Raw genomic sequence first — 72,089 nt, 5'->3', positions numbered from 1 at the left:
CGCTTTCCCTTAGAAAATGGAACCCCTTCCTTAGGAAGGAAAAACATGCTAAAACCCCCTCCTTGAAAAATTCCTATGTACACTACTGAGTCTCTGAAAATTCTATTGTATATGATATTTACTCAGTTTGTGTCACATGGTACATTTTATAACATTAAATCTTTATATGATTATGTGATTTGCACATAATTCGGATATATAGTTTCCACCATAGGTGGAGATAAACTTGAAAGTCTGGGGATCACAATGACAATTGCTAGGGGGAAGAGGGCATGATGATTATGATGTCAATTCACATATATAAGCATATACATTAGATCAGTAGGTGGCACTTTTGACGCTGGGGGGGGGGTGGCCGGATGCTCCCCGTTTCTCCGCTCGTGGTTTCCCCTCAGAGACTTATGAATCGTAAGTTGTAATCGTGGTCCACAGTCGGTATTCAATGCCAAAGTTTCTCGATTTAATGATAATACCTCTACAATATGTTTTCTTGGTCCACATAATAGCATAATATAATAACTTCACTGTAGTTTTATCATGAATGTAAGTACCAAATTCATCCTTAGTTTCTCTCATATCACTGTAGTTTCATTACTCATCAAGCCAGTATACTCATACTACACTGTATGAAATTACTGTAGATCAGTGGTTCCCAAAGTGTGGGTCACAACCCTCTTAGGTGGTTGAGTTTAACAACGAGTGAGGGGTCGCGAGAGATGTTTTGAAATGAAAATCTCCAAACAAAAATATTATTTTTCACAATGTAAGTAAAAAAAAAATATGTCTTATTTAATATATTAATTTTATTTATTAGTTAAAAAATTTATTAGTTAATTATTGAAATATACATTATTTAGTTACCTCAACTCAAACTAAATAAATGAATGCCTCAACACAGCTGAACAGCTATTTACCATTAGAATTAAATTTTAAAGTTTTCAGGTTTTTGAAACGTAGTTTGTCGATGTAGTTTTTGTCTTTCAATGTTTTGTTCGCAAGGGTGGCGAACATTTTCAAGACTTCCAGACCAGACCAGACTCGAAATTTTCCGATGGTGACTGGCCCTTAAAGTGGGCCATTAGCCAACAAAAAGACTGGGGCCCCTTGGGGACCCCCGGTGAAGAGAAGGACAAGTGAGTAATGTATGTGTAGCTGTGTAAGTGCATGTATGAGGAGGGAAAATTTGGGAATAAATCCTCTTTTTTAAAAAAAAATTAATGGTCACTTAAATGGTCTGTCGGTTATTAATTTAAAAATTTAATGTCGGTGAAATGCCGCCACTGCCTTACGTTTTTAGTATTATTATTATTAGCTTCGCTTGTGAAGAAGCCCGGTCGGACAACGCTTTGATGTTGGCCTGCGCGTCTGGGATTGGCTTAGACGCCTCCTTGATTCCGTATTGGCTGGAATCTGTAAATAAAACATAGTATGCATAAAAATATTAGTGGCAAGGAGTGGGAAAAAAAGAGATAGTGTTAATACGATTATGTTTTCAAAGTCAAGAAAAGATAGTATTTTCGATGACAAGAGAGTTTAAAGCACGATTTTTTTTTTTTTCACAAGATTTTTTCTAAGTTTTTTTGAAGATTTTTTTTTTTTTTGACAGAAAAAAGGAGTGGAAAGGAAAGAGAAAAAAGAATAGTATACTTCCGATTATATGGTGAAAAAGATTTTTTCGATTTTTTGACGAGGCTTAGGTTTCCGAGATGAATTTTCAAGACTTACGTAAAAAGGCTACTACTTATGCCTTCTCCCTGCTTCAGTTGCACTGCTTCATAGGGATTGATCCATTGAGCCAGGTTTTTCCCATTGGCCGAAGTTGTTCCTAAGGGCTCTGGATAATACTTAGGTTTCAGTCTCATCATTTTTAAGATGGGAACCAAGCACTGTTGATTTTCATCCCTCCCTTCTTTTCTGTTGAAGCAGTTCTTGTGCTTCTGAATCTCTATGGAAACCAAGCAGATCCACACTGCTTGGTTTTCCCATCTTAGAAATGATGAGATTGAAACCCAAGTATTTATTATTCAGAGCCCTTAGGAACAACTTCAGCCAATGGGGAAAATCTGGCTCAAGAAACCAATCCGGACAAAGCAGTGCAACTCAACCAGAGAGAAGGCATAAGTAGTAGCCTTTTTACGTAATTCTTGACAATGTTTGCCACCTGTGCAAACGAAACGTCGAAAGATGAAAACTGTACATCACGTCGGCCACAAAACCCAAAAACTTTAAAATTGAATTCTAATTTACATGATGGCCACGAAAGTCTTGTTTGTTTCAACTATTTACCATTTTACATAAATCATATAATGTTATTTTATCAAATTCTACATATAAAAGTCCATAGATTGAGTCAATATTTTTATCGGGGGGGGGGGGAGGGAGAGAGATTCAGAAGGAATCAACCAATTTTAAAATATTTTTAAAAATTAAAAACACAGAATGATAAGTAATATGTGAATGAATAAGGAAAATGTCTACATTTTTTTTTTACGAACAATTAATAATGCTAGTGCGTTGTTTATGAAGCTCTTTTGATGAAGATGTAAAATCATTGAAAATATTGGGAGATCTTAAAATATCGGAAAGAGGGGGGGGGGCGGGGATTAAAATTATTAAGAGGAGTATGCTGGGTGCTTGCTATAATAGAAAATACTCCTGTAGTTGAAAAATAATTTTAATAATAAAGCAAGGGTGTGTGTGGCCTGCCACAACCATGAAAATGTTATGAATATTCAATAATATAAATCAGCTAAAGTTCTCTGTACAAAAAGAACCTTGAAATATTCTTCCACTGGGCCCTGCCCAGGGCCATAACTAGGATTTTTGCTGCCGGCAAACATTATTTTGCCGCCTCTACAACTTTAAAATTTGATAATTTTACTGTGGTTTTGTTTCCACCTAAAATTGCTGCCCCTAAATTTTGCTGCCAGGGGCAGTTGCCCCCTCCTGCCATCCTCTAGTTCCGGCCTTGGCCCAGCATTTGGTAATGGTAACCCTGAGATAGGTTACCCCTCTGCACCATTACACCACGCAAGATAGGCATTCAGTACTAAGTTGCGGCTCTGTTAATGACACACTCCACACGATTCAAAGCTTCCTTAAACAAATTCCCCAAACTTATTTACTCTCTATGGAGAATATATAATGAGAGAATTAGAAGCAGGTGTTAAAATTAGAGGAAGAGTGATCAACAACCTTAGATATGCTGATGACACAACTCTGATGGATGAATCTCAAGAGGACCTGAAGAACATTATATCAAGAGTAAAAACAAAAAGTGAGAAGCTTGGACTTTACCTAAATATGAAAAAAACAAAAATCATGACTACAGCAGATATTCAGTTTTCAACTAGATGGTGAAAGTTTTGAGATTATGGACAGATTTGATTTCCTAGGATCAAGAATTGTAAAAGAGAGAACTTGCACAGAAGAAATAAAAAGACGAGTAGTTCTGGGTAAAACAGCCATTAGAAAGCTTAATATAATAATGAAAGACAAAGATGTCTGAATGAAAACAAAAATTAGAATTATAAATGTGTTGGTTTTTCCTGTCTTTATGTATGAATGTGAGAGCTGGACACTACGGAAAGCAGATAAGAAAATAATTGATTCCTTCGAACTTTGGTGCTAGAGGAGAATGCTGAGGATTCCATGGACAGCTAAAAGGACTAACAAATTGGTTATCAAAGAAGTCAAGGTTGACTATTTGCTAGATGCAACAGTCATTAAACAGAAACTTTCTTACTTTGGTCATATAATGCATACAGAAGGCTCACTAGAAAAAATGGTAATGCTTGGAAGCCCCAAAGCAGAATGTTCTGCGACGTACGTCGCAGAACAATTAGCACTACTGCAGAACAATTTGGAAGAATTTTACGAAAAAGTGCAAAAAAACATTATACAAATATGCCACAACAGGCAAAATGGCCAACGAGGTGGCTGATAAAAAGATGCCCATAAAAATATGGATGTCATATATTTAAAAAAAAAAAACAGCAACCCAATTAAAAATGCAATTAACATGTATGGGGATTTTTACCGCAGAACATTTCCAGTCAGCTGAGGGCTCGTCACAGAACAGTGCTAAACATTCTGCTTTGGGGGGAAGAATGGAGGAAAAGGCAGACCAAGCACCAGATGGATGGAATATGTGTTGCAAAGCACTGAAATGAAGCTAGCACAACTGAGACATGCTGTGAATGACAGACCAGCTTGGAGAGCCATGATCTATGGAGTCAACAGGAGTCGATCGACTCAATGGTTCCTAACAACACATATCTATAACTCTTTTGGAATAATGTTTCGTTTGTTTTTGGCACTTGATATAAATTATTTAATCTAGACGAACCTCTGCTTTGTTTTCTAACCATTTATTGTTTAAAAATGAATATTTTATTAGCCTATAAATGTAGTTTTACCTTATAGTTAGAGCTTATGACATTCTATGTTTTGTGATGTTTATTGTAGTGTTTGTTATTTGGGATCTTATTTTATTATATATATTATCTAGCTTTTGTATATTTGTTTGATATGCACCTCCCCAAGCAGTTATTCCATATGTTACTATTGATTATATCCAAGCATAAAATAAATCTTTTATAAAAAATTGCTGCATGCATTCTTAATTTTTTATTATTTTTTCACACTGTTCCATTTTAAATCAACTTGTATTATTATTCCTAGGTATTCGTGAACGCTTTCAATTTCTTGACAGTTACATTGTAAAATATGGTGACGTGAACAATGATCATGAATTTTTATACTTAAATTTGTCAACCTGTTTATATTTCTTGTTTTAAGCAGATGTATTTAGTTTTTGTATGTTTAGTTTTAATTTATTTTTCTTAAGCCAGGTACTGATTTTGACTAGGTCTTCTTCAACATACAGTATAGTTATGTCTGCGAATGAGACTAATTTACAATTTATATGAAGTTTGAATATATCATTTATATGTAAATGAGGTACAATATTGGTCCAAAAACAGATCCCTGGGGGACACCTTTTTTTACTTTTAAGAATGTACTTATTCTTCACCTATTACAACTGCTTGTTTCCTATTAAAGTAATATGTTTCAAACTAGCTCAATATGTTTCCACGTATACCAGCTGATGACAATTTTCCTGTGAGTATCCCTAAATCTACCTAGTCAAAAGTTCTTTTTAAATCCAGAAAAATCGTTGTAGAATATTTATTACAGTTGAACCCAGTATTTTAAGTAATTGTTTAGCTCTAAGATGGCCATTTCTGTATTTTTACTTTTCTGAAACCCATATTGGCTAGGAGCTAAATAATGCTGATAATTAAGATAACCCACGAGCTGTTTTTATACACTTTTCTATTACTTTTGAAAAAATGGGAAGAATTGATATGGGTCTATAGTTTAGTAAGTTATCTGTCTCTCCTGATTTATAAATGGGATGTACTATAGCATACTTTAAATCACTGTAAATGAGTCCTTCAGTTATAGATGAGTTAATTAGGTATTTTATTACATCCACGTGATAATGGGCAATTATTTTCATCATCTTAGGGGTTATTAGGTCATGTCCACTTGCTTTATTCATCTTAATTCTGATATAATCTCATCAATTTCATAATCGTTAATTTCAAAGAAATACATAGAGTTGTTAGAATTAGTTATTGTTTGCTCGTTTTCACAATCACAGACTGTGCTTAATTCTATTTCTTCCAAGTTTCTTGTAATAAAGTCTTTGTTAAATTTCTTTGCTAAGTCTTTATGGTTATCAGAGATTGGAAGTATATTTAGCTTTGAAACTTAGAATTGAATTTTTATTCAGTATATTCTGATTAATACATTTCCATTGCACTTTTTGTTATTGCATTTCCTAAAAGTATCTCTAATATACTCCTGTTTTATTTTTCTAATATACTTTTTCTGTTCTTTATTGTATTCCTTGTACTCTTGCTCATATGAAATAATATTTGGGTACTTTTTTGCACATTTTTTCCTTATGATTTATTCTATTTATTATTTCTTTTGTGATCCAGTTTTTTTACTTTTTTTTTGGGTTTCATCTTAACTTGTTTTGTTCATAGATTAGTGTTTGATTATATGATATTCACGAATCGTTTGTATTTATTTCATACACATCTTTTTTCTAGAACCTAACAAAATTTATATTTTCAATGAATTTATTATAATTTATTATTCTTAAATGTTTGTTTTTATCATTTTCTTTTATATAAAGTTTATATATCCTAATACTGAATAGTGATCTGTTATCAGAGTTTTATATACTGTGAATTTTCCTACTGTATTTATTTTTGATCTATAGAATACGTGGTCTAATCATATTTTAGTTTCATTTGTTTCTCTTGTTATATTTTTGTGAAGGGGGACCAGTCCACATTTATTGTCATTACATTAAGATATTGAGAAGTTTTGTTATCACCATGTAAATTTATATTAATATCACCAACTATTAATGTGTGTGTGTGTTGTATTTTGCTTCAATTTCTATACATTTTGTTCTAATTCATCATTAAATTGTGAGATGGAATAAGAGTGTGAACAGTATAAGAGTAATATATGAATGCCATAATCAGGGAGGTATATACATAATTCTGCAGCAGTTGAAAAAAAATTTTTTGTACTGATTTGATATTTTTATTTATATACATTATTGCTCCTCCAGCTCTATTGTATGTTCTACTGTTTATATAGGAATGGTAATCTATTATTCCCTCGAGATTGTCCATTATAGTAATTAAATAATTCTTCACTTTCAATCCATATTTCACTTAAGCATACAATATTTATTGATTCACATTTAAAGTTCTAAGAAATACCACTAAACTGTCAAAATTTGCTCTTATACTTTGGATATTCAATGTAAGAGAAGTCAATTTTGTATTTGGTTCACAGGGACAGTTCATAAAATTTTTTACTTCACTAAAATGTCTTCCAGAGGTTGTTGTCCTGCATCGCAAGAAACTTCTCTGCATTCATTTGCACTGAAGCTTGCATCTAACTTTTATAAGTGGTCTTGATTGGTTATCCGGATTACTCTTGAAGTTTCATCCTTCCAGAGAAATATTTTGCCTTCCTTTGCCCACGCGAACTTGAAATCCAGTTTATTTTTCGTTCATCTTGCCAGGTGAAATCATTTCTTGTTTTCAATGGTTAGAGATGTTCATTGACATATATTCGGACATCTTGAAAGTTTGGGTTTATTTTATCTGCTGTAATGGTATTCTGACACTTAGCCTTTTGTATCCAGATTTGTTTTGATATTTCTCTATTGAATCTTACTATGATTGTTTTGGGTATATCGTCATTTCTTGTTGGAACTCTGTGAGCACCGCCAAAGCAGAATATGCAAAAATCTGTGACATACGTCACAGAACAATTAGCACTACTGCAGAACAATCTGGAAGAATTTTAAGAAAAAAGTGCAAAAAACACTATTATGGGGATTTTTACTGTAGAACATTTCTAGTCAGCTGAGGGCTCATTCCAGAACAATGCAAAACAGTCTGCTTTGGGGATGAACACTTTCAGTTTTAGTTTTTTCAGGTATTTCTAGTTGGTTTACTGCTTGAATAAATTCATGTATGTTCTCATTTGGACTATCTGATATTCCATTTATCTCGATGTTATTTCGTCTCTCTCATTTTGGTTTCTAATTCATTCATGTAATACTTCAAATTCCCTATTTCTTCTTTCATGTTTTTATTTTCCATCTTGAGTTCTGGATTTTCTTTGCTTATTTGTCGAACCATTTCTTTCAAGTTTTCTGCCTGCTTTGAAAAATCTTTCATACACTTTGAGTTGTATTCTATTGACTTTATAACCTCCTTTAATTCATTTTCCATTGCTTTTTGTCTATGAATAATTTTTTCTGTGACATGTTGGATAGTTTCCTTTACTTCCTGTTTAAAATTACATATAGTTTTTTCTATCCTGCAAAAATTGTCTTGCTGTTTATCATTCACCTCTGTGGCTCCTTCATCTTGTTTATTTTCACAGTTTTTACATGCATATTTGCTTTTCTTATCTTTCGCCATCCTCCTAAACACCAATTCGTTGTATCCAGAACAAACAGGAGTGTACACACAATACACAAGAAAATTCTGTCACATCTATTCCTTTGTCATTACATTTTCTGCAGTATGATTCATTCATCTCTGATTTTTTTCCCAATCAAAAAATCGTGTATTCAGTTCTTAGTTTGAAATTTTTTTCGTAGATGGTGACTCTGATTCTCCTATTTCTTTGTTGTCTAGTTATGTAGTTATACTTTATTAGTTTATTTTTATTACTTTTCAATTGTCATATTATTATATTATATGAACATAATTACTGTCCTCACAATCCTGCAGCTTCCAGCGCTGTTATTTTCGATAATCTGCTGATGAAACACTTAATTTATAAGTTTATTTTCAGAGCTCGGATACTGTCTGTTTGTAAACATTGATGGCATGTTGCCATTCATACTATGTTGAAAAGTTAAAATTGAACAAAAATATTAATTTTGAAAAGTGAATTTTTTAACAAAAATAAAAGTGTTCCCTTTTGAAAATAACCTCCTCATTTATGAATATAATATTAAACTATTTTTTTTTACTAAAACCAAGTTGAATGTTTTAAACTTGTTGAACGAATCAATGTATTGATCGATTCATGAAAGAGAATACAAATATTTTCAGCTGCTTCAATCTTTTTATATTATACAATCATATTTAATAGCTTTTTATACATTCTTATTTTGTGTCAGTTTTATGCAAATACAACACCACAACGGACAAAATGCCGAATGAGGTGGCTGAGAAAAAGATGTCCATAACAAATATGGATGTCATATATTTCTAAAATACTGTGACCCCCAATTAAAAATGCTGTTACGAAAACTAGAAACAATATATATATACGTGATAAAATAATATACAATGCCCATAAAGAATACTTATGGTTGTCTTATTCTAAGTATGGATAACTTCTTGATTTACCCCAACATGTTTATCATATTTCTTTTTAAATGTTTAAATTGTGATAGAGTTTACTACCCCTAGGATGTAAGCTATTCCATTTATCAACAACCCTATTAGAGAAAAATTCCCTGTGACACCATAACTTAGAATTATCCCTTACTAATCGATACTGCTATCCCCTTGTAAAAGCAGTCGATTGATGATGTATTAATAATTCATGGTCCATCCTATACATCCCATTGAGAATTTTGAACAACTTCAATCATATCTCCCCAACACCTGTATTCATCTCATGTAAACATATTAAAAAATGAAGTCTCTCTTCATAAAATGAGCCCTGTGTTTCAATAAGGACACCCATAGCTCTTCTCTGTACCCCTTCAACCAAGTTTATGTCTCTCTGTAGGTATGGTCTCCAAAATCTTACAGCATACTCAAGTCCAGATGAATGAAGTGGAATAAAAGTGGAATAATGACTTAAGGAACTTTATATGAAGGTGAAGAGACCTTTTGAAAATGGAACCAAGCATTCTATTTGCTTTTTTGACCACCGTCAAATTTGGTCTTTTGAACAATGTTCAAAAGACCTGAGCTGATTGTCAATGCAAATTCCCAAATCAATGACTCTAGTTGCATCTGGGATAGTGACACCATTCAACTTGTAAGAGAAATGTAGATTTTTCTAACCAAAATGAGCAACCATGCACTTGCCAATGCTAAACGTCATGCTCCATTTATTTGCCCATGCTCCAATCCTGTTTAAGTTGGGCTGGAGCAACTCCCTATTGCTTTGATTTCTGTTAACTAATCACAATATTATGCAGGCACAATCACATCACACACATAAACACAAAAGTTCACGCTAAATAATTTTCCTCAGAAAGCACAGCATAAGCTGGACTTTATCACTTGATGATCTATTTACACTTCTATTTACTATATATATTCTACATACATATATGCTTTCTTTTCTTTAACTATTAACTATTCAAATCCTTTTATGTACTATTCTTAATTACTTTCTCTGCTGCCTCTCTTGGACTGACCTACCGCTTTGCTATCTCTATTCTCTCTGAGTCTCCCCTCTTGGTCGGGGTTGGCAAAAACCCGGGTTTTTTCTGAAAAAACCCACTGAGCTTTTTCAGGTTTTTTCAGGGTTTTTGAGGTTTTTGATATTGGAGCATAAGGAAAGAAAGTTATATATGCTGTAAATAAATATAATATACTGGGTAATTTATGACAATTATTATGTATATAAGTATATTAATAATAATTAGCACAGAAAATTAAATCAATATTGATAAAAATTTTAGCTGGTTTCATGTGTCCTTAAAGCATAACGAGAGTTCAAACACCTCTAGTGGAGAAACACTGTTCCTAAATAAGAAGGAGTATAGTTTATTAGAACTGTGATTAAAAAAACAAAAACCCTAACAAATTATTTGTAAGCAACTAAATTCTGAAACTGATCAATCTGACTGGACTGGATAATATTTCCTCCTGGACACAGCATTTCACCATTTCTTTCTGCTGCTTAGCTAGACAAGTTGTGTGTATAAACTGTCCAAGTTCTAAAATTTTACTTTGAGAGAAGTGTAAGTTTCAGTGGCAAAATTTAGTTAGCGATGCCAAGGATTGAAGGTTCTGGAAGAAAACAGTTCATTGAATGGACTATGGTGAATAAAACTGATAACAAATGGCAAGTGACTTATGTAAGTTTTGCAGTACCATAGTTAGTGCAAAAGTGGAAAGAATCTGTGCTCATGTGAATAAATGCAAGAAATCAGAAGCTCATTCCTTGTTTTCATGTTCATCAAACACTGATGATGATGAACCTTCATGCATTGAAGAGGCATCTACTTCATTGAAAAGAAAGCAACCTCTTGAAGATGATGTTTCTACACACGGAAGTTCAAATATTGTGGATGCTGGAACATCAAAAACCAAAGGCCAATAGGACTATTTATTTTTAAAACAAGTGGCTGCCAGAGGTTAGTTCTTGACCGAAAAGTATCCGAATTTTTTATGCTAATAATATACCTTTTAACATAGCCGATAGTGATGCATTTAGAGAAATGGTTAATGCTTAGCATCTGGGTTATATCCCTCCTAATAGGAAAAAATTAGCTGGATCATTATTAGATGATGCAGATAAAACTGTTGATATGCTAATGGCAGAGAAATTGAAAAATTTAACTATCACTCTGATGTTGGATGGTTGGCCAAATGCAAATGCTGACTTCATCATCACAGTGAGTATCCACACTGGCAAGGGCACCCACTTAATAGATATTGTAGAATGTGGCTCACACAAGAAAACAGCAGAATTCTGTGTGGAAATAGCTGAAAGGGCTATGGATACTATCAAGCAAGAGTATAATAAAAGGGTTTTTGCTGATTTTTGGAATAACGAGAACAAAATGAAAAAATTCTGTGACATAATTGTCCAAAACCATCCACATATCTTTGCTTTTTGCTGTTCAGCTCATTTTATGAATCTTCATTCATCCATAATTACCAAAAATACATAGAAATATCCATTGAATATAAGGAAATTGAAAAAAGTATTGTGATTTTTTTAGATAACAAAGGATTAGTGTCAACTTGCAAGTTATCGAGTATTGTAAAGCCCTAGAGATAATTTACAAAGAGATAGCTGTACTCTTGGAAAGAAAGTAAAAATATGGCTAAGTGTATTGGAAAGTAAAGAATTATCTTCGTATAAGGAGTGTGTTGCACATCGCTTTGAAAAAGCACCAACTCCATTTTCTTTCCTTGAATATTTATACGACTGATATGCTTAATATGACTGATCCTGCTTTGAGAGGAAAAAGATTAACTAAGGAATTAGTTAAGAAGGCTGACCTTGGCTGAGATCTTTGGCAGGTCCCTGAGCCAGACTTTTCACGTTCTCCTTCTATGGTGAATTTATAGTATGAAAAACAGAAAAATGGTAATTGTCACGGGGGCCCCAGGGCTGGAACCCTGTCAGCCCTATCCTTGTGGGGGCATGCCTCACTCGCTCACTGTCACAACTAACTGCTCAGTGCAGTGCACAGCAGTTTATCATTTTGTAAGTGGATCAGTTTATCGTCTGTTACATGCATATGTGTCTGTGTGGGTTAATTTGCCAAACATTGTGCTGTTTAAAAGTTGAAATTTATGCAAGTATGACAACAACAAAAAAAGTTGCAAACAATGATAATTACGTTTGTAAAATTATAACGTAGTTTGACATTAACAGACTTTTCTTAGCCCTTCCCTATTATCTGATATTTTTGCTCCTCTGACGTTCCGCCAGCCCATTTATGTTGGATAAGCGAGACCCTACTGTACTGTTGTATATCATATCCCGCCAAGCCGCAGATGTTTGGCAAGATTTGATCTCGCTTGGCAAGAAACACTTCCACTGACAGTCACCGTAGAATGAACATGCAATAACAACCCTCCTGAAATTGTTTATAGTAATAGTACTAATTTTAATACCTGTTCAGCTCCACTTTTCTTGTCTATGTATCTTGCTAGGAAGTAAATGAAAAAAAATCTTCTGTAGAAATGTAATGGAGTATAATAATAAAAATTCTATCAGTTTATTTTTTTGCATATAAAAAAAACTCAGACACACACATACAGTCGAACCTTGTTGTAATGCCACCATCTGTCACAAAGAATTTTGGGCATTTTATGTTGATCGATGATAATAGTGGAATAAAAAAAGATAAATCCTCGACTCCTTTTGAAAAAAAAAAATGTTGTGGAAACCTTTTCTCAGAAAATGTCACATAGACTGTATGTAATCTAAATAGTTGGCGCTAAAAGAGTTTTTTCACATTAAAAATCCCTATATGGAAGATTTGTTTACTGAAAATTTGTGGTGCTATGCAGGTTGACACTACAATGTGGAGGGGGCGTTCATGGTCCCCACATTCTGGAGCAAGGCCCCCAGGCTGGGATCTTCTGCGGGATCCCCTATCAGACTTTTCAGGGGCCCTTCTATAGTTAATTTATAGCCTGAAAAAGCAAAAAATGATGAGAATTGTCTCGGGCCCCAGGGTTACAGTCCTGTCAGCCCAGCCCTTGTGGGGGCCATGGGGGCATTATAACAGGGTTCGACTGCTTTTTACAAAGAAATTTTGATTTGCATTTCAAAAGCTTTCCTTGGATCATTAGACCCATTAGCACAGGGGTTCTCAACTAGGGTCCATAGCCCCCTCTGGCTTCCTTGGAAAAATAAGGGGGCAGTGAGTTTGGATAAGACAACTCATTACTTTGTATTATTAGGTGCTGGATAATATTCTGTAAGGGGGAGGTACAATCTGAGGAATACAAAAGATTAAGAACCCCTGCAATAAGGAATATACAAATAGATGAACATAAAGAGAGGCAATGTAGTGAGTTGGACTAAGGGTTCATTGAGTGAAATGAAGAAGGGAAGGCAGGGGAAACTCATTCAAGAAAGAATTATAATTACATATATGGATTATACTTAAAGAGCTTTTGTAATAGAATTTTGTTTCTGTGACCTGTGCTAGATATTAATATTATAACATAGGAAATCATAATTTCATTGTGAATACTATGCAGTAGATCCCCCTAGTAACGCTTTTAAAAAAACACCATTATGATGAAACGTTATAAGTAGGAAAACACTTTAAATAGGAAACTCGATAAGTATTAATAAGAGTCTTGGTTTAATAATATTAATAGTATAGTAATATTAATAAAAGTTGGGATCGCCATACTAAGCAGGAAAACGTTATAAACAGAATCTGCTGGACTTTTTCACAAGACAAACTCTTACAGCTATGAAGGCCACGATAAGTCTAATAAGGTGGTAACTTATCTATAAAGTAATAGTCCATTATCAATAACAACAAAAAATAGTGGCCAAAATGAGTTTCAGTCAGGGAAACTTTCTAAATAGCATCTTCAGAACTGAGAAGATGAAAAAATTTTCAATATTTATGGTTTATATTTAATGAAATGATGCACCATTAATTATTTTTCAGCGAACTATAAATTTTCTCGTGTGAAAATTTTGGGTTATTCCTCTCAAAGCAACAGAATTGGATATACAGTCGAATCCCGTTATAACGAACTCCAAGACACCAAAGAAATCATTTCATTATAAGGGAATTTAAGATTTTTACATTGGAGTCCTATGTAAACTTATCTGGGGAAATTAGAAAAGTTTTCGTTAAAACGAAATTTTTTCACTATAATGGTATTCATTAAAACGGGAATCGACTGTATAAAAATATCTTATCTCCTGACTATATTAAACATATAATAAAAACAGTAACAAATTGATTTAGAATATTTGAACCACAAATTTTTGATAAATTTTGTTTCATATAAAAACAAAAATACAACATAATCTCACAAACAGAAATTTCAAATATGTAATTTTTTACCAAAAAGTTTGGGAGGGAACAGGAACCAAACGAGGATTGGACGGTGGGAGGTAATGTCAAAATTAAATTAAAAGAAGAAAACTATATAATATAAAAAATTTATTATTTTAAATATTTCAACACGTTTAGGGCTAAAAAGCGTGCAGCATGCCATATAAAGCGGACACGTAATCTGTGTAAATTACTTCTTCGGCTCTTACCCTGCTTTTCTTATTGCGCAATATTAAATTTATATATTTTAATAATCTCCCTTAATTTTTTCGGGGAAAAAACGGCGGTTAATTTTCATGCTTTAGTAGGGTCTAGACATATTCCTAGATGGCAGCACTAATTTTAAAACAATTTCGTGTTCCCGGAACTTCCAAAAGAATTTTAAATTGGTATTAATTATTTGGTTGTCAGGCGTCTTCATTTTGGGGGCCTCGGATTTTTGTTTTTCCCTTTTTAGGAGAAAAAATTGCAAAGTGAAACAAAAGCAATATTCATCATTTGGCATTGGAAAAACGTAGTAATGACTCGTTTAATTCTGTTAGCAATAGATGGCGCCACTCAAATAAAATTTAACAGTGGTTTTTCCAATCAAACTAAAACTGTTATTTCCTTTTTTTTCGGCCTTTGACCATCAGACAGCAGGCATGGTCCTCTTAAAGGCGGGGTTGACAGGACTCTAGCCCTGGAGCCGGGACAATTCTCATCATTTTTTGCTTTTTCACGCTATGAATTAACTTTTGAAGGGCCCTTGAAAAGTCTGACCCGGGCCCGCAAAAGATTCTAGCCTAGGGGCCCTGCTCCAGGATGTGGGGTCATGACAAGAGGGCCGCAACTAGACACTTTTTTAGCAATACGCATCACAAGGACGCATTTTAGCGCCCACATGTAATGGAGAAGAAGCAGTTAAAGGCAGGGCCGTCTTAAGAGCATCATGGGCCCCCGGGCCAATTGATTTTTCTGAGGCCCTACCTGGAAAATTCTCGAAAATTTCAATTAGTTCCTATTTTTGTGAGGCCTCTCTTCCTCTTGAGATCTTAGGACCGTGCCCGGGTTGGCCCATGCGTTAAGACGGCACTGGTTAAAGGATGCATTCGACGCCCCCTTCCACCCAGCGACCGGGGCACAAGACCCGCCTGCTCTCCCCTAGTTGCGGCCCTAAGGAGGGCCGTAAATAGGCTGGAGAAACTGGAGCAGCTCAAGCGAGGGCACAAGGGGTGTGGTGCACTCAGTGGCAGAGTAGACTTTAGTTAAGACCCCAAAATCTACCACAGTAATGAAACAGATAATTTCAGTTCCAAAATAAATGAAAGCGATAATTCCAGCATTAACGAAATATTTCCAGAATTAATGAAAGAAAAATTCTACAATTAATGAAAGAGATAATTTCAGTTTCAAAATAAATGAAAGTGACAATTCCAACATTAATGAAAGTGATAATTCCAGCATTAATGAAAGTGATAATTCCAGCATTAATGAAAGTGATAATTCCAGCATTAATGAAAGTGATAATTCCAGCATTAATGAAAGTGGTAATTCCAGCATTAATGAAAGTGGTAATTCCAGCATTAATGAAAGTGGTAATTCCAGCATTAACATTAATGAAAGTTGTAATTCCAGCATTAACATTAATGAAAGTTGTAATTCCAGCATTAATGAAAGTGACAATTCCAACATTAATGAAAGTGATAATTCCAGCATTAATGAAAGTGATAATTCCAGCATTAATGAAAGTGATAATTCCAGCATTAATGAAAGTGGTAATTCCAGCATTAATGAAAGTGGTAATTCCAGCATTAACATTAATGAAAGTGGTAATTCCAGCATTAACATTAATGAAAGTTGTAATTCCAGCATTAATGAAAGTGACAATTCCAGCATTAATGAAAGTGATAATTCCAGCATTAATGAAAGTGATAATTCCAGCATTAATGAAAGTGATAATTCCAGCATTAATGAAAGTGGTAATTCCAGCATTAATGAAAGTGGTAATTCCAGCATTAACATTAATGAAAGTGGTAATTCCAGCATTAACATTAATGAAAGTTGTAATTCCAGCATTAATGAAAGTGACAATTCCAACATTAATGAAAGTGATAATTCCAGCATTAATGAAAGTGATAATTCCAGCATTAATGAAAGTGATAATTCCAGCATTAATGAAAGTGGTAATTCCAGCATTAATGAAAGTGGTAATTCCAGCATTAACATTAATGAAAGTGGTAATTCCAGCATTAACATTAATGAAAGTGGTAATTCCAGCATTAATGAAAATGATAATTCCAGCATTAATGAAATATTTCCAGAATTAATGAAAGAAAAATTCTACAATTAATGAAAGAGATAATTTCTGTTTCAAAATAAATGAAAGTGACAATTCCAACATTAATGAAAGTGATAATCACAGCATTAATGAAAGAAAATTCCAAAACTAATGAAGGAAAGTTCCATAATTTAGGAAAGAAATTATTCCAGCATTAATGAAAGGACATTATTTAAGCTTTTTTATCTTTAGATGAGTTCTCTATCCTTTTTTTAATCTTTAAAACGCAATATTTAGATACCGAGCTGTACATTTGTATGGGCAAATTTCCAGGCACGAACTTTGTTTTCACCGAGTCACGTGGTTTCCTTAATGTTTCTGTAGGCTGATGTTTTTGCTCGAGAAAAATACGGAAAATTCAGCTTCGAAATACGGGAAAATACGGGACATTGCCAATTATCACTAAAAATGATGCCAAAAGTAAGAAAAGTTGACAACTCTTGCTAAAATCGCAGAAAAGTTACCAATCGCGGGACATGAAGCGCCACTTCAAATTGCAGTGAATTAAAGAAAACGACAAATATTATCTGAGATGAATGTTCTTGTTCGCAGGTGTAATTATCGTAATGTAATTTTTAAGTTGGAAAGATAATTTTAATCGTTGATTTGAAGAATAAAAAAATCAAGTTGGCTTCATTGAAAATACGTGAAAAACCGGGACAGCCAAAAAACAGAAAAAACCGGACGGTCCGGGAAATACGGGACGTATGGTCACCCTATGTTATGTTTCTGCAATCGCGGTGGCTGGATGCTCCCTCCAGTAATATAAACTCAATGGCTGTAATAAACGATTTGGAGGCAGTTCGTTATTTGCGTATCTTTTCGTGCCAAGTGTGCGTTTTCGTTTTTGACTCGCGTACTTCAGTGCCACCTATCGGCTGTTTTTGATGTGTTTTTCCTGTCTTAAAATATCCCCGTGGCCTAGTGATGCTAGCCCTGCAAACCGTTTTTTATTTCGGTAATTTTTCCAGTTTTTATTAATTTTTAAAGTTTCTACGGACTTTGTGCCCATCCCGTATATATCATCTTTACAGGATAAGTGATGATGGCTCACAAAAATAAGTGCTGTTTCAAGGATTGGCTTGTTTCCAGTTATCTGGCATTATTAAGACTGGTAAAATAATTATGAAACACAAAAAAAACAACAAAAAAGTTACATTGAAAGCGGGACGTATGGTCACGCACATTTTTTTATCTCGAGATTCCCCTTCACTGAAGCCCTGTCAGCCTCCTGCCAGCGTCGCCATTAGGGGCAGCATATGAGGCTTCTCACCAGGGCGCAACGGCCTTGACTGCCGTCTTAACTCATGGGCCCTCCCTTGCCTCAAGAGAAGAGGAGCCTCAGAAAAATGACAAGTAGTTGAATTTTTCGAGAATTTGCCATGTAGGGCCTCAGAAAAATCAATTATATACAAGTGTAAAGAGTTGATTTTTTGCGAGGCGCAGGACGTGCGCCCGCCGTTAAATCCCACCTCTGCCATCAGACCTACCGTTATTGAAAAATTAATCTCTCGTGCCTGGAAGGTCGAACTTAACTCAAGCCAATTGTGAGTTTTGGCCTGAGTTAGGCCAGACCGTCCATGTACTGTACCGTTCAGTGCACACAAGTTCTAAGGAAAGATTGAGGTTCGTTTCCTTTGATCATTTTTGTCGCACCACGGTCATTTTCTGCACGCGAGGGCTAATTAGACCGGGACCTACAATTTATTGCCGATTCTGAACGGCAGGCTTGTTTTTTACACTCATCGAGAGGTTGGTGCGCGAACCTCTCGATGGGGAGCGCACCAACGGCGCTCACTATGCAAGTGAAAAGATATGGTTTCGATTCCCGCAAGGGCAGTTGAATTTTCTTTCTTTCCTAAATTCTCATCTTCGCATCAGCCAGCTGTCAAAAACCTTCGCACACGTACCTCAAAATCAGAAAGAACGTACTCCTCACTACACTTCCCAATTCGTAATAAAACAGCACTGCCAACTGAATATTTGAAAAAAAAATTGATTTCATTCATCATTGGTTACGAAAATTTGAACCAAGAGAAAAAGGTGTTCCGAAAAATGCTCTCGCGAGACAGCACATTTACTAAAATCTGAAAAATCGAGAATGTCACGCCGATAATTTTCTGGTCAAAAGGGAGTCGCTGCTCAAATACGTTGCGTCGGAATAAATATAAAATCTATCAGGTGCATTAGTACACTCGTGAACTCATAGTCATTGAGTGATGAAAATGACCTGTATCACCGTTTTTTATTACGATAACAAATTCGAGAAAACTTCGAAAAGGGACTCTCCGGGAAAAACGGGGTGTATGGTCACCCTAATTATGATGATTGACACCTTCCCCCCCCCCCCCAAAGAAAAACCACAAAAAAATCAATACACAGCAATAACTCATGAATGATGCTAGTACGCAAGCGGTTTTTAGTTCTTTTTTTTTGAAAATTTGCAAAAACCTGAGTTCCAAGATACGTAAAACTTTGTAAGCATAGCACATACAATCAAGAACATGTATTAATGGTTAAATAGCATTTTTAATGATATTTCTATTAGGGCACAGTTTTTCGCCACGGTAAAGGTATCAACTCCCCTTAATCTCAGAGAATTTACTTTCAATTATAAATTTTTTTTAATTTGTTATGTACAGTTGACTTTCAATACTCTGAACTTGCGCTAGTCCGGCCCATCCAGTAATTCGACGTTTTTTTCGAGTATTTGAGAGGAAAACATGTCTGTGTGGGTAGAAGTTTATATATATATTAATTAAATAGGCTTTTTTAATGAACTTCCAGTAATCCGGTGATTTTGGTAATCCGGAACACCCTGGTCTGATATGTGCCGGATTAGCGAGAGTCTACTGCACTATCTTAGAATTAAAAAATATTTTTTGTGAAAGTTACGAAATTTAAATTTCTATACAGTCCTTACTATTATACAGTCCTTACTATTATACAGTCCTTACTATTATACAGTCCTTACTATTATACAGTCCTTACCTTAATAATATAAAATATAATAATAAAAACTCTATGCATCTGGCATGGGAAACAAAAAAAAGAGAATTTTTTCAAAACTGTCCGAGTTATGAAACATTCAATTTTCTGATTTTTAGGCATATTCTTTATCCGGAAATCCATTATTTCATACGAGTTCCTAAGGGGCGGGATAAAAATTCAGATCTAGTTACCAATGAGATTTTCTTACGATTTTATTCACTGACTTAGGCGTTAATAGTGTGCTTCCTATGAATAAAATAAATTACTAAAAATTATGTCACAGAAATAATTTTGTGTATGATTCATGTTTTTTTACTAAAAAGATACTTCAACTGAATGCCCATGGTAACTTTTTCCGACGAATCTACATGCGCATTTTGGGGTCCTAATATACAGTGAAACCTCGATATAAGAATACGCTGCGGACCAAGAGAAAATATCGTTTTACGGGGGATTACCGTTATATCGAGAAGCAGCATTGAAATCACGTGCCGCAGATTTATACCATTGTTCACATTTTTTCAAAATCTGCGTTTTTAGTAAAATCAGAAAATGCGATTAGTACTTATTCGTTTCGAGAAACTATTGATTGTTTGATTGATAAAAATTATTTAGATAACATAAGAAGTTTAAGGTATTGCACTTATGTATCTTACACAAAAAGCGTCAATACCAACAAATTCATCAATACTTTCGGTGATCACGTGGTGCAAAACACCGATGTTACTAGCGCCCTTGGAAATACGAAAACAAATGACGAAGTCAAAATTGAATTCAGGATGATATTTTGAGCGAAATTTAAAAAGAATATTGTTGAAGTGATTTCAAGATCTCATAAAGATATCGTTATAGAGGGATTTATCGTAGTAGAGGATATCATGATATCAATGTATCGGGAGTAGTTTAACATTAGACTATAGGCTAACTTACTATACGCTACTGTTGGTCTTAATAAATCTACTTGAACGGATTTCATTGAATCAACGCTCATATTAAGAGATTGTAGATAATCTTTTTCATTTTTAATCATCTTTTTCATTTCATTCGATTAAAAATCTTTTCATTTAATTTATAAACGAACAATTTGAAGACGAAAACCGAATTCCATCATTAAAAAAATATAAAAAAAGATGTTAAAAAAATCGCTCTATTCTTTATTGTGTTCTGTAATCTTTCTCTGATTACGTTCAATTCCATTTTATCGCAACCAGGTAAAAAAAAAATTAATTGTGATCAAACACTACAAAAGAGAGCACTAAAGAGCATTTTTCCTACTTTTCCTCACTTATTTCATTCACTTTCTCAATTTTTTTTTAGTCAAAATTTTTTTTAAAGATATATATTAAGAGGCAGCGGAGGAGAGTTCCTTTTTTCCCAGTGGTTGTGTGTGATGTTGGAGGAATGGATTGATGCGTGGTGTATCGCATAACGCTTCTGGCAGCAAGCCATATTATAGCTTTTATGCCCATTCCTCTATCCATCCATCTCTATCTATCTATCCTTCCAGCAGCAGCAGTCTTCTTCCATATTGCGGTATAGATATATGTACATACACACACATACATGGGAAGCTTGGTTTCGGTGGCTATTGTCCGGTTTTTCTCACAAAGGCGTCATCAGAAGCCGAGAGACACGTCTTCGTTCGCACTTGGCGGCGCCTCAAAAGGAGGCCCTCTCTGAGCGTGACACGCTTTTCCTGGAAAGACGCGAAGGTGCATCTTGGGGTTGCCCTCACACTCGCACTCACTTACTTACTCACTCACTCACTTTTCTCTTCTATCAATTACGTGAGTGAGTGAGACGAGGTACTTTCTAACGGGTTACGCGAAGCGCGAAACCAAAAGAAGGCGAATGGAAGGTGCGTGTTTTGACTCTGTCGCTTAGGCATTGCAGCATTTTCCTCCAGCCCGTAATGACCTGCCATCACCAACTGCCAAATCTCTCTCACTCACTCTCTCACTCTCTCTCTCTCTCGTCTCAAAGGTCTCTTGCTTTAACCCCCACGTATATATCTCTCGCCAACGCTTCCTTCCTTTTGTGTAGTTGTGTGTATATCTATATACCTCGTATACCAGAAATCGAGTGCAAATTTTCCATTAATATGCGAAATTCCAAAGTTCTAACTTCATCAATGGAATCCCTAGTCTGTCAGGTTGCTACCGAATTACTAGACGCCTGACTAAGTTACAGAAGCATCCATAGAGCGCGGCATCCATCCACTCGATTCCCGGTATCCCTTTAGTGTTTACGGGGTGGCGGAGGTATGTGTATTCTCGCGCGGATTCCGCTTTCCCGTTTGTTGAATGGAACGAAGCTTTATTAATATTCGATCATCTCAAGGGAGCTGCTAAAACAGCGATCGAAATAATCATCCATCGTCGCTCAGATTATCATTCAATCACATAGCACTTCAAATGGTTTTCCGTCAAAAGACGAGGAAAATCGAAATATATTTGCATAGGGATTAGGTCTCGATTCATTCTTTGAATTACGTTTGAATAAGAGAGATGGAGAGAGAGAGAGAAAAAAAAATGGATGTCGAGAAATTAATTCTATTCACGCTGTCGGTTGAATGGTTGTCGACTATTCTAATTCGATGCTGTTGTAAAATTATAGTTGTCATACACGATGTTTTACTTTGCATTTTTTACTAAAGATGTTGATAAATTTATTTATTATTTCTTTAAAAGCTAAACACTTTTCATGTGAAAATTTGCATTGAGGAGGCGAGAGACTGCCCCCCCCCCCTTCGGGGTACTTTTTTTTTAAACAAAAAGGTTCATTTTTTGAATAAAACGCACGTGGTTTTTGGTTTGAATATAGTATAAAATTAACAAAATAAATGTCATTTCATGAATATTTCGGCAAAAAAAATTATATTGCTAATTACAGTATATATCGTCCCCCTCATGCCAGAAGCACCAAAAATATTTTGTAATACGTGCTTTAATATCCAATCAGCTGATCAAAAAGAAACGGGAATATTTGCACATTCGTGCTTCTAACATGAGGGGTGACGATATGTAAAATTACCATATTTTCAGTCCTGTTAGACACTGCACACCAAACTCTACTGCTTGTATCAACATGTTCTTCACACAAATTATTGCTGTGACATTTTTCTGTGCAATGAACTATTTCACTAAACACCAACTCTGGCCATATCGCTATATTGCAATTTTGTACAATACAATGAACTAGAAATTTTAGAATAGTATGAAAACTTTTTGAGTATGATTATATACTTGAAAAAATACACATTTTTCGTTAAAAATACTTGATATTCTGAATTCAAAATCATGTAAATCATAAGTTTTGAACATATTACTTAGTTTTCAGTTCGTTGCACAGCCAAAGCTGTTTAAAATACAGTGGTAAATTTTCAGAGAGATAGTTTTGGATTCTAGAATAGCTGCTCTTTCGAATGAGGAAATGAAAACAGTTTCGAAAATTTTGACGAAATTCATCATATGAAGGAGGACAAAAAAGTTCTTAAAATACATAAAATACCCATAGGTGCCGGCAGGGCCGAACTTGGGCAGGTGAGAAGAGTGCGATCGCACCTGGCTGCAAAATATTAGGGCCGTAAAACTGAATTTTATTGCATTGATTACGTACAATATTTTGCTTGCTTTAAAAAGCCAGAACTTAAAATCTATCAATAAAAAATATGTCGATTTATTAACACACATATATGGTGGTGGGGGCCATGACTGCAGCCCTGGGGCCCAGGACTATTGCCTTCATTTTTTGGTGTTTTTCATGATATAAATTTATTATAGAGGGGTCGGTGAAAAGTCTGGTTTGGGTGGCAAAACTGTTCTCGCATCGGACATCAAGTCCGGCCCTGGGTGTTGGAATCTGGGGCTTTGAGCTCTTTGATTCCTTCTCCAATAATTCATGAAATAAAAAGTGATGCTAACTGTCAAAACAAGCATAGAAAAAGTTAAGCTTAATTAAACTAATTTTGGAACGTCTAACAATCTAAATTAGCCCGTAGACCTGTATGTAAATTAGCGTGATTGCTTTAACGGACAAATCTAATAATTGAATGAGTGTCTGGAAGGGGGCATATGTTAACTTTTTCCGAAACGGTTTTTTCTTTTGTGAAAGAAGGTAAAAAGTGTGATGTGAAAAAAATTCCGCTGTAAACGTTTTAGCGTCCAACTTTTTGAAAGTTGAAAAGTGGAAAAGCGGGTATATATATGTGATTTCCGCAGCGCGCGCGTGCGATTACGACCTCGAAAGTGTCTTTAGTTTTTGGTGTTTTCTGAAAAATTTAAATTTTTAAAACATATTCCCTTCTTCCAGACACCCGTTTAATTGTTTGATGAATAAACTCGATAATTTCGCTAGATCAGTGCCCCTGATGACACCTAATAATGATCTAGTTAGATCGTGGTAACATGAGTTCTGTCATTGTCAGATGGTGAGTTTATTGGCGCTCAATTTACTAATTGATTTACTAACTCACTCTTATTTTATCAAAAATGTATAGGATTATACTGTAGGCTATATATTTCATCATACAGATCGAAACCCGTCCACCTATAAACTATACGCACATCAGCCGGCGTGCTTTTTAGTTAAGTAAGTCCTTGCATAGTTATTATATAAATACCGTGTATTATATCATTCATTTCAAGATGACTACCTAGTGGCCATTAATGAGACATGGATCACATAACGGTTGATGAGAGAACGAATTCGATCTGGATGAATGATGTGATAGTCTTAAATGGAAAATTCACATAGTTTTAGTTTAGATAAAAAATAGCAAAATTAATTTTCCATCAATTTAATAAATAGATTACATCCTACATACATAGGCATATGCAGGATTTTCTCAAGTGGAGGGTACATTTTTTCTGCAAATAGCACTATAATCTCGTCCCTTGCTTACGCCAATGCCTGCATACCTATTAACTTCTTTTCTAATTTTTAACTGTTAATATATGTATATTTTTCTTTATTTCCTTAGAAATAAAAGAATTTCTCTACATTAATAATGCAGTTTTCAATTTTTTATTTGAGACCTACTGCATTTTTGGAAATTTCGTTTCATACGGTATAAGGAGCAACAAAGAATAACCGTACAAATACAAATACACGGCTACAACAAGCAAAATGCTCAACGAAGTGGCTGGGAAAAAGGTGCCCATAACAAATATGGATGCCATATACAGTAGGCCTATTTCTAAACTACAGCAACGAAATTCAAAATGCAATTATAAAAACTAAAAACTACACATACGACAAAATATAATATATAACTTATATACATATACTTCGATTGATCATAGATATTTTTCTAATTTTTTTTATCACAAAATTTTATTCGAAAAATCTGAATATAATTGTGCTTTTTTTTCAATTATCACTTATCCGAGTTGGTCAAACATCGATGGAATCAAGATCTCAATATGCCGTAGCTGCTCTCTAGGTTTTTCTTCTAATTCCTACTTTATGATGAAACAAATGCCGTGTACCCCTAACTAACCTCTTGTAGACCCCCGGGTCTTCGGGGCGCACCTTTTGAAAACCACTATTATGGCTTGTATACCCCTTTTCTCCCTCTATGTAATGACAACCCTTTTTCATTTTGCATCTACATCAAGCTCTTCATAAAAATGAGGGAAAAAAATCATTCATCAATAGGGCGCAAGCCATTTTCAATTTAACCCTTCCGTTACGAAATGAAGCCTACCAAATTCTCCTCTCAACAATACATGATTTTTTTTACCACATGCTATCCTTATATTGTCCATTCAATGTTATATTCAATGAAACTCAGCATTTCCATAGCTTTCTTCTAATGGTAACTTACAGGTTTCATCAATTTTTGATCAAATAACCAAGACTTTCGTATGTAGAAGCATTACCTCTTTTATTAAAATAAGTTTTAAAATATGTTATATTTATAAATTTTTACATCAAACTATTTTTTAATCCTCTTGGTTCATCCCCATATTGAAAAAAAAAATCTACAGAATCCGATGGGTGCTGTTAGCAAATTTTTAATTGAAAAAATACATCAACACAGCAATTTAATTAATTAGAGTGGTTTTTAATTAGCTAAAATAGTTAATTAAGGGTAAAATATATAGTTTGCCTTGATTTTAATGTTATTTTATCTATAAATAGATAAAGTGTTATGTTATATAAATAGATAAAATCTTGCTTAGCACAAAGTTGAATAGTTTTTACCTTTAATTTTATTTCCGATTCCCTCGATTCGGTGCGATTTTATAAATTTCTAAAAATGCAAAATTTTAGCAGCTCTCAAAGAATGACACCAACGAGGAATCAACTCTTTTAAACAAAAAAGTATTGTACTTATATAACCATATTTTGTACTGAAATGACACTAAAAAAGATGTGCTTTTTGAATTACCCAAAAAATCTGGAAAAGAAATTAATTGGTTTTTGACTATGCATTTGCCACGTATATTCAAATATAAACGGTACCACATAGGAGTAAAAATAACAATATTGTCGAAATGTGCATTTCGAGTTACTTAAATTAATTAAAGAAAAATTCAGAGTCATGTTGAAAATGGGAAAAAAAAATTCACGTCCGAAAATTACATGGAGAACATGGGATTATAAAAGGATATATCGTATGCCTGTCTATCTTTCAACGCGGAAGGGAGAGGAAAAATTCCGAACATACCAACCTATTAATTCTCCGTTTTACGATGATCTGTCACAAACAGATTGTTGTTGCCTGGAAGTAGAAGAGGAAAATGTGGCGGTAAAACAAGTGACCGACTATCGTATCACTTAAAAAAGGAATGTTCCGTGTGTGTCCAGCAAATGCCAAGGCGGGTAGAAAAGAACAGAGAGAAAGACTGGAAACAAGGTGATGTCGGTTGTTGAAAAGTGAAAATGGGCGGATGATCACTATTCGGTATCTTATAAGCGGAACAGACAAGTATGAATTTACTTACAAAAATTTGAGTTTAAAAGAATCCTTCTCATTTATTCAAAAAGAAATACAAATTACACGCAGATCGGATTTTAATAAGCGTTTTTTCTCTCTTGTAAATTTTAGAAACTGCTTGTTATGCATATTTGCCATGATTTATTTGATTTATGCATCTACATTATCGAAGACACGTTCTGATACTTCTGAATGTGAATTATACAATAATAATTTTTTATAACGACCGAATTTTCTCACTTGAATTTAAAACTAGTAGGCCTACCGAAACAATGTTAATGAATAATAACTAATCGGAAAAAATCCTTGTTTAATTAGGAAATAATTTTAGCAGAGGTGTTGAAATTGTCCTGTGTGAGCGCTGGACTTGGGCTTAATGTAGGAGATGTGATTTCTGAATTTATTCTGGGGGTGCTTGGTCCTTAGTTACAAAATATTGTGGGTGCACGAGCAGAGCATCCCCTAGTCTCGACACTTGATTTCTAATTAGTTATGGATAAAAAATGGGATAATTCTTTTTCAAGGGCCACAAAAGGTCGTAACTAATACCTTTATGTGGAAGGGCAGGAAGGGCATGATTTTGCCACCTCCTCCACAGTAAAATTCAATAATTTCACAATAGTCTCTTATGTACTCCACAAATCTCACCCCTAAATGTTGCTACACACGTGGCACATGTCTCCATTGCCCCCGCTAGCTCCTCCTCTGGGCACATGGCTAAATTTTAACTAAATTCATTAATTCCGTCCCTGGTTGTTTCTAGTAATTCTGAAGAGAGAAAAAAAAATTAGAGATACTATTCACAAGCATTTTTTAAATCTGATTTCTGTTAGATACCATAAACTGGAGTAACTTTAAGACAGGCGGGGTAACTTTAGGACAAGCATTATTTTCGTATTTGAAATTATTTGGTGGGCTGAGTGTTGGTGTTATCGTCACGTTCTTGGCTTAGAATTATTTACAATAATTAATAGAACGCGCTGAGGTTGTTAAATATATTCTGAGTGTTGGAATTGTTCACAACAATTATCAAAATACACTGAGGTACTTAAATATATTATGATGAGTGATGATTCTGACTGTTGGTGTGTGCATTGTTTCTTCTATTTAGTGATTATCATAACTTTGTGAAACCTCTTAAAACTTCGATTAGTCAAATTCGTGTGCCAAGTGAAAATGGACAAGTAAGTAAATATTGAATTCATAATTTTTTAATTGTTAGTTTATATACTGTTTGAATTCTTTCTGTATTTTAATTAAGGTAGTTTTTGCACAATAAAATGTTAACATATTATATTCGACTGGGTAACATTAGGACATAGCTGCCCAAATTTTTAATTTTTGTATATTTATAAATGTAAAATACGGTGAAAGATTCTACCCCGGCAAAATAAATAAAATTTTTGATCGGAATTCGAAGTTAATTGTATGCAGAAGGTAGGAAAATATTGGAAGTGGCCAAACGAAGAGGACAAACTTTGGTACCCTGCTACGAATTTGATAAGAAAAATTTCCTATATCTTAAAAAACTAAAGGTGATTTGTTTTTAGTCTGCATGAAAAAAGTAGGCTTAATTTAATCTTAATAATCATTTTTGTGCAATTTTCACCCATTTTTGTGTTTCAATAAAACGTTGTAAATAAGTGAAGAACTTTCAATCTTTTACAACTGTTCATCCCCTGTATTTCAAGAAAAAGTAGCTAGTAGTAATGTTATTATTATTATTATTATTTATATAAAGATCATTTCATTTTTTTACATAATTGTTGAAAGTTGTATAAAAATGAAATTTTAGTTCTTAAACTTTCAAAAGAACAAAAAAGAACTTTACTGGGAGGGGAAAAAAATGATTTTAAGGCCGATTACGCTATTAAAGTTTGATTAAAAAAATCTTTTGGAAAACTTAAGAAAAAAAACAACCAATAAACCCCTGGAATTAAAGGAATTTAAGCTAAATATTTGGCGTGGAGAAATCTTTTGTGGACACTTTCTATTTATATTCCTATCCCTGACATGTCGCAACACTATTTATAATTTTTTCATCAATAAGTTTCAGATTTCGCTTCAAAAAATTTGTCTCATTCTTTAACAAAATGCCCTTCTCTTGGCTGTCATCCAGCTCATTTTTCAAATTTTACAATGAAAACTTTGCATCTTAAAACAAAAAATATATTCTTATTTTTAGTAATATATATTTTAGGACCAGTATACTTTCATATTTCATATTTTTTATAATTTTAAGTATTTTTTTATCAATAGTTTATAGCCAAACGAAAAAATTTTCCCCTTCTTTTTTTCATTTGTGACAATTGGAAAATATAATTAGCAATGGGTGTAGGACTTGAACTAATCAAATTTTGTGTTGAAAGGGTTAAAAATAATGTACCCATCACTTGAACTTTCTTTCAAATCAATTAGGATTGCAAATTACTTCACAAATTAGATTTACTCAAAAAAAAAGAGACGAGCGTTTTTATTAAATGTCTTTCGCTTGGATACTTTTCTTTTGTGAGAAATATGTGATTGAAAATTATTTTCAATTTGCCACGTGTTTCAGTTTGAAGGCTTCGGTTATTTCTGAAAAGCACATGTTTTCAACAAGCTTAGTTTTTGATCAACGTTGCATCACTCGACTTTTTCCTGGCATTAAGTAACCAGAAGTGAGGTTTAATCGTAAGTTGATGGGGATAAAAATTTGAAATATCGAAATTTTTTGACTGCAACATCAAGCTGCAGTAATGTTCCATCTGAAGACTTTGCTTTTAGAGTGCCTCTCGTGCTCTAGAAAAACGAAAACAAACTAGAAACCTATTGTCCCCATAAAATTGACGAAAAAAAAGTTTGGAATACAAATAAAAAAAATTAAAATGCAATTGACAAAAAAATTATTCAGCGTATCAGTGTTTTTCCAAGTTCAAAAAATGAGCTACCAAAACAGAAGGAACTACGACTGATGCATAAATAAAATAAGCAAGTTAAGTGCTGAAACAGGCAAAATACCATGTCAAATTTGCATATTGATTAGAAATTAATTTTTTTCAGTGAATTTTGAACAAGCTTCACTGCAGACCATATTTTATTCATCAGTGGATGAAGAACTGTCCCTAAGAATTTTTTTTTTTTTTTTTGGATTTTTTTTGTTGACATTTATATTTTTGTGATAATTTCTTCTCTTTTTTTACAGAAATTTATTTTTATTTATTTATTTTTTTCGTTCATTTTTTGTTAAATTTCGTGAGAATAACCCGTAGGCTTACATGGAATAACATGCTTGGGCCCATTGTTCCATCACTTTGGTTTCCCTCCCCCGAAATATCAGTGTTGTCCCCCTTCGAAATAAGTTTCTTGCAACGGCTCTGATTTATCGCATTTTGCTTGATTATCTGGGCCCTAGTTATTAGAAATACAGTAGCCTATGCATTTTCACAAAAAATATTTAAAAAAAACTGAATAGGCCTATCAATTTCAAAGGAATAATTTACAACAGTGAAATTATTTTAGCGTAATAAAAATATTACGTACTAGCTATAATACCCGGCGCTGCCCGGGTTTTCTTCAATAACTGGGAGGATTGAAAAAGTGACAAACCATTATAAAGGAATGAACTATTATAGGCTACATAATATTGGCAGGATTAAAGAAGTGACGAACCATTGTAAAGGCATACATATACATGTCTGAAACGGGGAACCACGGTAAACAAAGTAAACATTCCGAGAATGATTGTTGGAGCCCAGAAACCATTGTTGCCTGACAGTTTTTTGCACGTTTCGGGCATTTTTTCCTGCTCTGACAAACTTTTAAAGTAGCCCATCGTTCAAGTCGGGTCCTGTTTGGCAATATTTGGTGACGATCGAGCTAAAATTGTAGATTTGTATAGAGCACATGCATCCCCCACACACAGACAGAAAATCCATTTTAAATATATAAATTTATTTCATGGAAAAATTCACCAATATTTGCATATTTGAATCAAACTAAGCACAAAGATTTTTTTTTTATACTAATGTAAAACAGGGTTGCACAACCTCCTGCCGCGGGCCAGATGCGGCCCGTCAAGGCCCTCGATCGGGCCAGCGAAAGTTGTTTTGGTAGAAAAGTATCAATGCACATAATACGATAAATATTTAGGCTGACCATATTTCTTTCATAAAAACACGGGATATCGCCAAAAAGTTGTCGAGGCAAACAAAGCTGTCATTTACAGCCGAAAAATTATCAGAGGCAAGTAAAGTTGCCAGTTACAGGCAAAAAGTTGCTAAAGGTAAGTAAAGTTGCTAAGAAATGTCAAAAAAATTGTTAAAGGCAAGTAAACTTGCTAACTATCGCTGAAATTGCTAAAAATACGCCAATCGCGTAAAATGATGGGTACTGCAAGCCAAAATGTAATTCGCCAAAAAAAAGAAAGTAGGCCTATATATTTGACAAATATGTGAGATGAATATATTTATTTGATTATAACTAATTATGATAGCAGCATAATTACCGGTATTATAATATAATTTATAACTTATAAAGATTATCTTAATTCTTGATTTCAAAAATTTAACTAAGCCATATTGGAAACTGGGGAAAAAACAGAACATTTTATTAAAATATTGGGACGGCCAAAATTACGGGAATGTCCAGTAAAATACGGGTCATGTGATCACCCTTACGGTAAATGTGATAAATCCGGTTATTATGCATAACTGCCGACCATTTTGTCAAATTTGATAAATTTCCCTAAATTAATCACTTTTACTGGCGATTATGCATAGTAGCCTACCTAATAGTCGCGTCGTTGGTAAACATGATAAATCATACTATATGATATACCTACTAGAGGATACATGATATTTCATACATGTAATGTGCCATTATATTAGGGTACAATCGAAAAATTTGTTATCAATATATCGGGGTACGATCGTAAAATTTGCTAAAATTTTTCGGGTCCGACTATATTCATCACTAGAGCCCGGAAGTTTAGGCACTAATAATGTTCGAATTGGGCAGGTAAAAAGGCACTAAAAATTCTTTAAATAGACACTGAAAAACTGTCCTTTTCGCTGGTTCTTACATGCCAAACATAATAGTAAATAAACATTACGAAATACGTATAAGCATAAAGTTTTTTGTAACATTTTTCTAATCGATCTGGCTCATTAAGACAGAAGAAGCACCGTGTTAACCGGTATTTCACTGTATCCGATTATTTTATAAGTAGGTACAACTTACCAGAATCATCATTTATTTTGTAAATTATCGAGAAATTGATTAATACGGCCAAAATTCATGCGTGTAAAATTAGAAAATGCTAGAAAATGCTAAAGTCAAAGATAGATGACGCCCCAAGCCGAGATTATAGTGTTATTTTGCAGGAAAAACGTAACCCCCCCCCCGGAGAAAATTCTGCGTACGCCTATGTTTGTAAGGGTGTTGAAGATTTTGAAAAATGAAAATTCTTTTAAGTTCCCAATGTTAAAAACATCTAAGTAGGCTACTACAGATTCTAAAATTTACGAATAAACATAACAAAAACTATCGAAATTGGCATTTACAGCAGGGAAAAAAAATCAAAAAAGCCATTTTTACGAAAAAAAATCTGAAAAAAAGGCATTTATGGCATTTTGCCTGAACTTCCAGGCTCTATCCATCATACATACATACTAGACTAATTTGGACTTTTTTCATATTTATCAAATTCACCAATTACACTAGGGTAGTATGCATAATCACAGATATAGGCGATAAATTTCAAGTATTTATCAAATTTGCCAACGACACTTGGCTATTATGTATAACCTTCGGTAAGTGATAATTGTTTAGTATTTATCAAATATATCAACGACACTCAGGTAGGTATTGGGCATATTCACCGGTAAAAGTGATAAATTCATCAAACTTACCAAGACGATTGGTAAGCAATAAATCGGATATTATGCATAATAACCGATTTATCACATTTACCGTAAAATATACAAGATTTCTAGCCCGCGAACAGTAGAAATACCGCATATCGGGCCCGCGGACTAAACAGGTTGTGCACCACCTGATGTAAAGGTAGAGCCGTCCTTAGGAGTGTGCGACAGGTGCGGTCGCTCCACTTACGGTTATAGAAGTGAAAGATATATACATACATCAAATATATTTTCAATTCTAGGATTTCTCTTCTCTCATTAATTCTGAATTTTTTCTCCCTTTAATTCTAAATTTTTTTCTCCCTTTAATTCTTAATTTTCATCAATTCTGGAATTTTTTTCTCTCTGAATTTTCATCAATTCTCAATTTGTTTATCTCTCATTATAATTCTGAATTTTCATCAATTCTGGAATTATTTTCCTCTCATTAATTCTTAATTTTCAAATACAACTACAAGGCCACAACAGGCAAAATGCCCATCGAGGTGGGCATCAATTCTGAAATTTCTTTTCTTTGATTAATTCTGAAATTTCTTTTCTTTGATTAATTCTGAAATTTCTTTTCTTTGATTAATTCTGAAATTTCTTTTCTTTGATTAATTCTGAAATTTCTTTTCTTTGATTAATTCTGAAATTCCTTTTCTTTGATTAATTCTGAAATTCCTTTTCTTTGATTAATTCTGAAATTCCTTTTCTTTGATTAATTCTGAATTTTCATTGATAAGTAGCCTGTGCTGTACATATTTTCAGAATTCCTATTTTTCTCGTGATAATGAATGAATCTTTGAATATGCCAATTCGCAGTTCCCAAAATATATAAAATCGGAGCTAAGGTGCCCCGAAAATTATTTTCGCACCGGGCCGCGCGTCTTATAAGGGCGGCCATGTGTAAAGGGTAACAAAACAAAAATCGTTTCGTCAGGTTTTTTTTTTTTTGTACGTTGTCTGTTGAGTGAGTTTGACTCAGATAAAGAGAAAAATGTAGTTTTTGATATAATCGAGAGAAACGACTAAAAAACAAAAACAAAAGCGAGAAGAAGGTGGTTCTAAAACATGCGGCGGAAGATTTTCGCTTCGAATGTAACCGATTGCTGCCGTGAGAAAGAAAAGATAGGAGGTGTTTACATTTAACCCGCTTTTGCCAGTGGCTGCCGGGAAACCAATCGCTGTCAGGAAATGCGCGTGCGACAAGTGGATTCGTTACTTGTTCCACAAAAGAGGCGGGGCTCTCGTTCAGTTGGGGAACGTAATGGTACCTCGCCCGAAACGAACTATGAGGCCATTCATTTTAAAGAAGACAGTGTTCTTCCGTATTCATAAGCAAGCGACCCGCCAAACTCAAACGACATACACGAGCGATATTCATCCTCCGTTCGGTCCAGACTTGGAAGAAGAAAAGAGAAAAAAAAAGAAGCCCAAAAGCGTGAACCCCACCTGAAGATCAAGTCCTCTGATGAGTGGCGTTCCGGGACGGACAGACGGCGCCCTGCCTCGCTCCTCCGAGGCCTGGTCGGGGCCCGGGGGACCGGCCCGCTCTCCGGCCCAAGCCACGGGAGTTAATGGCGGGCCGGCGAGTGTTTTGGCCGCTCCCGGGCCTGCCCCGGGGTTGCTCCTACGGTCGGCTGAACGTTACCAACGTACTCCCAAGTGTGCCCGTTGTCGTAACCATGGGGTCGTCTCGGCCCTTAAAGGCCACAAACGTTACTGTCGATGGCGAGACTGCGTGTGCGCCAAGTGTACGCTCATTGCAGAAAGGCAACGCGTGATGGCTGCCCAAGTGGCCCTGCGTCGCCAGCAGGCCCAGGAGGAAAACGAGGCACGGGAACTGAGTCTTCTGTACGGATGCCACGAGGGCCTGCTCGCTATGCATCGGGCCGGGTTCACGTTTTCGGCTGCTATGGCCCACCTGCTGAGTGGGCGAAGTTCCAACGGACGTTCTTCGTCCAATACAACGGCCACCAACTCGAACTCGTCTGGTACGGGTGGAATTCCATCTGCACCCCCTGATGATCATTCACCAGGTATGTTTTGCAATCTTTCTTCTAACCTTAACCTTATTTCACTGTATCATCCAGCAGAAGGCTACAATCACGTTCACGAAGAAATTCACCCAATGCACAAAAATGCAGTTGTACACACGTCAATCTAATGACAATTACCGGACAAGAAGTTCGTTAAATCGAGGGTATCCTAAAATTGGACACATTCTTAGAGTAGGCCTATTAACAAAGACAAGAAAGCTGAATTAGCTAATTCTCGTCATTTTATGGCTACAGCCACAACAGGGCCACATCTACTAGAAGCGGATGAATGTGACTATCCAGGCGCTGGTGGACCAGGGGGGGGGGCATCAAATTTCTTCTTTCCCTTCCTTTGACCGATCGTTCAACATCATTAAGGGGGGGGGCACACACACCAAAATTCATGTTTGTCCCAGGTTACCAAATATCTAGTTATTACAGGCTGTAATTTGCAGCTCTAGTTGCAAATGAAATAAAAGGAGAGAAATCCACAATTCATATGCAACTAGAGCACCTTCTTAACAAGTAATCAACGATAACACCTGTGATGATTCCTGAATATATCGGAAAAAACTAAGTTGATATAGGTAAACACGTATAACGAGCTACTCTCTAAATCAGTGGTTTTCAAAGTATGCGTAGCGGCAAGCTGACGGGTTTGAGGTGGTTCTTTTATAGACTATTCTTGGGTATCTTACAGCGGAAAAACGTTGTCATGTCAAGGAAGCAGCGGGCAGACAAAGTTTGAGAACCCCTGAGCTAAATCAAGGAGCAAAATACTCTGTAGGCCTATATCGGTGCCAATAAAGTCCTGTCCGGACCTTTGAATACTATGGTTCTATCCAAAAAATATATTTTGAGTTTCAGTGTAATTATGTCCTAAAAGAGTTTTCGAACCAACAAACTGCTTCCTTTAGAACGGTTTGATGTGTTCAATACATTTTGCTATGCATTACTAAGTTCAGTCGTTTAATTTCTCGTAAGAACAATCAGATATCCGTCTAAATCTTTGAAAACTAGGAAAATAACGTTGTTTAGGAAATATCAATCTAGATAGTAAAGTTTGAGTAGTTTTTATTATGAAGATTTCTAGTTTTTAGTAATCAGAAGCTTAATTTTAAAAAAAGTAAAAGTTTGGAATAAAACTCATTTAAAAGACAATTCGAAGGACTGAGACTGCTTGGTTTATTCTTCATGGCACATTACAAGTAGGCTACGTGATTTGCATGCCCTGACGTTGATCGAAATTTTTCACCCAGTAGGCCTACACAAAGAAAGCGTTGAGACAAAGTCAAATCTCATATTTAAGCCGAAAATGTGATTTCTATGGAAGGAATCTACTCACACAAAATAGCATTTTACCGAAAAATAACTTTTTATATGTTTCTACTTTTGTTCCAGTGTAATTTATTTCTTTAAACAACATTAAACCAATCGTTTTATTTTTTATTTTTTTGAATAACATTAAGTTAATTTACACAATACGCATTTCTGTATATCGCCTTTCCTTAACTTCATTGGCGATTACGTGATACTGTATTCTTACAATATTTTTAGTCAGAAAAATTCATATTTCTACTCAGCATCAGCTGTTGATTGCGATCAACAGCAGCATTTCTTTCCATTTCTTGAGTAGGCTATAATCAATTCTTTAAATTCCAGTTCACATAATCGAGAGCTAATTAGAACTGGATCTATATTTTCAAGGCAATTTCGAAAGATTACAATTAAAATATTCTAGAAAAAAATTGGGATTCGAACTGAAACTAGAACTACAGATTGTCGGGTGAAACTACCAGACAGTTGAAGCCAAGTCGGTTAAATTCACAGGTAGCCTTTTTTTTTTTTTTTTTTAAATCAAGAATCAGAATTTAAATTCAAGAATTTGAGGATCTTGTAAGACGAAACCATCGGATGACCATACCGTTGACAAACAAATTTGCATTAGACTATAAGACATAGAACACGTTTGAAACTGCAATATCGTAGGTAACGATAGGATATATAGATCTATATTTTTGAGCTAAGTAGAATTTACACACCAGGCTACTTCATCACACACACACACACATTAATAATAACCCCCTCCCTTCCATTAGAGTTAAATGTTTTCGGTAAAAACAAATAAAAGTAAATTTATAGGTGTCTTATTTACATTTATTATGGAAAGACATAATTTGACCACAACATGGGAGTTAGATGTTGATTCTAAACTACAACTGGTGTTCTTTATTTTTGCCTGGATTCTATCATGGGACTAAAAGATGATTAGTAAACTGTTTGCTTGGGATTTTACGGAAAGCAACAGCTGGATCCGATTTCAATATTTAAGAAATACAGTAAGACTTCGATAAGCCTTCACTCAAGTTATCGAGAAATTATTACGGCTTAAGCGGAGTGACGACTTAAGCAAAGTGCCGTTAGCTTCAATGTTCAATATTTTGGATATCGTAAAAATTTAAAATGATATATCATTCATCAAAATATAAATTAAAACTAAAATAAAATAATGAAATTTATAGATAATATAAGAACAAAAACGAATTTAAAATTTTTAAGCGTTTAGTATTCAACTTACTGTATAATGGTTAAATACACTGGGGCAAACTTACGATTTATACCAGTATTTTTTTAAATTTACACTAATCAGAGCAAATGCTAGAATAGTTAGCATTTCTCTACAACACAATTAATGCACATTAATTTCATATGCACATGACACATTTAATTTTAGGGATTTTAATTTTTTATCAGTAATTCATGGTACAAATATGAGGTAATCTCGAACACAGGCCGAATTTTGACTTGAAGGCTCCTGGGCAAGGCAAAACAGACATTAGAGAGCATTTTGAACTGGGGAAAAAATGCCTGATTTATCAACAAATATATTTTGTTTGAATTTGAGCCCCAAATTAATGGAGATCAGAGCAGGAATTAGGTCAAGCTCGAATAGTCCCTAACGCTCCAAGAACTTCTGTCTTTTTAGTAAGAAAATGAACTTCGTGTCACTTTCTTTATTTGAGCTGTTCCGTTTCGGTATGTAACGGCTCTCTCTCTTTTATGGTCACTTTTTAACATATAGCAATGTTGTTATCAAGCTTTTTCTTCAAAGAAAGCCATAAAAATCATCTGTTCTTTTCTCTCAAACTTTTCAGTGACGAGTTAACCGAAATTAGTGACGAGTAACCGAGGGTTTAAGAACATTGTTATATGTGGAAGCTAGACGAGACCGAAAAAAAATGACGATTTACCAAAGTTTTACTGTGTATTAACAATTCTAAATTCCAAATCCGTAAAATGCAACAAAACTCTATCCAATCCATTTCTTGGTAGATATATTATGAACAAATGAAAAGAGTGTTTTATTATTTCTGGTGGTTTTTTTTTGTTTTTTTTTTACGATTTTGCGATCTTTGATCACTTTGAAGGCCTGCTGTATAAAACTTCAAAGTGGATTGGAAACCAGAGTATCATCTAGAGTGAAGTTTTAGACACATGGCCTGTAAAACCTGTTATTGGAAGATAGAATATTTGGTCTACAAGAATAATCAATTAACTTTTCAAAAACTGACGGAAAATTTTCTACGTAATACGAGTAAAACGTGTTCATGAGACGTTAAATTGATATTTTTTCATCGAAACATAAAAATTTTATTCAATTTCACAAGAAAAAATTCGTTCATGAAACATTCATAACCATAAGAGATGTTGAGATCGTAATTTTTTTTTTTTTTTACACGAAATTAAAAACTTTTTTTTCCAAATGGTTGATTTCCAAATGGTGGTACATTACAGTGCTACGAGATGCACCGAGGAATGAAATTAGAAATTATATTGAAAATAGTGATTTTTGGAGATCGCGACCGATGCGTTAGAATGCCACATAAGTGCCTTAAAATTCGAAAGGGGTTTTATAACTGTAATTCTCGGGTCTCGATTGTGCCGGGAACTAAAAATTCTTGCAGAATTTTATACGCCTGAACCTTCAGTCAGTGCCACCTACAGTTGAAATTGATAGAACCACCTAGAGTGATTAACTTTTACGGATCAAGAGAATGCTCAACATGCAAAGAAAACTTTCGAGATGGATGGTTTTTTGTAAGGGAACAAGTACATTTAGTCAAAGTAAAATTCTTCGAAAGTTGAAAAAGAACAGATTTTCACTTAATAAAATGAAAAAAATGAGTTAATTTTTTTTATATACTTTCAATTATTTTATCAATTCGTAGAAAACTGACCAAGACACATGGGTCAAAAATATCTCAAATGGTAATGTACTACTTTAATCGCGTGTTGCACAATCATTTTTTCATTATATTATCTATTACAGGGTGGTCGTAAACTCTTTAGAAAAAATTGGAGCTAAAAATCTACATACGGAGAATATTGACGGTCATGTTCAGAAATAACGTTGAAAGTGAGGACTTGTTTGTCTGTTGGGCGTGTTTATAAGTTTCGCTTTTCTGACACTCTGAATAGATTGTGATCATAGGTTCTATTGTAAATATTGTTCGTCTTGATAGGTACTATGGCCCTTCCAATTTTGTCTAAACAGTTCGTGAGTGTTGTATACAGTAGTTTTTCCTCGCATGCCCTATTAAGGTGTGTCGAGTAAAGCTTGTATATAGCAGTTTCTTTATAATATGAATTTTGTTTGTAGGAAATTTGAAAACAAGGATTTTACATGAAATACACACACACTAAGGCCGGGATTACAATATAAAAGTTTGATAAATGATCTCTTACAAAACTTGAAAAAAACAACCAATAAACCTATTGATTACATTCGCTCGAATGTAACCGATACGCTTATTGGTTACATTTTTGTCTGCAACGTGATCTTGGAAATTGGTAGTATAGTGTGATGATATGTGAAGTGCTTTATATATCATTTCCCATCAATTTCTATTGAATATTATTTAGATGAAAACTTAAATTTTGAAAAAAAAATCAAAGAATCGACATGTGTGTGCTTAACCTATATCACAGGTAAGGTGTATAAAGATATTTCATTTGAAAGCCACGGATAACTTCTTTTCTGAAGGTAAGACATTATAACATGAAATTATTTATGAATACATTTTCCAAAGTGTTACAGTTAGCTATGAACCCAAGTATATTCAGAGATTGATTGAAAGATTTCACAATGCACATTGTTAAGTATAGCCATAGACTTCTTTCTATAGTTTACTCTATATAGTTACATAATATCCACAAGATCATAGCGACGGTAAGAAGTTTTGTGTTTGGGAAAAAGATCCTATTATGAAATATTGATTTTTCTTTGTCATCGAAATTTTTGTAGAATATATTTTTTATTATAATTTCACTTTTTTTTGTATAGAACGTTATCTTCAGAATCTAGAACATTCAATGGGATTCATATTAAATTTGTTTCCATTGCCATAAAATTTATATCTTACAAACAAGATGAAAGTTATTGCTCTAATATTTGCTTCATATTTATTTAAGGAGTCATACCTATTAACATTTTCGGAAGTCCCCAAAACTATGTTATAATAGAAATATATCATTAAAATTATTAATTAATTGATTTGTTCCAAATTTTGTATAAATATTTTTGATTACATAGCCTATGCTATGCTATGTTTTTACATTTTTTACATATTTTGAACACTTTTTTTTTTGCAAATTTTCAAACATTAAGAAAAAATGCATTATTGGCACATTGCGCACATGATAAAATAGCATGAATCAGTGTAATTGAATAAAAATTGATTCAACATAATGGAAACTGCTCAGTTTGTAAAATGAGACAAAATATTTGAGATCCACATTCATAAATACTGCATTTATGAAAAAATGATTTAATTTTTTTTAAATTTGCAAAAATCTGAAATTCAAATTTAATTTTAAATAAGATAGAGTCAACTCAATCATTCCAGCTCGGTTGTGCCTTATTTTATGACCTCAACATTTTTCTTTGATTTTGAACTAATTTTTATTCAATTACACTGATTTCATGTTGTTTTATCATGCGTGCAAAGTGTTATATATATATATTTTTTCCTCTTTATGTTTCAAACATTTGCAAAAAAACAAGTAGTGGAGACTTGCAAAACACTATATTTTTTGGCGTTGCATAGCATATACCATCAAAAATATGCATACAAAATTCTAAATAAATCAAGTTAAATATTATTTTTGATGATATTTTTACTAGAGCATAGTTTTTGAGAACTTGAGATGTTTTATGTATAATGATGCTAGATTACATTTTAGATCGAGATTTTGTGTTTTAATCGTAAAATAGCGTCTAAATTTAATTTTTTAGTTTGATTTCCCATTGATAAATTGCTACGAACATAGATGGCTTATCATAGAAAAGAGTGAGATCTCATGTTCAAAGCGTTCTCTTGATAACATAATCTTAAATTGAATTTGAATATGAAAAAAACCTGACACCATACTGAAGTAGTATTTTTTTTTTTCGTTTTTCTGGAAAGTATAGAATATTTTCCCGGGACGTTTACATCCCTTCGCACCTGACAAAATCCTTTTAAAAGTGTTCGGGAAATAGAGTTTTCAATGGGAAGATCTTCAACAACTTGGCCACCCGCAAAGTTAAGAACGGTTAACTTTTGGAAGAAAAATAAAACTAAAATATTAAGAAAAGTTTTGCAGGAACAGGACAAAAAAGAAAACAGCGGCTTTTGAAAGGAGAGATTTTTTTTCGGCTCTTCTTCCCCCTGCTATCTTTGCGTATTCGGTGTCTTTCGGCTGAGGTAGGACACAATTGTGTCCGATAGATAATCTAAAGTAGATTAATTTGTAACTTTGGACTCACGCGGGGCTAACGGTATATCTAAAAGGAGGTTCACGTAAGGAGAGATTCGCGCCACGCGGTGTCAACTATGGGGAGAGCGGGAAAACACGGGTTCGACTCCAGATCTTTGAAAAATGGGTGGAGAAATAAAAAAGATAAAAACCTCTGGTATATATAGAGATTTATTCATTGTCCGATCGTCAATCGTTCGCTATGGGGTCCCCATCCTTTCTTTGCTTTGTGAACAAATCTAGTTGGTGTCTGTGGGGCACCCCTCAGCTCCACACATACGCGCTCTGCACAATTCAAAAACTTCAAATGATTACAGTGAATGTCCCTGCAGTGTCCTAACACGGGAATCTATTTTTCAGCACTTTTTTATTTGTTCCACGGAATCCTCCCATTGCTTTTTTTTTTTTTAGTATTATTTCGGCCAAGCTTTTCTTTCATGTGTTCTCTTTCAACTCCTGTTATAGATTGTTCCCTTTGTATATATCTCTTCATCTCTTTTATACAATCGCATTTTCTCCTCACCTGAACTTTCTGATATGATTAAACACTGTATAAAACGCGGTGTATGAAAATACTATCCGGATTTAAAGAACAAATACAATAAAAATAGCTACAAGAAAGTTCTCGAATTTCAGTTATTTCTCCGATTCTTCGTTGTTTGGTTATCCTTGCCGATGTCTATCTCGAATGTTGCGATTTCTTTTTTTTATGTGTAGCTGTCATAACTGTCAGCAAGTGAGTTTAGGCATTTGTTATCGTTATCTAGTGTATTACGTATATCAAATCTGTAAAAATTCTTACGGCATTTTCTAGTTTAATTCATTTTCAAAAATCATTTATATTCAAGTGGCAGGCGAAACTAGATTCCGACATGTTTCCATTCTCAGTAGTCAGTTATTTAATAATAATAATAATCAATGATTCTGCTAGGGTCTTCAACGAGTCCTGAGCCCTTTAGCCTACATATGGTATGGGGATTTTTCCAATTATATATATATTATATTATAATATATATATAATATATATAATTCTTTAAAAAAAATGTTTTTTTTAAGACAGAGAAAAGGCTTTTATTTGTATGAATAAAATACATTCAATGACGTAACAGGAACAACACAACACATAAACTACGCACAAGCTGAATACAAGGGTATGAAAAAAAAATGAAATATCGAAATAAGAAACAAAACAATTTGTAAGAAATTCAAAATGAATAAAAATCCTCAGTGATTAAGGGAATAATTTATTTCCAGGCAAAGACTCCGTTGATCCACCCGTTAAATCAAGGGTTCTTAACCTTGGAGAGACTGCGAGGGTCTCGCGAGCTTGTATGATAAAACTATCAAGTTTTTGTTTTTACATTATTTCATATTCAATATTATTCTATAAAATGGTCTGTGGCTTTCATTCGAATGGCACGAGGATCCGTATTCTTCATCTCATCGGCACACAATGGGTCTGGAGAACACAAAACCTTAAGAACCCCAGCGTTAAGTTATAGTTGAACACGAGTGAGAATATTTAAAGGATATAAAATTGGGCTATCTAATTCAATTATTTACTATTTAATTATTCATTTATATAGCCATACCATCAGAGACTGGTCTGTTCCAAATATGTATAAATGCTAGACCCTGAAAGGTCATCTCTTGAGTATTATTGAACTGGTTTTTGTGATTATCTTTTGAATACTTGTAATTGCGCTGAATAAATTTCAAATTTACTATTAATTTATTATATTATTATTCATTATTTATATATAAAATTTTTTAGGTTTTTTTTAATTCTTACACTTCCAATATATTCAAGGTGCTAAATATAATTAAAAAAAACAAAAATCTTAAATCCAAATTTAGATCTAAACCCGTAGTTATAAAAATCTTCGAATAGACGCAGGTAAAATCGATTTAGGCCTGAATTAAGCCATGATTACACTATAAAAGTTTGATAAAAGATATCTCAAAAACTTGAAAAAAACAAACAATAAACCTATTTGTTACGTGAATGTAACCGATGCGCTTATTGGTTGAATTTTTTAAGTTTTATATAAGAACTTTTACAAAACTTTAATCCCGGCCTCACAAATACATGTATCGGCTGTAAAGATAGATATTTTATTGTCTGAAACCCAACTTAATTATTCAAACACAAATTATATTCATGAAAGTGAATTCAGATGTGAGGTTTTTATCAGTTTTTTATTTTATTTTTATACTAGCGGAAACAACAAAGAACAACTGTCTCGAGATACGTAACACGTAACTGTGATTTAGAGATAAGTATCGAACTGTTTTTGCAAGTCTTTTTGATACAAAAAAAACTGCAACTGAGTAAATAAAACCGGCGATGAATCATAACTATGACGTTATTGATTTTGACAGCCAGACGTATACGTAAATTATAGACGCACGTTTCATATGGTATTTTACGAAATCCAATGGATATATATAGGTGAATGTTTTGGTAATGATTAGCTTATAGCAGCGTTTCTCAACCTCTGATCAGCGACGATGGCACAGACAGACTTGATGCTTTAATTCTGATTTAATGAAATAATATTTTATTGAATAATTAATATTTGCAATTAATATTTGTAAAATCCTTATGGATTCAAATAAAAAAAATAGACCTTCATACTAAGGGTAACCATATCTCATCAAAAAAAATTACGTAAAGTTGCGATCATAAATGCAGAATATCGCTAATTAAATCCAAAACACGTGATTTTCGACACAGATCTGCTAATTATTGCTACAATTTCTAAAGCCCGGTAAAACAAAGTACCGATACAAATTAGAGTGAAGAAGAATTATTTTACACAGGAAAAAATGCTCATGAGACAAGGTGACCATGTTTCATTGGAAGAAATAATTCAAAATTGGGATCTTAAACACGACAAAGTACGAAAAATTCCCAATTTTGTCACCGTAGCTTTGTCATAAGTTTGCAAAATCACCAATCGTTGCAGAAATTACCGAAAAATAAGCAACAGGTGTGGAATGAAGAGCTATTGAAAATCGCAATGAATTTTTGAAATGCATTCCACGGAATTATCACAGTATAATTTATATACATATATAAGTTGTGAAACTTATCTTCAAAATTTCAGTTAAAGATCATCAATTTTCAAATAGTCTTTGTTAAAAAAACGGGACAATTTCGTGCAAAGGAAGTCAAACAAAAATACGTAAAATGGAGAATGTTTCTCAAAATACAGTACATATGGTCGCACTACTCATGTAGTGAAAAATTAGTGGTCCTGGATACTATCGACCGCCCAATAATTACACACGTGATTCCTTGTGAAAAACTAATGTGGAAAAGTTTTTTATTTGAACCAATAATTATATATGGACGTGGCGTCGGAACCGGGGGTTCTATGGGTGTTCGAGCACCCACGGTAATTTATAGTATGGGTCTGAGCACCCACGCGCGGAAATTTATAATATGGGTCTGAGCCAGGGTCGTAGCTAGGATTTTTGCCGCCCGGGGCAGTTTCCCCTGCCATTCTTTAGTTACGGCCCTGTTCTGAGCACCCACTGAACTGATTAAGAAATCGAAATTTCCTATATACAAAGATCAAGACGAGCACCCACAAGTTCTAAAACTTCCGACGCCCCTGATTATGGAGTTATAACGCAATAAAAATTGATGACGTAGCTTTCGAATCCTGCCAAATTCACAGAACTTATAACTTGGCGTTTTTGAGCTGATAGCAATGCTATAACCCTGAGAGGGATCAAGAAAGATAAAGCTGTGCAAACCAGTTGTTTCCTTGCCTTTTCCCTCAAAACAATTTTATTTGAAAGTGTGTGTGTGTGTAAGGCCGGTATTACACTATAAAAGTCCTATTATAAAACTTGAAAAATGCAGCCAATAAAGTCAACGGTTACATTTTCCAGAATGTAATCAATAACCTTATTAGTTAGATTTTTCAAGTTTTATAAAAGGGATTTTATCAAAGTTTTATAGTGTAATACCAGCCTTAAGCCGGCATTACACTATAAAACTTTGATAAAAATTATTTTATAAAACTTGAAAAATGTAACCAATAAATACATCTGTTACATTCGAGCGAACTTAACTGATCCGCCTATTGGTTGCATTTTTCAAGTTTAATAAACGAACTTTTATAAAACTTTTATAGTGTAATCCCGGCCTGAAGGAAATAAAATTACTACATTTTTTTAAAAAAGTGTTGATTTTGGGGAAATACTTTTTCCAATAGATTTCGTTCGGCTGATACTTTACAGAAGATCTGGTGATAAATGATAAATTTTTCCAATATATGGTGGGGTGAAAGTAGCACGTAATAACAAGGCTAACATCGCTCTATACGAAGAGGAAAAAAGCACCAATCGTGAAAGAAAATTACTGTGTGTGTGATTTTTTGGCTTCTAACGGGGTTGAGTATTTCAGTTCATTTTCAATTAGCGGCAACCCGCTGCATGGGAAAACAATTTTTTCGTTGGGTGTTTGGCACGTAACTGACCTGTAGATAACTGATACGTAACAAAATTTCAAAACGTTGTAACTCCCTTAATATTCGTCCGATCCTAAAAGGGAAAACTCTTCTATATTCGTTTTTCACAAGGAATCACGTGTGTAATTATTGGGCGGTCGCTAATATCCACTATGTATAGAAAAGGTTATAAAGCAGCGTGAAGACTTTCTTTTGCTCAATATGGAGACATCCCTATCATTTTTGAAGTTATATATTCGGTGAAAAGGGAATTTCCATTATGCAACAGTAAACATTAAATTCAGCGACGATGCGGCAAATAGCTGTCAGGATTTTCAATGGGGCACATATTTTCGATCTCGTATCGTTGAAGCGAAAAATTTTTAATAAATTCAATATCTTTTAGAGAACCTGTTTCACGACTCTTGTGGAAACCAACCCCCGTCTCTTTGAATGACTATTAAACGCACATTCATTCGTTTCGATTCAAATAGATTCACGTTTGTTCCGAAAATTTGACTCTCAAACATCAGTGCTATTCAATAAGCCACCCTAGAAGACTTTCTCGAGAATTTTTCAATTGTTTCCCGTTTCAAAGAGTTATTTTCGATAACCTTCTATTTCAATATTCTGTGTAGTGAGTGGGTGACAAATTCAACAATGACTGGCTCCTATATATATTGGAAGTTAAGACTATGACTCCGAATTTGATAGGAATAGGTTTCGTCGGGAGCGTACGTCTTCGGCATATTTCCACAAGATTTCAATATTCTATGGATGGGACTCACTTTTAAGAATTAATGAAGAATTTATATATACAGTAGGTTACTGCGTAATTTATAACCTGAAAATGAAATATTAAGATTTAATTTTATAATTATTTGACATCAACAATGAAATTAGATTCATTAGGAAAGCGGTTCTCAAGCGGTGCTCCTCTGTGTGTGTGTACACTTCCCAGAGGCTCCACGGCCACTCGAGGAAAGTAAATAAATCGGTAAATTTTTGTGATAAATAAATAAGTAAATAAAAGAGACCTACGGTTCTCCTCCATGGAAATTATCTACTGAAAGGTCTCCGTGAGTCAAATAAGGTTGAGAATCGCTGTACTAGGGTATTATGCATAATCACCGGTAAATGCGATAAATTTCTAGTATTTATCAAATTCACCAGATTCGCTTGGGAATCATGCATAATCTCCGGTAAAAGCGATAAATTTATCCAACTTATAGAGGCGATTGGCGATTATTCATAATAACCGGTTCATCATACTTAACATAAGATTCACTTTTACAAAGAATCAAAAATATTGGGCCGCTGGAAGGAAAAAACAAATCAGTAAATTTGATAAATAAATATAAAAAAAAGGCCAACAGGGTGCCACGACAGGAATTATTTACTAAAAAGGGTCCCACCGGCACAAAAAAGTTGATAACCCTTGGATTAGGCAATTGCCTGTGTAGGCCTTCTATATAGGCAATTACACCAAAAGTGTCCGAAAGGAGTATAAAAATATGTAAAATATGAAAAATGATCAGCAGAATAGAATTGTTCTGTGATTGTTGAATGTTCTAAAAATGATTATTGGGGAAAATTGAAAAAAATATTTTTTTTACGGCTTTCAATCAAAAAAATAGTCGTTTGATGAGATTTGCTTCTCTTTATATTATGCAGTAGAAATTAAATGGAAATTCACTGAGATTGAAATCCCACGTTTTACGTAACAAAACATCTTTTCAAAAAAATTTCAGGACATCGAAAAAATATGAAAAATGACAAAAATAATTTAAATCACCTATATTTCAGCGAATTTTCATTCAATTGTTACGGGTCGTATTCTTTCGGTAGAGTAGAAAAGCGCAAATTTCACTAATGAATTTTTTTTATTAAGGGGACCGTATAAATATTTTAATTGCTGTGTTTTCCCCAAAAAATAATTTTAGGAGAGGTGCAACTATCACAATTCTGTTCTTTAACTGATTATTTTCATATTTTACTTGAATTTTAAAATGAACTGTCTTTCGGAAACTTTTAAGGAAAAACCCAGTATAGTAATGAACCTAATGATATGAGTGATGGTGAAGAATTTTGAAAAAAAAATTAAATCTTAAAATTTTTCATTTAGGTTCCCAAATGCTGTTCTTCATTAATTAAAAGGAATCCCGTATTGAAATTTTAGGGAGATATTGCTGAAGTAGTAGACCTATAGCATTATTGCATTCTAGTGCAGCGTTTCTCAACGTTTCTGAATCCAAGTAGCAATAAAATATCTGAGACAGTTCAACCGACCTCTAACTTACAGCATGAGTAGCGTAACCATGTGTCCCGTATTTTACGGGACATTCCTGTGCTTTTGTTTATTGTGATTTCATGTGATTGTCCCTCTTTTTTCAACGAAGCTTATACGAATTTGTAATCTTAACGTAAAATGGTTAATGAAGATAACTTTCATAACATATAAATTATATATGATAATTATGACTAAAAATATAAATACTCATCTTAGATCTTACATATTTTGTCATGGTCAACGTTTTTTTTTTTTTGTGAACTACATTTCAATTCACTGCGAGTCCCAGTAGTTCTTCACTTTTCCTCTGATTCGAAATTTTCAGCGATTCCAACAACGATTAGTGATTTTGGTGACTTATGATAACGATTATGGTGATTATTCACATTGTCTCGGGTAGCATAATAATTTGCTTCTTAATTAGGAGATCGTATGAAAGGTTGCACATTAAAACCCTGTCTCTTTTAATAATAACGAACTTAAGAAAAAAGTTAAAACTCCCGTATTTTGCCGTATTTCAGATCAGTTTCCCGTAATGAAAGTGGTCCCCAGTAATGATGAATATTTATTTTTTCTTTCATGAAATATATTTTAGTTTACGACGATTTGCTGCAGTCCTTTACTTCCCGACTCTTCAGCAATTTTAGCAAATTTGTAATAAATTTCAATTTTCGGTCATAATTTACTTCATATTTAATATTGCGTTTTCCAGTATTTTCTTCGATTAGATGCGATTAATCAAGTCTACCTGTGGATCACCTGTACCATCGCAGTGAACCACTTCTGGGCCACGGATCGGAGGTTAAGAAACGCTGTTCTAGTGCATACATTCTCATTGCAATCGTCTTATTTATGTATCAAAAGCGATCGGTGTGACAGAAATTGAACGGTCACAACCTCTAGCGTACATCTTAGAGCGGGGTAATTATTCCGAGATTTTTGTGAGCTAATTTTCCAAATAAATGTACATCATAAAGTAAGTTCCTGTACGCGATACCTGGGGCAAAGTTAATGGGCTTGTCAATGTGGGAGTTGCCATTGAAATTAAAAGTGGATAACGGCAATCAACGTTTGAAATTTCAACATTCCCATGAAACAAACTAGTAACGTGCTATTCTCCAAAATTCAATCATCAATATGTTTGAAAATTATTTGAGGTCAGAGAAATATACGCGTATATTTTGACTTTTTTACCTTCGAAATTTTAATGCGTACACATCTTAAAGTCAGTCATTTGTCCGTTAGGTAATTAGGTATAATGTACAGCAGGGGGTGCACAACCTTTACAGTCCGCGGGCCAGATATGCCGTAGCTACTTCTACCACTTGCGGGTCAGAAATTCATATATAAAGAGTTACCATATGATATATTCCCGTAATTTCTCTCTTATTTTCAAGAAGGCATAGTTGAGTTTTTCAAATCTAGAATTAAGATTATTTTCTTGACTTATAAATTATGCTATGATAATTATGATTCTACTACATAATTAATTCTTGTCAAATAAATACATTCATCTCACATACTTGCCAAACATATATTGTACGGTTTTTTTTGGTGAATTAAATTTAGATTTTAAGTACCCATCATTTTCCGCGATTGTTAATTTTTCAACAATTTTAGTCATTGGTGACAACTTTACTTGCCTTTGTCAATATGTCTGGCTGTAATTGACAATTATTTTTTTGCTTTTGACATTTTTTTTGCTTTTAACTGGCAACTTTACTTGCCTTTCATTACTTTTTTGGCAAGGAATATCTCGTATTTTTATGAGAAATATGGAAATATTTATAAAGAAATATGCCTAGAAATAAGCTTAGGCATTTATCGTGTTGTGTATATTAATACTTTTCTATCACAACAACTTTCGCAGACCGGATGGAACCCCTTGGTAGGCCGCATTTGGTCCAGTGGCCTGAGGATGTAAACCCCCAATATATAGCATACAAGCTCAAGCTCAACCCATGGCCTTTAGAGCCATCTCACGTGACTCGTGAAGCAAAACACAATTTTGTATCAAACCACAATTTTGTATCAAACCTATGGGAATACAATACCCATTTTACTGAAATTTGTCAATAAAAATACTAATTTTCCAACTGGTGAAATTTCGAAAATTCCAGATTTTCTATATATTAAAAATTATTGGTGGGGGGGGGGGGATTTCAAGAATTTTAACAGAAAAATTGTGGAGGCCTTGAAGAGATCGGGGGTTTGAGGCACGTATATTTTCGGGGGTGGGGCTTTTTATCCTCTTTAGATAGAACACAGAATGGGAATTGCCAACAACAAAATTACTAACTCTAAAAATCTTCAAGCTTTTACGTGATCCGGGACCCTGATCCTTATTATCATTTGAATTTTCATTATGGTATTCAATCGAGAATTTTGAACCTATTATGAGCCACGAATATTTAAAAAAATATTTCCTATACTCATCAGAAGCTTGAGCACCCTCGATAGGCCTACAGAACCGGCTTAATGAATTGGGCCTTGAAGTTCAAAAGGGGCTTGAAGTTCAAAATATTTTGGATTCTTTGCTACATAAGTAAATCTTATACAGGGTGATGCATAGGTAACAGGGCGTATGACACTTTATCGCGAACCGTTGATTCTACAGGCATACTTCCTATTAGAAAAAGTAAGATAACGTATAGTTTTCAGCTTCGTCATTATGTTGCAAGGGGTTGTATAGTTATTAAAATAGAAATGATAACTTTCTATACGGACACCCTGTTTTCAAAAACCCAATTAGAAAATTGTTTCTATTTCGCTCCTCTGATGATAACAAAAAAAAAAAAATTCCAAGTGCAATCACTGAGATATTCGAATTCGAAAACGGAGGAAAGTTGGGAAAAACAGCGTTAAAAATACAGGTAATCCGTATTTAACACTGTTTTTCCCCCAACTTTCCTCCGTTTTTCGAATTCAAATATCTCAGTTAATATTGCACTTAGAAACATGGAATTTTCTTTTTTGGTATCAGGAAAGACAAGGCAACAATTTTGTAATTGGATTCTTGAGCACCGGGTGTCCGTATAAAAAGTTAACACTTTTATTTTACCAACTATACAACACCTCTTACAACAACGAAGCTGAATACAACATGTTATTTATATACTTTTTATAATTGGAAGTATGTCTCTAAAACAACGATTTTCCAATAAAGTGCTATACGCTCTGTTACCTATGCACCCTGTATATGTAAAGTGGGGTAAATCGGTTATCATTCATAATTGCCAATTGTCTCTGTAAGTTTGATAATTTTATCACTTCTACCGGCGATTACGCATGATACCCGAATAAAATTTTAAGACAACCATAATCAGTATGATTCAACCATAATAAGTATGGGTAGTGTATTATATATTATTAATTATTAGTTTTTTCTTCGTAATATATGCTCTTATTTAGGGTCTCTATATAGTTTATTTATTTGACATCTATATTTTTAGGGCATCTTATTTCAACCACCGCGTTGAGCAATTTGCCTGTTATGGCCTCTGCGTTTTTATTTGTATTTGTATCTGGTAAATTTGATAAATACTGGAAATTTATTGCTCTTAACGGTGATTATCCATAATACCGTAGTGTAATTGGTGAGTTTGATAAATATGGAAAAAATTCCCATTGACTAAGTGCTGACCTCTGATGAAAAAGCCTCACCATATTCCTAATTCAAAACTTACACAATGCTTCAAGTCAGGTCAAAAGAAAAAATTCTACAGTGAAAAGAAGCAACCACCACATTTATGCATGCAGGGTTTGAAAGGGTTATGCATAATCGCCGACCGTAACATATATACGTATTAATAAAAATATGCAATAATTTGGAAGCCCCTGTTTGACTCGAAGGGTGAAAAAGCCTCTGAATTCATCAATAAAATCCATAAGGAAAGAAGATACAGAATTCGAAATATCCGGCACTGTTCCCGCCATCAGAATTTCTATCGTTTCTCCTATTTTTCATCTCATAACTGTTCCGGAAACTTTTTTTTTTATTTTTCAAAACGTTAGAATAGATGATGCATATATATAGTATACGTAAAAGGAGGGGAAAATACTTTAACTTCTTTTCTCACTTTGCTATTCATGAGGAACAGCCATTAGAAAGGAACATCGTGATATTAGCCCTCCCGTATCTACAACTTCGTTCTCCCATTGCCTTCTTTTTCCCATACCACATTCCTTTCCCATCCATTCTCTCTCTCTCTCTCTCACCTCTCGTGGCGCCACAGGCTTTGCAAAAATGGCTTCTTTGGTCGCACAGCAGTTCATTAAAGCGATTACCAGTAATCTTCCACACACTCCCCGACAGTCACAGTAATCGCTTGGGCGTAAAAGCGGGTTAAGTAGCGAGGAATTCGTGGTATCCATCTCGAAGAGAGTGAAGAGCAAGGCCAGCAGCAGCATATCATCCATCGCGCACCCTTGTTCCCTTCATATCCGTTCCTCTCGTGTTCGGATCTTTTGTGCCTCTCGGTACGCGACGTCGTAAGAAACTTTCATTATCTCTAGCATCGGCCGATGTCTGTTTATTCACTGCACTGGCATCATCCGCCACCCCCCGGTCCCGAAACCTCGCTACCGGTCATATACCACCCAACCCACCCCGCTCCATATTTTTGTCCGCAACGTCCTGGCACATTCCTAACGCTTTTGCCTTCCTTCTCGTATCACTCTATCGATTATTAAATTTTTGTCGGCGCTCCCGATATGAGGCAGAGGCCGCCATTCATCACAGAGCTCGGCTTGTCGACGAATGTGACGTCACGGGCGCGTTCTGGTAACATGGCTCTGAAGCAGCGACGGTCCATTAATATTGCATTTTATGACTCGCCTTCTCTTCGGGAGAAGTCATATGTCAAATCAACGACAATGCGTCGAGCGTATCGCCCTGTGGCCCGTAATAAAATCTACCCTGTCGGATGGAGCGGGCGGCCGCTTCAGCGACCTTCTGGAGCAAAAGCGAGCGGACGACGACGACGATGCATTCCTCAGCAAGATGCTTCTCCTTCCTTCCATCCGACATACCATTCAAAGGCTTTTCCTTTGCTCTTCTATGTGGTCCCTCTTCTCCCAACACGCGTACAAAATCCTAACCTCGTTCTTGACTTTTCCTCCCATCAATAGCAAAACACTCCGCGACCCCCGAAAGTTTCTACAGGGCAAGAAAAATCTGGAATTTGGGATTGCGCTTTCTGTGACTGCTAGTGGAATGAATTGACTCCGTCCCGGTGAAACTCATATTACATATATATTCTTCTACCAAATTTGCTCTCCCTGTTTATGAACGTCTGTTTCCCGGTTGTCTTTTTATATTGCACCTTCTCTCTCCTCGTCGCCGTAACATTTCGTAATCCACAGAAAGACAGAAACGCCATCAGGTTGAAGAATGCCTCCGCATAAAACGGAATGATCTGAGAGAATGCCATTTAGATAGCGCATTTGCATTCTCTTTCAATAATCCTATCAATCACTTGTGCTGACTCACGAACTCTAGAGAAGCTCTACATCTATCAACAGTTGTCGCGATATAAATCAAAAATAAAATGAACACATAATAAAATGTGGTTGCATAAAAACTGAATAAAAAAATTCCAAATTTTGACTTATTGCTGTAATCCAAAGAACAACAAAACAGTGATCAGATTTAAATTATGCCCATCTCAAAAACATGACACGCAAGTAATAATACTTTGATATTCATTTGATCATTTTTGTCGCACCGTGGTCATTTTCTGCACACGAGAGCTAATTAAACCGAGACCTATGATTTTATGCAGATTCCAAACGGCAGCGTTCGAAATTTTACCATTTTTATATTCACTGAGTTGTTGGTGCGCTAACCCGTTGGTGTGAAACTCATTGCGATAGCAGTAATTGTTTTCTGTTGTCACCGTTTGTGTTGTACCTCAGCGTCAAGAAAGTTTCTAACAAGGAAGAATCGGGTATCGAACACCCGACTCCCTAAACATTCTTGCTACTTCAGGCGAGTGTCTTATCGACCTGAACCACTTAACCTGTTTGATATTCATTTGTTAATTTATGAGACCCAAAACCTTTTGATTCTGACGTATGAAGATTTGCATGCATGCAATTTTCAATTTTATTATTTTAATTAAATAAATTTTGGTTTTTTTAACGCTTTTTAATCACTGTTCTACCAATTTTTAGTACAGTGATTTGCATAAAAAAAACCCCAATCTGATAGAATTTTTTTAATTTCATATAGAATGGAAAAGAGCAAGGTTGTCAAATGAGGATCGTCTAACCAGATCAACAAGTCCCAAAACAGATGATGAAGCCTACATCTCACCGACTCGCAGACGCGATACAGACGAAGAGAATAACTCATCCGACTCGGATCAAGCCGAAGACCGACCAATGCAAGGTCAACCAGACGGCCACCTGTCCGAATCAAACATTCATTCCCCAACCTCTTCATCCCCACCATCAGCACAAGAACCACCAAATTCGATCGTGAAACCGAAGGCCGACTGGGGAATTTCTCAAGAACCGCTTGATCTTCATCATAGGAATGGCATAGAGGACGAACGTTCGCGAAATGACATGACGTCGTTCCATCTGAACAAAAAGAAGTCACCTCTGGAGATTCTTTCACGAGTGTTCCCACAAGAGAATCGTAACGTTTTAAATGTTGTGCTGCAGAGGAACGGCGGGGATGTACTTCAAGCTATCGATGACATTCTCAGTGCTAAGTCAACAGTAGAAGGCAACCATACCGAACCCAACTCTAACGAAACCACTCCAGACACTTCCACTCCACCGGTATCTCCACTTTCTCCACCTCATATGACAAGTCCACTGCAGACCTCTAGAGATCTACCTGGTGGTTTGCCATTAAAAGCAAACATACCGAAGCCGCACCAAGTCAGTTGCTCTTCAGTCCCAACATCATGCACTCCCCTTCCTACATTACCTGCAAACATTACAAATCCGAGTTTTGCTTCAGTGTTTTCATCCATGTCAGGCGCCCCGCCACTATCTTCATCTTCGGCATTAGCCATAGCAACATCGAGCACCCCATTTCGTCGCCCTTATTCTTCAGCTACCCATGGGCCCCGTGGTTTGTTACCTTTGCCCGCTTATCCAGGTTTCTTTCATGGTATTGCCCCGAATTTCGCTCCAGGTTATCCTACTTTCTTCAGTAACTCGATGCCCGGTTCGATGGTGGCATCCGATGAAAATGGAGCCAGGAAAAAAGCTGAAAGGCCTGGAAATAACGCCGTTAGTTCTAGTGTCGGCTCTGCTGAATGCTGGAATTCGTCTTCGCCCTGTGAAGATCCATCACCACAAGACCTTTCTTCAGAAGGTGAGAGAAAGAGTCCGGGAGGTTTCCCCGAATGACAGGGTAAGGATAAAAATATCGATATCGAATTCCTTTCAAGATGTTGGACTTCACTTTCCAGTCTCACGCAGAAAAAATATATACGGTAAGATCCTATCAGGGATCTATAATTTCAAAGTCCCGAAGTGCCAAATGCTAAAAACTTTCGAAGCATATGTACAACAACTCATCGGGCATTCCTTACCATTACCATTGCTATGAAATCGACATACAGGGGAATAAATCTGAAATCTTTATTTTTCTCCTATATTATAATTATAGAAAAGGGTTGGTGTTACATTCCATGTCGTGAAAAATCCCCGAGAAAAATAATTTTAAGGTATCCGACTACGTTCGAGAGCACTTTTCTATAAAATGTGACTGGAGTGAACTTTAATAGCATTTTTTGTGATGGAAAGTGTCTCGAAATTTTGAAAACAGTAACAAATTTTGGTCTACCTATATCATTTTCCATGGAAAAAGCCTTTTTTATGTAAAATTTTAGGAAAAATTCACGTAATATTCGAAACAAGATCGCAAAAAAAATGTTGTTAATGAAATGTTTTATCATTTTTACAGTACATTTAGCTAGCAATGTTGCAGGTTATGAACCAAAATTTAAAGGATTGCATGATATGCTCATAAGTTACACCCAAATATGTTAATGTACGTGTGAATTTTTTGAAATTTCTTCCTACATTTCGTCTATAAAACACCGTAATTCAAAAAATATATGTGATAGACCTTAGATTTTGGTTCATAACCTCAATAATATATAGCAAAATGTTATATTAAAATTTCGTAATGATAATAATGAATAGCTTTTTAGAAAGTATGTCACAAAGTCAAGTAAAATGTCAAAAAAAAATATCATTCTTCGTAAAACACGTTTAAAGTTTTTATTCACTGATTATATTTATGTACAAATGCAACACTGAAGTGGACGTAACTTCGGTTCTGAGCGTCATGTAAACAAATTAAGGCCTGTTTTGAAATCACAAAGAATAGGGCTTTCATAAAAAATAAAAATCGATATTTTCTTCCAAAATGACGTTTTCAACGTAGTCGGATACCTTAAATTGCAATATCAGGTATTTCTTGATCCAAATAAATTCCTTCTTGAGGATACTACTATCTTTGTGAGATATTTACTTATTTGTTCTGATAATCTCCTTTTCTTTTTCTATGTGACAAATGATTGGGGAATACGAAGACACGCAGACGTCTTGCTCGGATCGGTCGACAGTCTTGTTGTTTCATGTATTTAATATTTAAATCTCTAGGAATCTTTCTATCACTGTTTCTTCATGAATATTCTTTAATATTTTCTATTTTATTTTCTAGGAATTTCTTTTCCTGGAAAAGAATTCTACAAACAGCAAAGGAAACTGTGACCAAATGAAAATAAATATTACATACTAAAAAAAGTTTTTTCTTCGGCTCTCGTGAATTCTACAACACACCAAAAGATTTCATAAATGCTTCTTATCCTTGCTGTGCAGCGAAAAACTTTCTTTTCAATGTGCTTCATTATTCCTCAGTTCTTACTTTTTCTACTGCGTTTTCAATAATAATAATGCATGTTATCGTTACCTGTACCTGTATAAATCAAGCATGTTGTCGATCTTCTCTGTATATGTGACATGGCTGTTTCTCCTTCAAAGAGCATAGATATCGCAAATATTTATATTGGGAAACAAAATAAATCTCTGTTGCGTTGGTTCATTTGATTTGATGTTCACCTGTTTTACATGTTATACTCTTTCTCTCTCTGTCTTAAATTCCTTGCCAGTGGCGTATATTGAAATACATAATTATGTAAATGAAACTACGTACACGACGGCTTTGTACATTTCTTTTTCTTGTTCATTGTGTTTCGCTTTCTGTTAGTATAGTGTCATAACTGTCGAAATACAAGGAAAAATTATTGTAAATCTATTCGCAACAAGCGAAATGTGAAAAGTATTAAATGTATGAAAACAAAACAACTGTGTGTGTGTGTGTGGTCTTCTATTTATATAATATTTGGAAAATATTACGACATTAATAATTATAACTCATTACACGTTTGATCATTTTATTGTTTTATATAATTTTTTTGAAGATTATCCCAGAAGGAATCTTCCGAATGACTAATAATCTAAATAACATTATTGATAATATTGCTCACGATGAATTTCGAAGTGGTTTACAAAGCCATTGGCAAACAGATAAAGTACATAATATACAAAATGTACCGTCATTGTACGATTTCTTTTGTATAATAATAGATACCTACATGTATGTTGTCGAAGAAAGGCTTTGATATTCTTCGAATTTGTCTCCGTGCAATCGATACAACCATGAAATCTTGTTCATAGTGTCCACAACAGCTGTCGAATGAAACTTCTATACAGCGAACCGGAAATCTTTTTTTCAATGAAAAGTTCAAAGAGCAATTTTCGAGTGTACAGTAGTCCATAAAGAAAAAAAAAACCTATTTTAAGGATGACCATACGTTGTTATTCCGCTTATTTTCACTACATGAATATGACATAGTATATTCCCTGACATTTGCAAAGGTCAGGAAGAAATAAAACCCGCCGATGATATTTAGCTAAAGTTTACAGAGTTCTTAGTAACGTCAAACTTTTATAAAATTGGACATCTTTAAGTGGATACTGTTGGAACCGAAATAACAATATCCACTTTTCCAATAATGTAAAATAGTTGAATTGCTTCATAAAGTTTGCTTGCTATGTACTTTTTTTTTTTTTTTTTACAAAGTTATCATATAAGTTTCTACGACAAACCCACTTTTTACGCATTCTCTAGAGTCTAGACGAGTAAAATGAATAGAAAAATTCAGTATCCACTTAGGGAGTGTTTGAAGATCTCGGACTGAAAAAAAAAGCATTCACATAAGCAGTTATAATAGTTCACTGAATAGTTTCCACTTGTATGATTTTTCATGTATTAATGCTTAGAAATGGGAGAAGGAGCTAAATTAAACTATTCATTGAAAACCGGTTTATCCTCTTATCTGGTATCCACTTTCAGAAGCCCGACTGTATATGTTTCATATGATCATTCAATTACTTTTCCAAATGAATAATATTAATTCAATCTTATTATACGATCCATCACGTCCTCAGAAACACATTTGTATCGGCGATTTCCCCTAAATTCATCGTCTGAATATGTAAAACTTACTGTTCTGTACCGAATTAGGAGGCCCTGGAATATTTGCATGCATGAAGATAACAAGTTTACATGAATATAGAATAATTTAGAAAGGACCTCCACATCAATTAATTCTGCTAATCCTCAACCACGTTCATTTCTACCTAGAGTAGATTGTTCAACGCAGGATTTTTCAACCTTTTTTGAACCCAAGGACCAGTAAAATGTTCGAAACAGTTCGACGGACTCCTAACTTACGGCACGAGTATGTGCAATTTTATAATACATCCAATTGAAAAACTTAAATTTAACCCTTTCCAAGGCCGTGGGAAGTACGCTATAATTCCCACTAAATTTATAAATTTTTAACGTCCATGGTAAGCTATTTTACCACCTCTCATTAGAACTACTATCTGTTAATAATTTCAGAAACAAAACAAAAACTAATTCATCTAAATAATTAAAAAAATAATTAATTGATTAACTACCGTAAAATGAGCTGAGATTGTGTCAGGTTTTTGAGTTTTTTATGCTATTTCTTTATTTATACCAACATAATTGGCTGAAATCGGCACAGGAAGATAGATACACATCTCAGCTTTCCATTTCGGAGCAGAAAAAAATTTCAAGCGGTTGCAGGCGGTTGAGGTATTATTATTTTTTTGGCATCTCTTCCTCCCCCCATGAGAGGTGGCCTCCTCTTTTCTTATTTATAGCATCCATGGAAATTGATCATGGCTCATCCACACACCACTTACCTTGAAGCAGAAACACTCCAGTTTATGTTGAATATTTTTTGAGCTGAAAAATTTGATTTTTTTTAAATTTAATAATGTTCTAAAGGTTTCAATAAATAAATTGGGAAACCGAAGAATTCTTTTCAATAAATTCTTCATTTAGAAATGTTTAACGTTTCAAATCAACCAAAAAGACTTCTCATTCCCCTTTTTCCTTGGGTGCAGATATTTTATCAATAATTTGGTCCCTCCTATACATTATCAGCCTTTTTTGATCACAAATCCAATATTTTCTTTTTCTCACCATACAGGAAGCACAATCTTCCCCCACGGACGGATTTTATTCCCTGGACGGATCATGCTGATCCCTTGGGAATACGTGAAGATCACGTTATTATTATTAAAAAGAGCTCCTTTCTTTCACTAAACTTGGTGTGCATTTCTCCCGGATAGATTTTCCCTTCGTATGAAACGGCTACGAAGTCACCTACATTGAAATCTGCTGTGGTTGTAGTGACACCTTTCCCTGACAGAAACTTCTTTCGCCTCCAAAACTCGTGCTATGAATTCATCGGTTAACCCATGATACCTCCAACCACCACTTTCCTTCCCGGAAAACCAGTGTTTACAGTACATCAAATAACAAAAAAAAAACAGGGTGGCACAATCTCACCCTATCATGTGGACTTTTTTTTAATTATAGTGTCATATGTTAACAACCAAACAAGGTACAGAAATGAAGCTCCACAGGTAATATTTCAGGTAGTAGGTGAATCAAAATTATTACTTACCAGTGCGTGAAATAAACCCATGATACCACGGGAACCAACACTTTATACGGGTTGTAAGAATGTGACAAAACAGGGAATTGTAAATAAAAATTTCGGAGGTTACCGAGTTCTCATCAGAGAAGTACGATAACGCTTGTTGCTTTGTACCAACATATCACTATTTCCTGCTAATTGGAAAAACTAATGGTTTTAATAACAAGCCGCTCGAGGACACTTGTTTACTGTATCTCAGGATGGCACATTCTCACCCCAAGTGGTATAATCTCATTCCATTTTACGGTAATTATTTAATTTTTTAAAATTAATTTCATTTAATAAGCTAAATGAATTTCTTTTCTTGAATCAATCTCCAATCCCAAAAAATATTTTAAAATACCATTAATAGAAAAAAATGGCTTTTTAAAGGGTTAATTATAATTAACTTGAGAAACGTTAGTTTAAGATACTTTCGAGACACATTGGACTGGGTAATAGATATGACGTTTAATAAGGCGATATTATGGAATTAAACAATAAATTTACTCTTTGTCACTTTACTATAAGGATCTTCAACCTTTTCTACTCGTGAGCAGCAATCATATCCAGGATCAAAATAAGCCTATTCAGTAAGCGCCGAGTTGCTCGCGAGCAACAGGTTGAAGATGCCTGCTCTAATACTACACTGGCAGAAATTACAAAAATAATGTCATGATCTCTATCTAATACATAAGCTCTGTAGTTATTTTTTTTAATATACAGTATTTCAAGGATGTGATCCAATGCTTCATACTGCATATACAGGCTTTCTCAAATTGTTTGCACGGCAAATATCTCTTTGCAACTGTTGACTTTACATACATACTTTCAATTACAAAGAGTTTTCAAATATGACGTGCAGTTACTTAAAATCTCAAAATTTGTTTGAGGGGTCATACACATAAGAAAGTAAAGAGATGAACTTTTACACAGTCCCGTATGATAAAACTCCCAATCATTGAAATGTAGATCCAGCTCTGAAAAATCATTTGCAAAAAAAAAAAATTTAATTTGTACTTGCAATATTTATCGAGGTAAATTAAATACGTAAAATCCCTATTTTTGGCAACTTATCACTATGTTGGAAAGTTTTCAATGGCTCAAAGGTTGCCATTTTTAGGGACTGTACATAAATAGAATGAACTCAACCTTTTTATTTTTTATTCACAATAAATAAAAATTTTATTTTTTTGACAATTATAGAATTTTTAAATCTTTGAATTTAATTGACGTTTCTCAATTTGTGAATTACTCTCTGAACCATTGGCAATAAATGCTCAAATCAAATATCTCCGTTAATATTGCAGCTGCCAAAACATAGTGATTTTATAAATTAAATATCTCGATAAATATTGCATTTAAAAATAAGCAGTGTTTTGTGAATGACTTCTCAGAGCCGCACTCACATTTCACTAATTGAAAATTTTAGCACACACGGTCTACATAAAAAATAATATTTCTTTATGTATACTACTCCTTGGGAAATTTAAGACATTTTAAGTAACCGAACCTGACCTGACCTGAATAAAACGTTTTTCGGCGGTTCCGCGGCACGTTCGCCGTTCTACCACACTTATCAAGCGGGCCAATGGGGTGACCTATGGTGAGTAACCGAACGTCATTTGAAAACTTTTTTACTATTGGAAGAATGTTTCTAAAATCAACAGTTGCGCAAAAACAATTTGGGACAGCCTGAAATATGTATGTTGAAGGAATAACTCATGTGATACTGTGGTACATGTAGATTATAAAGATATATTTTTTTCAAGAATCGAACTAAACCATTGGAAAATAGGAAAGTAGGGTGTGCGATATTGAGGATGGGTTCTGAGGCCGTAGGAAACAGTTTGCAGCAGTTTCTATGTACTATTGTAACGGAAGAAATGCCTGACTGGATTTTGGAGAATGACACAAGAGACTGCTTGTTTCCGCCCGAGCAAACGATTGTCATTGATCTCTCTTTCAATAGCCATTCCCTCAGTACACATTCGACTCTCGGAGCCCTTTTTTTCCACCTTCTGGTTTACAAGAAATCATTCAGAGGTTGACAATCATCGGTTGTACCCTCCTATTATTCAAGAATATCTCTTTCATTTTTTTTTTCATTCAAAAGCTTCAGTGTTGCCTGATAATCGCATTAGGACGGATTACACGCAATCAGGATCAAATCGGGAACAGGAGTGGTGCACACACACATACAACTTTTCTACCTATTCTAATTCAATACAAAGAAATTGATTTATTGTACAGTACATTCGTTACAAACGGATACCAATTATGACAACGGCACAATAAAAAAGAATCGTTTTCGAGTAGTTCTTGGTTAGAATTGAACAATTGATTCAATCGTAAACTAAACTGAATTGCATCAAGACGCAAAGTATTGTTTTTTTTAATGAACATTAGATACAATATTTCAAGTTAAATGACCAGTTTAAAAAAAAAACGTTTGGATACTTCAATATTATCGATTCATTTTTAAGAAATATTCAGTGACCTGTTTCAAATTGTTCTTCATTTATGAACTTCATGCACAACTATAAAAATTCAAATTATACTTTTTACAGGTCATGTATTGACATGAAAATAAAAATAAGAATGTTTAAAAAGTTTAGACAAAAAATTATAGAATGTTGTAATGAACTTGCCGATATTTACGGAAGACACTGTTGATTAAACCTTGGCACATTATTTTTCAAACTTTTATTTCTCAGTCAGTTTTTACCATAAAATTTCATCAAATTCATTTTTAGTAACTGTATACTGTATGAAACAGCATATAAATTTTAAATTACATTTTTTTTACTGTAACAATGAAATATAGATTTTTGGAAAGAGGCAACAATATTCCAAGGTACAAGAAGGGGTCTTGTACATTGAAGCATGCACTGTTGTACATTAAAACCTGGTAAAATTACAAAGATAAAAAATACAAATGTGTTACAGGAAAAATGTTTTTTTAATATATTGAACTATAAAATATCAAAATAATGACTGAAATATGATTATTAATATATATATATATAAACAAAAGTAACAATAATGGAGGTAGGAACGTATTTATATACAATGAAATGTATAATTATTCTTTGTTATACTTGTAGAAAGAAAAATTATGGTTCTAAATCTTTAGTTCTGCTAGTTCCTTTGACGGAAGGTGATCGCATTAGAGATACAATGTCCGTGATATCAACATTTGCTGTATCTGATAAACAATAAAATATTTTCTCATCTCTCCTCTTAAGGAAATTGACTTGGTAAACGATTTTGTTAGGTGCATCCCGCATTGTAAACTTGTTTTAACTATGTTTTTCCCAATAAATTTGACTGGGAAATAACCGAAGGTGGAATGGAAGAGAAGAAATGAGTATAGCTGAAGTTTTTAAAGGAAAAAAGTATAGAACTATAAAATTTAAAATATATAAATTGTATTTAAAAGCAAAAAAATGTATTAGAAATTAGTGTAAGTTGAGTATTCCAAGGTAAACTAGGAAAACTTCAAGTTTCATACTGTTTCAAGGTACACGATGCTCTATTATTTGTGAAAAATATTAATAACTTTTTTCATGATGCTTGGTATGATTGGGCACTTGATACAATTTATCAGGAGAATGCATCAGATTATAGTTACTTATTATAGTTCACTAAACGTCAAACGTGTAAGAGAAACAGCAAAAACAAGGGCACAATTTTTTTTACTTTACACGCCTATTTGTAAAATCTCTGTCAATGACATAGACAAATACAGTAGCTGAAACCACTTTTAGTTGTAAGGCTATGCATTTCTAATCTCTTGCACTCCAAAAACATCAGCTAGAAAGCAATACTGCCAAAACTATATCAAGTGGTTTACTATGTATGGTCAAGGAACAACAGTTTCCCCTATATACGTTTCCTATTGAAGAAACGAAAACTTTGATGATTGTGACTGGATTTCATGCTAACTAATTTGAAAATTTCGTGCTATATACTTTCAGATTCATTTACTGTCGACAATTTCTGATTTAATATTTAGTGAATTAAATCATTTAGCTACGTTGAGAATAGAAGCACCATGTCACTTAAATTCCCTCTGCAGGTAACAAAGGTTTAGCAAGTGGATGTAAATTATTTTTAATGTATATTTACAGTGTTGCGTTCTTTTATGACCATTAAGAAATCCCATGTTTACTTGCACATTCAACATCTGAGCACATCGGCTTCAATTTGAATTTCAAATCAAATCATTTCAAGTAACTAATGATGTGTGGTGAACATAATTACTCTAAGTACAGTATATGACTTCATTTGTTTTAAATTTGCACTACTAGACATAAAACTTCATAATTGTGTCCAAAACTTTAGAGACACGCAAATCCCCCCCCCCACAAATAATGAATACTTTATTATTTGAAGAAAAAAAAATTTCTAATCAAAAAATGAATTTTGGAATAACAGCTGTTTTAATTTCAAAAGAAAATGTTGTTTACGCGTAAAATTTTAAAACGGGATGTTGTTCGTGTTGAATGTTATGATTTGATTATAGTGAAACCTGGATATAACGATACTCTCAAGAAAAAATATCGATGTAGCAGCGTTATCGTTATATCGAGCGGTAATATTCCCATCATGTGCCACCAAATTTAACTGCTGTTCTCGGCAGTTCCTTTATTACCACCAGGTAAAATACACTTATAAATATTTATTTGCTGCAAAAAATTATAATGTTATAGTTAAATAATGAAATGCAAATACTTCCCCCGCCTCCCCCGTGTAATGATGTTTATCGTAAAACACTTTAGTATGCTACTGAAAAAGTAGCTCACGGCCACTTCAATAGAGGTCGTGTTGCGCAGAATACCGATGTTATTAGACACCGTTGGGAGAACAAAAACTGGTGAGGAATTTATACAGGGTGATTATAATTAAAGTTCCCCTATTCTGAATAGTTTTCCTCAAAAACTATTAATCCGAATACAGCCAAGTTTTCAGAATATCTTAATGAGACCATGGGAGAGAGATTTATGCAATAAAAAAAATATTTTAATTTTTTACGGGAGCTACAGACCTCTATTGCGTCCGTTGTGGTGGACGCATTCCATTGAAACTCTGTATATACGCTTTACGGACCATAGAAAAACGTAAAATGCAATTTAAAAAAGCGACACTTTTTCAAATGGTGGTCAACAATCGAACTATTTTTATTGCATAAATCTCTCTGGGGTCATTCAAGTATTACGTCAGCATCGAGGGGGGGGGGGAAAGGGGGTCAGTTTTTTGCTGACTTTTGCTAACAAGGAGTGGGGAGGGGGTCAAAAATGGCTGAAAATCTGCTTACGTAATACTTGAATGGCCCCTCTCCCGTGATCTCATTAAGATATCCTGAAAATTTAGCTGTGTTCGGATGAGTATTTTTCGAGGGAAACTATTCACACAGAGTACGGGAACTGCAATTATTGTATATTGAAGGTGATTTTGGACGAGATATCAAAATATATTATTGTATCGATTTAAAAATTTGTTCAAAAATATCGAAAAAAAAAATTATACATAAGGGGGATTATATATAAAGGAATTTATCGTAGTAAAGGATATAGTTGTATCGAGAGGAACTCAACGTTAGACTATAGGCAATTCCAAATACAATTTGAAAAAATATCGTTGTAGAGCAGTGCTACTCAACCTATGGTCTTGGGACCAGAGGTGGTCCGCGACAATAGCACAGGTGGCCCGCAGGCAGACTTGATAATACAATTCCAACGAAATGAAAAATTATTCAACCGTTGTAATATTGATATTAGTAGTAACCATATAGTTTCAAATAAAAATTATACCTTCATACTTAGGTCCACCATACATCATCGAGGAAAATGCGATCCTAAATAAGGAATATAACTGAATTTTGCAAAGAAAAAAATTCAATTTATTGGCTTAAATGCAATTTGCTAATTACTACTGCTGAAATTACTAAAGCTAAAAAAATAAAATGCTGCTACAAATTTCTGTACAAAAATGTATTTCCCGAAAAAAAATATTCAAATGATGACTATATCTTATTGAGAAATATATGCCAAACTGGGATCTTAAATGCCGTAAAATGCGGAACACACACACATCTCAAATTGTCATCAAAAATGTTGCGAGAAGTGGGCACAATCACCCAATTGTTATTAGAATAACTGTAAAATTGTGGAAAAAAATGTTGAACCTGACAAATATATCTAAAATGACTATTTATATTTTCTGCCATAGTTATCATAACATAATTTATATATTATGAAAAAGCTTTGTGTGTATTCTGACTTTAGTAAATACTACAAATTCAAATAAACTGGAAAACGGGACAAATTAAAAAAAACCGGAACCAAAATTATAGGAATGTCCCGTAATACAGGACACAAGTAGTAGTCCGTCAGTTTGTTTTAGATATTTTACTGGTCCTCGGGTTCAGAAAGGGTGAGAAACGCTGTTGTAAAGTTATTTATCGTTGTATCGAACATCATTGTAGCGAGGTCTTACTGTATATGGAAATAATTTAACAATTAAAAGTTCGAAATTGAAAGGTATTTAGACAGATGTTCTTGTGTCAAATTCATTCAATGTACAATGAACGAACAATGCACTTCCGTGTTTCGTATAATTTCCCGAAACGGAAACAGGAAAATGTACGGAAGTCCACTATTATATACAATGACAGAAAGGGAAGCGGGAAAACGGGAAGAGATAGCGAGTGAGCAATAGTGATATGGTATGACGACGGATACGATTGCGCGAGCGAGCGAGCGATTACACTAACCGTGAGCTCATCTAAATTCGATGTCTGTTCTCGCTACCGACACAAGTGGGCTAATGTAATTTCCAATCGAGGCCCCTCTCAAAGGGGGTCTGTCATCGAAAGGCGCCCGTGTATACCAGGGGCCGGCCTCAATCGAAACTGTCACTTGCAGGACCCGAAGGTTGTAGCAGCAGTGGAAGCTATATCATACGGAGGTGTTAGTGTGTGTGTGTGAGTGTGTATATGTGAAAACTCTCTCTGCGCTTGCTTCGCCCATCTGAAGGAACAAGGCTTTGGCGATACACCAACACTTTCCGGGTTGCCTTCATTGGCACTCAAACATTGACATGTTTCGGGGTTTGTCCGAGTTTCAATATTCAGAAATGTTTGTTTGCGCGATTGAATTTTAAAAGCAAATAAATTCTAACAAGTGGCGCACATATGGTAAAGTATGCTCATTAACTGCGTGGGTGGCGAATTTAATGAACTTAATTTTATGAACCTGATTAAAATCATTATCGTTCGCCATGAATTAAATTCGCACATAAAATCTATTTTATTTTACAGTAAATATGAAATTACATTACTTGAAATACAGGTAAATGTAGGTAAACAAAGGTGTTCAAATTTTTTGAGTCGCGAGCATCGGCTTACGTTCATTTTATTGGAAGTTAAATAATTCAACGGTGGTTCTGGCATGCTGAGGCTGCAATAATGTTAATCCTTGTGGGCAGTGTTTCTCAACCTGGGTCCTGGGATATTCTAAGGGGCCACGGGTGAAAATCAGATGAAAGGGAGAGCCACGACAAGTGGTGAAGGGGGCCAGAGAGAGATGTGAAGAAATAAAGTTTTCAAGTGAAATATGTTGGAAAAAAAAAATGTGATTATACTTTTCAGAATCCAGCAGAACTGCCCAAAGAACCAGGACCATCTAAACCCATGTGGGCGTGGCTCGGGGTCCTCATGTCCTTAGGAGTCCTTCATGATGACACCTGGTACTATGATTTTTGAGTGGAAATAAGTAAGCTGTTGCGATTACTTCCAACTACGTATGGGGCCTCAGAACATCACTTTGCCCGAGGTCCCGTGAGGGTGATTCTTAAAGTTCAAGCGTGAGGGTGGGGAGTATATGCGTAGAGCCCATAATTAGCTGTATGACAGATGTCATGCCGAGGCTTTTTGCATAGACGTCATAATCATCATCAGCATCATTTGGAGGAGCAAGTACTCCATTGAACTCAATGTTAAAAGTACCGATTTCAATGTGGAAATCCGTAAATTTAATAGGGTTTTTCCGTCACGTCAATAATTTTATAAATTGGATTGAACTCTTAATTTTCGAAATCTTGAGTTTACTTAGAGATAAGAAGAAAAAAAATTAAAAATTAAATAATTCTCCAACTTTTTTTGAGTTTGATATACATGCGATGACACACACACATTGATTTAAACTTTTTGTTTATATTTTATCAAGTAGAGAAATTGAAATTTGAAATTAATGTCTCTGTATTATTTTTTTAATATTCATCATTGCATCAATTCATATATTTTAAGATTTTTTTTAAAATTTATTATGGCTTATAGATTACATTGAAGAAATTCTGCAACTTTTATTAAAGCATTTTTTTGACATAAAAACAGGCATGTGCAACACCCTTGAATCTATAGGCGTAAACTTATCGGCTTAACTTCATGGGGACGGGGGTGCTCAGGCTCATGGGCCGGATAAAATTTCATGCCTATAATGCTGCACCCTCAAAATAAAATTTCGAAATATTCAGCATCCATCACGAAGAAAAGTAATCGATTTTATTTCTACATATCTTCAATTTAGATTTGTTTTGTTTAATTTATATTTGTCTACCATGAGCCGCCGTGGAAGTGACCTTGTTGGTTACCTAGGACAGTGGTGCGTTCAATTGGAGGGCAAAATAAATAAAATAAAATAAAAATAAATCCAAAATAAAAATTTCCAAAAAAAAATAAGAAATTCATTTTTATTTAAAAATATGTCAAAACTAAAGAATGCCTTTGTCCAACTGAACTAATTGCCATGTATTATCAATGTAATTTTATCAAATTCTACTTGTACAATAATCAATATATCGGCTCCGTCATGCCAGAATCACGAATGTGCAATGTCCTTGCAAAAAAAATGTGGGAAATGACGTTTGAATGTTTACTATACCCATGTAACTACCTATGGAAGTTATTTTTCTAAAATGTTTTGTAACGTGTGTTTCAATAGGGATACACATTCGCGTTTCAGGCGCAACTTAGATAGCAAAACAAGGTATCCAAACGGCTGATAAAAAAAATGAAAATTTGTATATTCGCACTTCTGGTGCATGCGGCGGACGATATCAAGATAGTACTTTTACAGGGTGACTTAGAGAGAATCACCCGATTTCAAAATTGTATATTGCTTAAAAATTAAAAACAGAATATAGAATGATAAGTAATATGTGAATATACGGGGGAGAATGTGTCTACGTTTTATGAAACGTTTTTGTTAATGTCTGTCTTTAAGTTTCGAATCATTTTGAAATCGGATGATTCTTTCTTAATCACCCTGTATAAGAAAATCAAGGACCATACACCTCGTTATACTTCCATCTTGTATAAGAGACACTAAGTACATCAAAAAACAAAGTAAATATTTATTTTGATATTAAAAAAAATTGAATATCTTTGGAAGTCAATATCGCCTAATTAAAATCAAAACAAGCGTTCCGAAAAGTGCTTTCGAGACAGCGCGTTTACTGGCAAAAAAAAAATCGAAATGTCCCGGAAAGCCGGGACACATGGTCGACTTAATTAGCGGTCGCCTTTATTTTTTTTTTGGTCAAAACGGGGTCGTGCTTTAAAAAGTTTGCACACCCACTGACCTAGATACGGTTTGTATGTCCCTCAAAGCGCAAACCCTTCATTGAAGAAGAAAAGTATAACGTGATTCAAAAATCCTCATGATAGTTAAGATCGACAATGTCGCCATCTAGTGAGGGACTTGAAAGCTTTAACAAACACTACTCTTCAGAAGACCAATTAGAGCGTTTATTAATTCAAATGCTAAAATAAAATATGTTTGCATATGCAAACCGTTATAAAATTATGCAAAATCATACAAAAACACTTTCCTTTCTAATAATAGGAAATTATTTTGTCTTTCCCTCTCCAATACCTGGATGTATGGTCCTCACAAGAGGGTAATTGAGAGTGTTCTAGCTTATAGACACTAAAATGAGGAACAAATATGGGACCTGTAGCACAGATCCTCGGGCAAAATGATTTTTCTGGAGGGGGGCTAAATGGCTGGAAGTACTTGCTAACCATTTTACATACTTTAACTCTCAAAAATTGCTACTAGATCTCACTATATATACATGTAAATATATACAAGTCCTCCCTTCCTCCTTCTGCATTTCAGGCTGCCGAGCCATGCCAATACTCCTAGTTACGTATCTATAGGAGGTATTGGCAGGGCCGTCTTGAGAGCATCATGGGCCCCCGGGCCAAGTGATTTTTCTGACGCCCTACCAGGCAAATTCTCGAAAATTTCGACCAGATCTCATTTTTGTGGAGCCCCTTTTCTCTTGAGGCCCTGGGCCGTGCCCGGGTGGGCCCATGCCTTAAGACGGCACTGGGTATTGGCCGTGCCGAGTGGAATCTAATAACGTTAAAACAATGCTACCTAAAGAAAGGAGAGCCTGTATGTGTTTGTAATAAGAAGAGCAAGGCTTATATTTTTCATAAGACGCATCCGTAAATTGATAGAGTTAATTTACTAAGCAAAGGTTTTTATAAAGGCAGTTAAAGACAAAATTATAAATGAGTAATCAATGCATTCTAATCCATTATCGCGGCCTTTATTTTGCTGCCCGATGAGAACTGCACCCTTCGCACCTATTTAAGTCTGACATTTCACAGCCCGACGTGGCCACATTCTTTATACCTGTGTACAGTATGTCCTACCCAGTGTCGTTTTATCGCATTGGTCCACGGCTCATGATAGTGAAATTTAGTGACAATTTTCGAGAGTAAATATGCAAATTGGTTGGAAGGAATTTCTAGGCAGATGGGGACTCCAGAAAAATCAATTTTGCCGGGTGACCTAAGATGTTGTCAACACGGCCATGATCCTGCAGTTTATTAATTGCTATATTTATATTTCAATTATTTTATACCAATCATCTTTAAGCCATTTTACTGAAATCGTTGTTTTCCAAAATGGGCGATGTTATGTCTTTGGAAGCAATGAAACGGACGGACGGGAGAGGTAGCGGGGCCAGGCTTAACAGAATCGTGGGCCCCACTACACTGGGACACCATACCCAATCACGTCTAATTTAAAATCTCGTATGATGTATTAATGAGTAAGATTTTTGGCATTGCGTAGCACGCACAAGGCGCAGGGTCATGCCCTGTGGGTCCATGCGTTAAGACAGCTCTGGACGGTAGAAGCTATACATACAACAAAAGATAGGGTAGATGGGAAAATTTTTTTCCGGAAAGGAGACGATATTACACCAATAAGTTTGGAAAACTGTTCCCTTTAAAAGAGAAAGATATACGTTTCGTGCATTTCAAATATGTTATAAAATCGTTGTATACTTATTATTTCAGTATTTACATAACTTTGGTCCATAAAAACACAGGTGGAAAAAAAAGTAATTACGTCCACGGCAGGACTCGAACCTGCAATCTTCTGATTCGAAGTCAGACGCCTTATCCGTTGGGCCACGCGGACACATTCGCTCAGCTCTTAAACTTACACAAATACAGTATAGTAGTTATTGTTTATCGCATCTGGATAGCAGGGGTTACCGAGATGGGTTCAAAAAACAAACCACTGACAAAACCCAGTTATTTCTTCATATTTGGCGCTACTAGTTTCAGGAGAGTCTTAACGATTTGGTTATCTTGGGACAAAGACATTTTTGCCCCGCCCCCTTTGAGCAATGATCTGATACATCGTATTTTTTTTGGGCAGAATTCGGCATCCAGAAAGGCGTAACATTATTACGGAATTCACAGGAATGCTCGAAATTGACTATACAAAAATAATAACACAATAAACAAAAATTGAATGAAAATTCAGAATGGGATGAGAATTTAATGAAAGTAATGCATAATTATACAGAATTTATGAAAGAAATGATTTCAGTATTAGCATGGCTGGAGATATATAAGGCAT

At 34.6% G+C, this 72,089-nt stretch overlaps 1 protein-coding gene and 1 non-coding gene across 3 annotated transcripts; one reads left to right on the top strand and one right to left on the bottom strand.

The window, feature by feature from the left end:
* Positions 1-33,832: 33,832 nt before the first annotated feature.
* LOC149085169 (uncharacterized) lies at positions 33,833-57,412 on the top strand. 2 transcript variants are annotated; one of them, XM_089233035.1, is made up of 3 exons: positions 33,833-34,537; positions 54,321-55,460; positions 56,781-57,412. In XM_089233035.1, exons 1-2 carry the CDS (start codon positions 33,970-33,972, stop codon positions 55,454-55,456), a joined length of 1,704 nt encoding a protein of 567 aa, XP_089089161.1. In that variant the 5' UTR covers positions 33,833-33,969; the 3' UTR covers positions 55,457-55,460; positions 56,781-57,412. The 2 variants fall into 2 exon arrangements, with proteins under 2 accessions (XP_089089161.1, XP_089089159.1); XM_089233033.1 differs by having other exon boundaries at positions 54,321-57,412.
* Positions 57,413-71,569: 14,157 nt separating this feature from the next.
* On the bottom strand, positions 71,570-71,642 carry TRNAR-UCG (transfer RNA arginine (anticodon UCG)). Its single transcript has one exon. It is a non-coding gene; the product is annotated as a tRNA-Arg (tRNA).
* Positions 71,643-72,089: the final 447 nt, after the last annotated feature.

This window comes from Pholcus phalangioides, unplaced genomic scaffold (genome assembly GCF_987345545.1).
Source record: "Pholcus phalangioides strain wild (caught in Gottingen) unplaced genomic scaffold, Ppha-v1.0 ptg000007l_1, whole genome shotgun sequence".
NCBI classification, from domain to species: Eukaryota; Metazoa; Arthropoda; class Arachnida; order Araneae; family Pholcidae; genus Pholcus; species Pholcus phalangioides.
Note: the sequence above shows the minus strand (reverse complement) of the source record. Positions and strands in the feature narration are given on the sequence as shown.

Bases quoted from the DNA above. Each gene is read 5' to 3' on its own strand.
- LOC149085169 (XM_089233035.1), top strand. From the start codon at position 33,970: ATGAGTGGCGTTCCGGGACGGACAGACGGCGCCCTGCCTCGCTCCTCC. The intron at 34,538-54,320 runs GTATGTTTTGCA...AATTTCATATAG, and splicing joins CCCTGATGATCATTCACCAG to AATGGAAAAGAGCAAGGTTG.